The sequence below is a fragment of the Pavona decussata genome, unplaced genomic scaffold, assembly GCF_977016875.1.
Source record: "Pavona decussata unplaced genomic scaffold, jaPavDecu1.1 SCAFFOLD_72, whole genome shotgun sequence".
Classification (NCBI taxonomy): Eukaryota; Metazoa; Cnidaria; class Anthozoa; order Scleractinia; family Agariciidae; genus Pavona; species Pavona decussata.
The window spans coordinates 525,901-594,864 of record NW_028145491.1 but is presented as its reverse complement, the minus strand read 5'-3'; the positions used below and the strand labels follow the sequence as shown (position 1 = coordinate 594,864).

The 68,964-nt window shown below is 40.5% G+C and overlaps 3 protein-coding genes and 7 pseudogenes across 4 annotated transcripts; 9 read left to right on the top strand and 1 right to left on the bottom strand.

Annotated features, from left to right (window-relative positions):
* The first annotated feature begins 4,478 nt into the window (after positions 1-4,478).
* Positions 4,479-6,931, top strand: LOC146476800 (uncharacterized). The gene is made up of 3 exons (XM_085113831.1): positions 4,479-4,639; positions 5,700-5,808; positions 6,300-6,931. Exons 2-3 carry the CDS (start codon positions 5,761-5,763, stop codon positions 6,627-6,629), a joined length of 378 nt encoding a protein of 125 aa, XP_084969957.1. The 5' UTR covers positions 4,479-4,639; positions 5,700-5,760; the 3' UTR covers positions 6,630-6,931.
* A 3,218-nt stretch (positions 6,932-10,149) lies between these two features.
* On the top strand, positions 10,150-11,163 carry LOC146476799 (uncharacterized; annotated as a pseudogene).
* An 8,161-nt stretch (positions 11,164-19,324) lies between these two features.
* On the top strand, positions 19,325-22,098 carry LOC146476798 (uncharacterized; annotated as a pseudogene).
* Positions 22,099-24,049: 1,951 nt separating this feature from the next.
* Positions 24,050-26,623, top strand: LOC146476797 (uncharacterized; annotated as a pseudogene).
* Positions 26,624-27,089: 466 nt separating this feature from the next.
* Positions 27,090-29,151, top strand: LOC146476796 (bifunctional 3'-5' exonuclease/ATP-dependent helicase WRN-like; annotated as a pseudogene).
* A 7,732-nt stretch (positions 29,152-36,883) lies between these two features.
* LOC146476795 (uncharacterized) lies at positions 36,884-39,113 on the bottom strand (annotated as a pseudogene).
* A 6,746-nt stretch (positions 39,114-45,859) lies between these two features.
* Positions 45,860-47,383, top strand: LOC146476794 (uncharacterized; annotated as a pseudogene). The gene is made up of 5 exons (XR_014865455.1): positions 45,860-46,314; positions 46,575-46,648; positions 46,887-46,999; positions 47,105-47,200; positions 47,302-47,383. The product of XR_014865455.1 is annotated as an uncharacterized LOC146476794 (transcript).
* A 3,985-nt stretch (positions 47,384-51,368) lies between these two features.
* LOC146476793 (uncharacterized) lies at positions 51,369-54,011 on the top strand. Its single transcript, XM_085113868.1, has one exon. It carries the CDS (start codon positions 51,369-51,371, stop codon positions 54,009-54,011), a length of 2,643 nt encoding a protein of 880 aa, XP_084969994.1.
* Positions 54,012-61,475: 7,464 nt separating this feature from the next.
* LOC146476792 (uncharacterized) lies at positions 61,476-65,487 on the top strand (annotated as a pseudogene).
* A 1,694-nt stretch (positions 65,488-67,181) lies between these two features.
* LOC146476791 (uncharacterized) lies at positions 67,182-68,393 on the top strand. The gene is made up of 2 exons (XM_085113867.1): positions 67,182-67,185; positions 67,380-68,393. Exons 1-2 carry the CDS (start codon positions 67,182-67,184, stop codon positions 68,390-68,392), a joined length of 1,017 nt encoding a protein of 338 aa, XP_084969993.1. The 3' UTR covers position 68,393.
* Positions 68,394-68,964: the final 571 nt, after the last annotated feature.

Here is a 68,964-nt window from a genome sequence, read left to right as displayed (position 1 = left end):
GAGTACTTATGTTTGATGTGTAAGGGTATGACATCCTTGAATATGTGACCGTGAAGGGCAAAACGGACACTAACGGTTATCTGTTCCAAGACGTTAACGGTTCGTTATCCGTTCGAACGCCAAAAAAAATCCATTCACAGCGTTCAACAAGCCGTTCGAACGGTTTGCGTATCCGTTTGAATGATTTTGACATCCGTTCGAACGGTTCTGAGATATGTTCGAAGTTAATTGCAACATCCGTTCGAACGGTTCTCGCATCCGTTCGAACGGTTCTCGCATCTGTTCGAACAGTTCTCGCATCCGTTGAACGGTTAATTGTATCCATTAATTTTATTTTATCCGTTCGGCAACTAGAACGTCTGTTCGAAGAATTGCAACAACCGTTTGAACGGCTTCAACATCCATTCTCAACGTATCCATTTGATAGGAGAAATAATTGCAGTCGCTATCAAAAAAGAAAACCATTACGGAACCAAAAAATTGGCGTTTAGTAGCAGGAAAACAATCGCAGCTGTTGTTAGTTACATGCAGAGCCATGCGTGCGACTGCAGTACTGTCGTCATTTTGCCATGGCAACAGTTATTATGACAATCAATGATTGTTTTTATTTTGAACGCCAGATCATTCAACACGAAAATTCGAAAATGGCTGAGCTTGAAATCGACAACTCTGATGACATCGTGCAAAAGGTAAAGAAATTCATGCGGGAAACTTGCGGTTGTGCTCTTGGTTGAAATGGTCGCCCATGTTCCGATCAATTTACAGAGGAGACAGTTCTTTGCAATTTGAATAACTGCCTCGAGCTTTCTAGCGCCGAACTCGACCTTGCTATCCTGGCAAATATTCAAGTATTCACAAAGAGAGAAAAGGCTGACGACAAAAGAAGCAGGAGTCCTCGGTGTAGTTTTATTTACCAAATGAGCCCCATATGCAAGGAGATGTCCTTACACTTGTACGGAATTGGCTATTCCAGGTTTCGAAGATTAAAGGAACATTATCAGGAGCACGGAATTTTCTCAAGAATTCACGGAAACACCAAATGTTTGCCAGGAAATGCAACGTCCGAAAAATCTCTCGAACCAATCCATGCGTTAATTGAAAATTATGTGGAAGAAAATGCCATTGTGCTCCCAAGCAGGATTCCTGCATTTAAAAATGAAGAAATCAGACTCTTGTCTTCGTCGGAGACAAAAATGAGCGTGTGGAAAGAGTATGAAGGAACCTGCAAGGCCTAGAATGAGAAAGCCGTAAGTTACAGGACGAGTTTTATCCTGATGTGGTGGTAGCTAAACCTATGACGGATCTTTGTTTAACATGTCAACAACACACCACAAAACTACAGCGGGCTGCCCGCCTCTTGGATGAAGAAAAATCAGAGTGTGTAAAGGCTCACCAGGAACACTTGAACACTGCGCAAACCGAAAGAGAATTATACAGAAATTCGTGCAACGACTGTGAAAAAATTCTTGAAACACTTGACACTGACACTTTCCTTAACTGTGAAACCCGCGGACCCTGTTCTTTAAATGCAACAATACATTACACCTTTGACTTTGAGCAGCAAATACACGTACCAAGCAATCCTCTACAACCGGGACCGATATATTTTAAGACTCCGCGAAAATGTGGAATTTTTGGAGTTATGTGCGAAGGGATTCCTCGCCAAGTTAACTTTTTAATTGACGAAGCAGTCTCCGCAGGAAAAGGAGCCAAGGCAACGATCAGCTACGTGCATTATTATCTTGAACACTACGGACTGGGAAAACAGCATGCTCATCTTCATGCCAACAACTGCGCCGGCCAAACAAGAACAATTTTTTCCTTTGGTACCTAGCTTACAGAATTTTGTTGGAACTTCACCGCTCAATTACATACTCATTTCTAATAGCGGGACACACTAAGTTTGGCCCCGATCGGTGCTTTCGGTTAATCAAGAAAGTTTACAAAGTAACTTATATCTCGTCGCTATGAATTTGCAAGATTGGTCGAGAACTCCAGTGGCCTAAACAAGGCACAACTTGCGCACGATGGCAGAATCATCATACCTGTTTATGACTGGGCTTCCTTCCTTGGCCAGTATTTCAGAAAGTTACCAAACATCAAGAGCTACCATCATTTCAGGTTTTCTGAGCAAAACCCTGGAATGGTTTATTATAAAGAATTTGCAAACAGTCCTGAACGTTCTTTCATGTTGTTGAAAGATCAAGCGGTACTTCCACCTTCAAGCACTACTCCTCCGGTGATTGAACCAAATGGATAGAGTGAAGAACGTAAACTTTATCTTTACCGTGAGATAAGACAATTTTGTAAGCCAGGAACAGAAGACAGTGTAGCTCCTGCACCTCAGACGCCACATCAATGAAATTATTGTTAAACTATATCAGGAACTTGAATATTGAATAAAAATAAACAGTGAAGGAAGCGAAACTAAAAGAATGCGACTTTTTCGGCCGCTGTTTCACAAGCTGAGAATGGAAACACGCGATTGCTACCAGTACGCTGCACATAATTATGCTTGATTGTACTTTAATCTCTCGAATCAAAACTTCGAAAACAGCGTTTCCTTGATTAAAAAACGCACAATAGTTTCGGGTGTAATCGGACGTTTCAACCCATCGAATCTCTGAGATTGCGCAGTACGGTATACGGACTGGCTTCAACAGAGCCATGCAGGTTTCTTAATCTAACTACCCAGCGCGATGGCCAACCAATTTCAATGCTCAACAAAAGTTTTAATATAATTAAATTAATAATATTATTAAATTTTTGGCACTTAAGATACGTCGTTTATTCGAGGGCAGCGTTTATTGCAAACCTTGTAAAATCAACTTTTTACGTTTACAATCGCGCCTCATACATCGCTTCTTATTCTATTTACATACGTTAACAGTCTGGATTATCCCAATCTTTTAGGACAGTCGTGACGTCATGAATCCATTGTTCTGAAGAAAATGGCGGCTGGTTTTCAAAAAGCCCGGGCAATGTTAAAATCCATTGTCTGTAGCAACGTATGAGCGGTCATCCGGGACTTTTAGTTACGAAACATTGCGAGGAGTCTTGAGCGGCCATTTTGGATGCGACCATAGTGTTTATACATGCGTTTATCAGTGAACTTTCGAGTAAGAAACGAAGCGATGTAGGGCCATTTTGTGTCGTGGTTTCAAGGTAAGTGAACAATTTTTGTTTTTTTCCTGTATTCACGTATTTTTCACGAAGCTTGCATTATTTTTTGCCGGTTCTTATGTAGATAAACTTTCGTTATGCGAAGTGTCCACATGGTAGATAAGCTAGATTTCTGGTAGACTTTTGTACAAGTCAAGGTAGTGAAATTGTATCCAAACCGCTGCTTCATTACACTCGTGAGTAACAAGATAGACTTGCGTGATTTTGTCCTGTTTTCATTTTCTCGCTGAGGAGAATAGGCTTTAATTTGTTGTTTTCTTTATATAGGGTTGTTTATCTTGGCATGGAAGTTCACCTCGAAAAACTTGAGGCTCTTTGCAGAATTTGTGGGCAGAAAATTAAAGATAAAAGTCGAAGAGTAGTCGCATCCAATTTGGCCACTAAAGTTAACAGAATTTGGCAAGTGTCTGTTTTGTTGGGATTCCCCTAATGTCCATCCACGTTTTATTTGTGTCAAATGCCATCTAGTTTGCGGCAAAGGTGAATACCTTCAAGGTAAAATGACAACTGTCACAGTATTCAAAACGTGGTATCCTCATAGTGACAGTTGTGCTGTGTGTGACTCATCAGTAAAACCACGACGAGGGAGGCCTTCAAGTTCAAAAGCCAAAAGGGCAAGAAAATGTCAGAATAAGAACATGACCACAACTGAACATGAAGAAATGGATAATGACTCTGCTTCAGAGGATGAAGATGAATTAAGTCCTCCTATAGTGTATAGTTTGACTATGGATTGCCTGAAGGAATGCATCGGAAGGATACCAGCTCAAGACCAGCGAACTATATTGATGGAACTGTGCTTGTCCCTTGGCAAACAATTGGTGGACCTGTTAGCCCATACAGAGGGTCTTTATATCATCAGTGCAGCTGATTTTACTGACTCTCTTTGCAAAATGCCAGAAAATGTACAGGCAAAGGTGGTGCTTGAAGTTGTCCAGCTTCAAAAGGAAAAGATACAGGTGGACTGCCAGTCTTTTGCCCAAACCTACAAGGATCTTGATACCTTGCAGAGTTTTAGGGCAGAGGATTGGTTTTCGAGAAGGAATTCTGTAGTGAAAGCTGTAGTGAATGGCATTGCTTCCCCTGAGAAGAATAATTTTCATCGATGTTTAGCTCTTGAACATCTGTATAGTCTACAAGGTGTGAACTTTGTTGGGCCATGTAGCTTCATGACCAATATCAGTCTCCTTGCCATAAGTAACTTAAAGTTGACAGTTAACATGTTTGGCAAGGCTCTTCCTGGTGGATCATACTCCACTTTGAAAGTTTGGACAAGAGATCTCACCTCAGAAGCTAAGGAGTTTCCATCTGGAGACTGTATGGTCGCCATCGATAACGACCAGATTGTGCAACGAAAATGGAAAGTGAAAGTTGGGCAAAAGGCAAGAGTGAGTGTGGTGACAAGTGTTTGCCAGGCTGAGGTTGACAGTGGTGGTAGAGGAGATCTTGCTCCAAGGTACACGTTATCTTGCTTTTATCAGAAATATTTAATTGGCCAATTATTATTTTGCAAGCTTATCAGTGATCATTGTGAAGAATAATAATAAGGATAATTATTGTTGCCATAATTTATACATGCAGTAAATTCAATTCTTAGGATGGCAGACATGAATACATTGGAACATAGACGCATAGAACAATCTTTGATGATATTTTTTAAATGTTTCAGGGAGAATGGTCCAGGCTATGTAGCCAATTTATTCAAATCCCGAGTTACACCATATAATCTTAGAAGCAATGGTCTAAATGTTGTACAAACTTCATACAATAGTAGATTCCTTCATGGCTCATATGCGTACATGATCTCACACATCTGGAACCAGTTGCCATCTGCTGTAAAAAACGCACCTAATGCATCATCCTTTCGGAGACTTTTAACTAAGTTAAATTTTAACGGCTGTCAATGCAGCAATTGCCTCTGACCCGATTTATTTTTATTTATTTATATTTAGATGTTACTTTTTAATTTAATTAGTAGTTATTATCTTTTTTTTTATACTGTCAAACACTTATATCATCAGCCTGTGGCTCGGGGGACTGGGAGACCACCCCCTGTGTATTTGACACTAAATAAATTACTTACTTACTTTTACTAACAAGACAATGTCTTGAAAACCTTACTTTTGTTTTAGTATGGTCAGTCAGCTCAGTTGTTATTTTTAAATGACATTATAGTTTTATTTTTGACAGGCAGGAAAAGTCATTTACATTCGTTTATTGAAGTTTTCCTAGTGCTTTGTTTTGGTACAAGCTTTTAATGTTGAAGAAGTTCATACAATGTGCACTTAAATGCTAAAGCAACATACACAGAAACAGTTATGCATGGATCATCAGTGCCTTTCGTGTACAACAAATCAACACATTACTGTGTCTGCATATGCTGCTTGCGCTTGTGCTTGCATCACTAGTGAAAACGAGGCTTAAGGAAACAGAGCATTACATGATATGTATTAGACATAAGTGCTGTTACAGGTCATTTCGGATCCATTTTTAACATAAGTTGTTATCTTACATAGATGCTGACTAGATGGTATTGACAAAGCAAAGGATGATGAAGTTTTGTACAAGCAACTCCAAATGGGAATCCAATTCACAGATGAGATGCAGGAGTTGCTGAGAAGAGAGGTATAGCTGTTGTGGTTCAAATTTATCCTTGGTTTAATTTTTTTTCTCATTGTTTTAAACTCATTATCATACATTACCATACCCCAAAACAAAGGGAAATAAAAATTAAACCAAGGATAAAATTGAACCACAACATAGCCACCAGTTTGCAAATCTGATAATGGCAACTTGTATCATAGTGAAAGCTCCCTTACATTGTGTTAGGACTACTTACTAACCAGTTACAGTAGTGTATCACAAGACCCTGATCCTCTATAGAAATTTAAAGATTTGCTTTGATATAATAAATGCAACTGTTTGATTGTATTGCATTACTTTTAATTTTCTTTTGTCTCAGATAAGGGTTACCATGACAAATCAGAGACAAAGGAAAATAAAAATTAAATAATGGTTAGATATTTTCAAACCAAAAAAAACATTAGACCTTTACATCACGAGATAATGACCCTTAAACTAAACTTAAACATTTTTAATTTTGTCTTTATTTTCAGAATAAGCTGTTGATTCATGACTGTCTAAAGGATGTTGTTTCTGAGCAAATGGTTGAGAGTGGGTTGTGGAAAGATGATGTTGATTTGAGAGTAAACGAAATTAACCTGAGTGAAAACAGTCGTGTGTGTCCCAATTGTGAGACAGTAATGCCAAAGACAAAAAGAAAATGCGTTAACAAAGAATGCAGGGTTGATTTGAAAGCAGCCGAGACAAAGTTGACTGGTGAGGACATCCTGGGCACAGCACTTGTGGAGCCTACAAAAAAGTACCACTACAGGTTCAAGGAGAATGAGGTAGTTATGGCTGTTGGGGATTCCAGTTTGCGCTAGGAGGTTAAAACAGTTCATGAAGAATTTGTTGTTGAATGGAGCCATGTTCCCTCGAACCATCAACCCGATGCTGTTAAAATTTCTGTTTCTGATCCAGTGTTTGTAAATCCAAACTCCCAGAAGGCAGTTACTCAAGTGCTTCGTCGTGTCGGTTGCACAGCACGTATAACACGTTATGGTTTTAGTGGTGCTGATCTCTCAAGAGTGGATTACTGTAACCATGGATGGTCTTCCTTTCCTGATTGCTGTCAGCATTATAAAAGAGACAGTCCTCTGTCTTGCCTGTGCTCAGAAAGAAGCTTCTGATGGGGTGAGGAAGGTGTTGTTTGTGCTAAGGAATTTGATTGGGTGGTGCTGCGTATTGGTCCACTTCATGTGGAGATAAACATGGTAAAGACATTCTTTTCAGTGAACTGGGTTGTCTTCATAAGTTGTTTGGCAAAGGAACTTGGCTTCACCTCAGAAAGTGCCTTGAACTATGCGAAAGGGGCCAAAAGCCATCACCATTCAATGACAATGCTTAACATCTTGGAGCGAGGAAACTGGTGTGAGAGGCTGGTGCCATATGTTCGTGACAGAATGGCCAGTAAGTTGCCAATATCTGTCAATGACTATTTGTATCAGTGGCTGCCTAATGTGAAATGCAGAAATTACGTGTATCTATTAGAGCAAACTTGGCGTTACATTGGTTCTGTGAGGATGTATCACATCGGCATCAGGCGGAACAACAGTGCATATGTCAACAGTGGTCAGACTGGATTTGCACCCCTGTTCAGTTTCAGGCCTTTCACATCAAAGTACCAGCTTATTGAGTTGCAAGACAGGTAACTTAGTTGATTCACACAAAGGGGGAAAATTTGTCCATTTTATCAGTGCCACTGTGAGATCTACAACTAAGTCACACTTGTTAATGTTCAGAACCTTTTGTATCACTGACATGTATAGCATACAGTAATGATCCTTGATGATGTGATTTGGTGATTTTAATTTAATAATTTATTGACCCTGGTCTAAAAAAAAACTTACTCTTTCTATTCTATAAAGTCTATACCTTGTTTCCCTTAAGACAGAGAAAATGCGGTGGATTTGTAGTGAAGGTAATATTATTATTGACAAGTGTACTTTCCTTTTTTGCACATGTCTACATGTAGATGTGAGCGGACCATGTACCCAGTGGATCTGAAGAAGTTTATTGAGCAGAATGAAGCTGTCCGCTCAAGTGGTAATAAATCCAAAGGGGAAGGTCTTGACGCCCAACTGGAAGAAGTAAACTAATCATCAAAATGTTGGGAAAATGGTGCAATGACGGCCAGAGAATGGTTGACAATATTCAGGAATCATGATGAACTTACTGAGGTAACTTTTGTATTTAATAATGATTTACAATGCTTTGCTAGGTGGTTTGAATGATTTCTTTTTATATATCATGAAAATTTTCTTCTCCCAAACTGTATTTACAAGAAACAATGCAAACAAAAACTATTATTATAATTAGCACTTGGTTATTTTATTTACATTGTAGCTGAGGGCTGCTACATTCTCCTGGTTTGGAATGCAGGATCCTAAAAATGAAGCTCAATTTTCCAGAAAGAGAGAAGACTTAAGCAAGGAAATTTCGGCTTGGCGTGTAAAACTGAGACGTGCACGGTATGCTAGAAGTTGGGGTAGAGGGGCTGGCTATAGAAAACACTACATGTACCTGTCACATCAACCTGATGGTAAAATTTATTTGTCTGAAAATGTAGGAAGAGGCTTAAATAGTGAGTTTTAATCTGATCTGTACAAAAGTTCAATTTTTGCTTTATTCAGCACATTATTTATTATTTATGGACACAGTGGCCCATGTAATTCAACACTTTAAATTTTCATGGTAACTGCAAATATGTAAGTTATTTAGCCCTCTTACATGATGTACATGTAATGTCATATCACTCTTACGGTCTATACCCAAACTGTTTTCCTCTCCACAGTTATTTGATCAACCCATTTGATGAGAAGACACACTTATCTCTCGATGGTAAACTTTTGGACAAAAGTCTGGTTGATCTAACTGAGGTTGCTAGTGCCAACAGAGAAATGGTCTTCGAAAATGTTTTCATCAGTGGTAAAAAAAGAACAGACCTACCATTGACAACATTGTATGTGACGCAGGAAGCGAGAGAGGCAGCATCCCAGCTTATTAACATTAAGAAAGCAGACCTAGTTAAAATGATTGAAGATCTTGTTTCACGGGTATATTACAAACTCACAATATGACCAGCTCCCAGTTGACTTAATAGCTCAGTTGGTAGAGCACTGCACCGGCATCGCAGAGGTCATGGGTTCGAATCCTGTTCAAGCCTGAATTTTTTTCAGGCTTTCTTCTCGCAACTATTTAAGTTGCGTACTCACTGTGAGGATCTTTCTTCTATTTAATCTTTCATCTGCAGTTCAATATATGATGTTTCATATATTCATATTCATGTATTATAATAAGAGGTCAGGTCTTCAAAAAATTTACCGGTACTGTTTTACTCTTTGGTTAGGTGAAGCAATAATGCTGAAAGAAATTGAAAATAATGCAACATACATCAATAAGACTGTAATTTGTAAGCCCAGTCAATAAATACATGAAGGTGTCATACTCCAATAATTCCATTTGCTGTCAAAATTCAACTACAACTTCGGTTTACCATGAATTTGCATGGTTTAAATTTACAGTCATACCTCTATTAAGCAGTCACCCCCTATTAAATGGAGACTTTTAAAATTCACAAAAATTGGTCCCTCTATTTACTGTAATTTTTTGACCTTCTATTAAGTGGATGCGGTCACCATTTAGAATTCCCAATTAGTTAATTTTATTGTATTTCACTTCTATAAAGCGGTCATGTAGTCAATTACAATGCAATATTTCGACAAACGACAGGCGAACCAAGGGTGAACTTCCTTGACCATGCAATTGCTTGATGTTTTTCTCATATTTTGAGTTGCTGTTCTTGTTAACCGATACAAAAAAAGTGTTGTGGGTTAAAATTAATCCAGGTCAAAATGACTTCAACCTAGTTTCATTTGTATTTTCCTTTGTTTAAGGTTAGGGTAATTTACATCTGGAACAAAGGAAAATACAAGTCAAACTAGGTTGAAATCATTTTAACCTGGGATTCATTTTAACCTACAACATAATTATACATGCTTAGACTAGTTCAGTAGTGTACTACGTTTTAGAAAACCTCTTTTAAGTGGCCCACTGGCTATTTTCCGAGGGTGACTACTTAATAGAAGTTTGACTACAGGTACTACATTGTATAATTTAGTTTTTCAGGATTTATTTTGAAACAGTGTGGGAGTAGAAAAGATTTCCTGGAGGACACCCTCGAATGTATACAGTAACCTTAAGGAGTTAATATGCCCGTCAAAATTTAAAACTCAACTTCTAAAAGACCAGTGTCATTTTGATAGCATTTTCAAAAAAGCACTTGTACGGTAAATCTCTTGCACTTGTATGATTGTCAATACTGATAAAAAACATGGTGAAAAAATGGTAACTGCACTGGTTACCCCTTCACTTGCACTTGATGGTACAGGAAACAAGGTGAATGTCAATACTCTTTGTCCTCGGAGGGAGCCCAAACCTTCCAGAAAGGTGGTTGAGGGAAGTGATGAATCTGAAAATTCTCAAGCAGACCCAAATAAAGATGATAAGATTGAAAAAAATTAAAGTCGCCAATACAAACCGGTACGGAGGAAGAATGCAAGTGCTGCATCTGAAGAAGTTGAAACTGTCAAGGTTACAGCAGAAAACAAGACCAACCATCAGTCAGATTCAAATCTCATGTCAAACGTACAGCCCTCTGATGCAGTTGTGCCAGCTCCTCCACATTCAAAACCCCTGCCTGTAGATGTATCTCAGCAAAGTAAGATCCTCACCTACTTACAAACTCCAATTTCAGCCAAGAGCCAAAATGGAGAAAGAACCCTCTTTTCACCACGGCTGCCATCAAACTTCAGCAGCACAGCACAGTCATCTCAATTTATACCAGCTTCACCTGTCACCCCTTCCCCAAGGTTTCAGTTCTTCACACCAACAATGGGTCTAAGTCAATCGACCTCAAGCAGTTCTTCACTAAGCCACTCATCAATGCCCAGTCCTCCACAGTTCATAAATAATTCAACCAAGTGTTGTCTCCACCTACTATTCCGCAGGATGAGTTCTCCATTTCTCATAGTTTGGGACACTGTTGACTATGGTATGTCTGATTTAGAGGTACCAACAGGCTATTCATCCCATAATATGAGCTTACTTCAGCTGCAAACAGTGCAAGGACAAGCCCCAAGAGATCACAACTGGCAAGGGTTACCATCATTCACAGCTGTCAACAGCCCTTGCCCCAACTGCCAACCCTTACTACAGTCTCTGAGCATCCGACTTAGCAATTTGGAAAAAGAAGTTGAGAAACTTAGGAGGAAGAAAAACAAGGTAAGGAGTTTTACGACAAAAAGTAATCCACCACTGGTTACAGTGTGGGAAGTAGAATTCTTACAGTTTATGTGAATCAAAAGCAGATAGCTTCATAATCAAGTACAACACAGTTTTCTACCTATGTAAGCAACTACCCTAGACATTAATTCTTGGTGGTTGCTGACTGCAGGTGTCTAAAGCTAGAGTTATGGTCCCTAGATATAGTTGTAGAGGTATAATCTATGCCAAAATGCATTACATGCACATAAACCAAAGCCAGGTTAAGAGAGCTGAGAGTATTAAATTGAGTACAGTTATCAAAAAATAATACTTTATTATTACTTGATAATCATATAAAATTGAGTTGTATTCAATTTGATCTTTTTTTGTATATCAGCTACTCACAGCACCACACATGTCAAAGACTCACCAATTTGTGGTGAAATTTGAAGTACTGATTGAATGTAAGTTCACTTGGTAGGCTCTAGTGATACTTAACCCTGGGACATTCTAAGGTCTGGTCCATTCGTCGAACTTTACATAAGCCGAACCTAATAATTTGGTTCGGCGCATGTAAAGATCAACGTATGAATCAGTTAGGATCGACAGATTTGTATTTGGGTCGACCCGCCGTTCTATTTGACTGCGCCAATAGAATGGCAAAAGTTCGACTTCGATTCAGGCGTCGAACTTTTACATATGCCGAACCAAATGCATATGTTACGTATAAATTATTTACATTATATCTATCCCGGAGGTCTGCGTGTTCCATCAACTTGGCAGCGCAAAAGGACTTCATTCCGAACAAGATGGCGGGAAAAGAGGAAAGTGCTTGTTCTTCTTCTTTCGAAACAACTAAATACACTTGTCTGGGATGCCACGAATACTACTGTATGCGGGCCTGCATGACCCACTGCATTATGTTGTGCATATTTTTATGAACGCTGCCTTATATTTTTGCCCTAACGAGCATGTCCTTACCATGTCCTCTCTTATGGGATATAATTGGCGGATGTTTGAACGTGCTTTTCAGCAAAGGCTGATTTTAAGTTCCAGATTTGCATCAATATATTTCAACAGTTACGCACCGATGGGTAGCATGTTGTAACAAAAGGCAAGATTTTTTTACCAGTTTTTTTATTTTGTTGTAGAACCGACTATCTTTCGGCGAAGTTGACTTCTGATAACGTTGTCTGTATCGTCTTGTGGAGGTATCAGCGTGTTATGAGGCGCGATTTAAAATTGGAGATACTTTGTTCGAACGTTGTTTCAGAAGAGTTTGTTTTCAGTAGTCTGAGTGCTTTGCCTTTAATAAAACCTCTTCACACCCAGTGGATGGCTCGAGGTATAATGCGTATACTAAAAGGTTCAGTAAGCTTGTCATGCATACCGATGTCAAGGATCGACCCATTACTGAATCGTTCTCCTTTAAGAATTGTGGCGAGAAAGCTTGTCTCATTCTCTGAAATCTCGGCCGTAAATTTAATTGTAGGATGGAAGTTGTTAGCTTGTTCAATGAACAGGTTAATTTCCTTTTTGTCACTGTCCCACAGTGAGAAAACGTCATCAATAAAACGTTTTCATTCTATTGGTTTTGTTTTGCTTTGACTTATCATTTTTGTTTCAATATCGGCCATAAAGATGTTTGCAAATGCAACGGCCATTTTTGTACCCATTGCAGTTCCATGGGTCTAAAGATAATTGTTTCCAACAAATTGGAATGAATTTTCCTGAAGGATAAGTTAACGCATTTCTTTGAGGTAGTGTGACGGTATAGGAGGTTTATTGCTGTGGAATGCCTTGTATGCTTTGCCTACTGTTGTAATTCCCTCCTCCTGTGGTATGTTTGTATACAAGCTTGTTACATCCATTGATACTAAGATAGTATCTTGAGAGACCTTTGTCTTTTCTATGAAGTTTACGCAATCCGTGGTATCTTTTAGATACAATTTCTGTTTTTGTGCGATGGGCTGAACTAATTTGTCCACAAAAAAAGAGCAAGCCTCAGTTCTGCCGAGATAGGCTCTTCAGTTACAGTTTGTTTAGTGATGAATGACTCAATACGATTCAATATGAAATTGAAAGTCGGCCGGGAGATTCGCAAGGTTTTCTTGAACCTTGCCTGTGAATAGGTATTCCATGCCTTGTCCCACCAGCCAGTATTTCTGTTCAACTGACGACAAGAACGAATTGATCAAGGAACTGCGATGTTGTTTCATTGAGAAACTAGGAGAAGTAGAAACCAAACAACATTCAAAACTTGCCTTCTCCGTGCAACCAGGTTTCCCAATAATAGCTGTATGTTTTGACGCCTTCTCTGATCGCATTCAGAAAAGCAGCTGAAAAACCAGCTTTTCCCTGTCAGAATTCATCTGAGTAAAAACAACAGCCGCTGACCACGAAAATCTATTTTCTCACATTAGCTTTAAGTTCGACTTCAGTTAGGTTCGACGTCTGAATCAACTGCCAAACTTAATTATTTGGGTTGACCTTAATAGGTATTAGGTTCGGCTCATGTAAAGTTCGACGTATGAACCGGGCCTAAGGATCAAGTATCAAGGATTGAGAATCAAGATGAGTACTTATCAAGTGTTGCAAGTTCCAGAAAATTATGAGCTCGTGACTTAACTGATTCCTTGATGTGCAAAGCAAAAAATTCACTCACACTACAGCTGTATATTCAGGTTATAGGTAGAGATGCGATGGAAAATTTGTTGTTAGTAATCATAATGTACGGACTAACTTGAGTCATAGGCTTGAATAGATCTGCTTGCAAGCTTTCAAGTGTCTTATTCTGCAATGAGTTTAATTACTAAACAGAATTGCTGCTATTTCAACAGGAAAAACCGGCCTTTGAAAGTGAAGTTCCAGAGAAAGTAGACCCAAATGAAAAACGGTTCAATGGTCACATAAAGTTATTTGCTTTTGTTTCCACCTTAAAATTGTCTTGTTTTCAGAAGAAAATGTGGAAAGAGCATCGCATGACTCATTTCTGTTATCATTTCTTGCTACTGGCCTGCAATGAATTTAACCTCCTCCTGTTGCAGTTGTGCCAGAGAGTAAGTCTGTTAAAAATAATAATTATTTTAGTGGGTGATAACATTATCCATAGTTTCAATTTTTCACCCTAAGAAATTGTGGTGTAGTCTGCAAAAGCACAGTCAGACCTGTATTAAGCGCTCATCCTTGGGGAATGGCCAAGTGACCACTTATAATAAACAGGTTGACCTCTTAATACAGGTTGCGCAGAATACATGTCAAGCACAAAGTCACTAAGTTAACATTTGATTAACAAACTGCAGTGATAAAATACTAGTATCGCAAAGGAGAACATGGTATAGAAACTGGTGAATAAAGCAATGCCAAGATCTTCCATTTAGTATTGAAGGCCATTAGAAATTCAATTAACTGGTACGCTATTTGTCACCGTATTTAAGTGGTTTCCTTTTACAAAGTGATCATTTAAAACAGGTCAAGACAATAGAAACAGCTAGTTGGGACTTCAAGGGCGACCGCGGCTGCTTATTAGAGGTGACCATTTACCGTATTTACTTGGGTATAAGTCGACCTTTTATGACCAAAAAGGTAGCCAAAAAATCGCCCTTGACTTACACACGAGTCATACACAAAGACCTGACCAAGCAATCCGAGAAATTAGCATAGCAATTGCCTGAAGTCCATTGGGAAAACCGAGTTTACAAAACCAGTTCTAATTGCGCTCAAGTTTCGTCAGTTTTCGGCGCATTCTTCGTCAATAAAAAAGTGTGAAATAATAATTTTTAAGTGGTTTAAACACAAACCTACTGGAGATGATTTCTATTGTCTTTTAATCTGCACAGCTTTGCTGCTGTTTTTACGGTGCTGCACTTTTGTTTTCATCACACGATTATGGTAGCTTAGTGACCTGGCAAATGCTGTTGCTCGGGCAGTCTTCTTGTTAGCAACCAGAAAAGGACCAATTACATTGTAACTACAGGTTAACAAGAAAACAAAACCTAGTTGTAAGTGTTTTAGTTTACATTGTTAACAAGGTCTCGACCACGTTACTTCTCACCTGTTTACCAGTTTACGAAGACGTCTTCAAAACGTATGAAATATTCAGCTAAGTTTGTTACAAGTCGTCAAGTTCGCACAGGAGTCAAAAAACTGTGCAGCAGGCCATGAAATTTTGCGTCAACAAAAAGTTGGTTTGCGACTGGCGAAAGCAAGTCAAGAAACTAAAGTGCATGCCAAAGAACAAATGCGGCAACCGCGGGAAACCGTGCCAGTGGCCCAACTTAGAAGACAAGCTTCTCCACTGGATCGAAGAGCAAAGACAGAGTGGCTACATTGTCACCAGCAACATGATTATCATCAAGGCTAAGGCAATGGCCCCTGAACTGCAAATAACGGGGTTCCTGGCTTCCAGCTGCTGGTGTACGAAGTTCCTTAGACGGAATACTCTTGCTCTTCGACAGAAGAGGAAGATCGCCCAAAAGCTTCCAGAAGATCTTGACCAGAAGATCACAAACTTCCACAGCTTTGTAATCAAGAGCAGAAGGAAGGGCAATTATGAACTTGTTCACATTGGGAACATGGACGAAACGCCTGTCTGGTTTGACATGCCATCAGCCAAAACTGTGTAAGGCCCAGTTCAGCCGCGGAACTTTTGATGAGCCGAACTTAATTCAAATTAAGGTCAGCCCAAATCACGAAAATGCCGCCTTTTGATTCAGACGCCGAATTGAATTAGCCGAACTTAATTTACTTGAAGCAAAACCAATCGAAATGTCAGCGTTGTTTTTTATTTTTTAATTTTTTCAGTATTTGAAATATGTTAAAATAATTTATGCATTAGGTTCGGCTCATGAAAAGTTCGGCGTCTGAATCAGAGCCGTTCCAAAGCCGAAATTCCTGGTTGAGCCAGGCGGGAAGAACGGCTGAGCCGTTCCAAATTGACACAGCCGTTCTCAATTGATTCAGTCGCCGAACTTTTCATGTCCTTAATTCGAGGTATTAGGTTCGACTCATGAAAAGTTCGGCGTCTGAACCGGGCCTAAGTCAACACAACTGGTCATGAGAAATCGCGGTTCACCGTTGTACTTGCGTGCCTGGCAGACAGAACAAAGCTGAAGCCCATGGTGATCTTCAAACGGAAGACTTTGCCAAGAGAGAACTTTCCACTTGGAGTCCTCATACTCTGTCATCCGAAGGGCTAGATGGACAAAGCTGGAATGAAGTTGTGGGTAGAGACAGTATGGCAGTCTCAACCCGGCGGTCTTCTGAGAAAGAAAAGTCTCCTTGTTTGGGACTCCTTCCAAGCTCGTCCTTTCGACTTAGTGAAGCGAGCAGTACGCCAAACAAACACTGACATTGCTGTAATACCAGGCGGTTTAACAAGCATTCTTGAATCCCTAGACGTTTCCCTAAACAAGCCTTTTAAAGATCGTCTCTGTGAGCAATGGAACAACTGGATGATTGAAGGCCAGAAGAGCTTCACTCCTGCTGGAAACATGAGAGGAGCATCGCTTTCCACTGTATGTTCATGGGTCCTAGATGCCTGGCCAAGTCTTCCGGCCGAGATGGTAGCCCAATGCTTCAAGAAGGGCGGCATTTCCAATTGGATGGATGGCACAGAGGACGAAATTCTCTGGGAGGAAACTAAAGATGTACCTACCACCCCAGTTGATGATGAGGATGAATATGAAGGAGCTTATGCAGATCACCTAACATCAGAAGAGTGGCAGAACTTGTTTGGTGACAGCGAAGATGAAGAATTCACTGGCTTTGAGTGAGCAGGGGCTTTGCTTACTCTACAAACGGCTCCTTTAGGAGCCACCAAGTTAACAAAAGTCAATGACCAACAACGAATTCAATGTGTCTATTTACTCTCTTTATTTATTCCCTGCCCTCCCCTGGTCTTTCTTAATTTTTTTCTCTGTTGCCTAGCACGCACAAATTTCAGAAAGCATGTGGAGTTATCTTAGTTACCAGTACTCTTCAAATTCGTAGTTTGGTTACCAAGTCCTCCAAGATGGCGGTGTTTTCATTGAGCGATCCTTCGAAGCTCTTCAGCATTCCTTTGGTCCCCTAAATCTCCTTTCAAATTCAACCTTGAGATAAAGGTTAGTTAAATTCAACGCGATTTAGTTCCAAATACCGTAAATACTTCTCAAGTAAATCAAAGTGCTTGTGTGTGCTTAAATTGCGATGTAAACAGAGCCCTAATAAACTTCACGGCACACAATTACATTTTGCTCTGCTTTTGTTAATTCAGCGTCCTCTCAATACATTCTTAGGAATAAAAGATCAACGTTTTGGGAAATTTCTATCGGTCTGAATTTTACTTCTTTAACCAGAAATGATGAAAAATCCAATTTTTTGACCTTGAAAATGGGGGGGGGTCGCCTTACACACGAGCAAATATGGTAATAAAGGTCAAAATTTCATTAACTAAGGGACACAATTTTTGTGAATTGGACGCTTAATATAGGTTTGAATGTAGATGCCTTTTTTGGCACTTGGGAAAAAGCGGGGAACCATACTTTTTTTACATGGCTAGGCAATAGTCGGGGAATTTGCATTAAGTTAGGGAAACTAAAATTTTAAGGGGAAGTGATTTTTGGGAGAGGAGGGTCCAGTAAGGTTGGCATCTGTAATTCTTTCTTGTTCTGTGTATACATTATACCCATACTACTGCATATCATCCAAATTGTGGCTTTTGGATGATATGTAATAGTATTAATATACTGTACACACAGAACAAAAGTGAATTGGAGATGCCAGAAAGAAGCTAAAATATATTATAAAACTTCCCTAGAGAAGCTGAGGCTGTATGATTTGAAATGTTTGTTGCCATAGGGCTGTAAATAAAAATTAATGTAGTTTTCATATCAATTATTTTGCCACAGGAATTCTTGCAATTGCAAAACCCTGCTCTATAGTTATCAGTGTAAAGGAACTATTCAGAGAAGAGAGAAAACCTCAGGTATATGCACATCTCAATGAACCGCTGGAGAAGCCTGAAATGCATAGCATAGGTACGTTTCAACACAGCACATTAAGCCATCACCCTACTCAAATTACTCAGCAACATTCTTTTAACAAAAAACTTTATCTTATATTGTCTATGCTGAATGAGATAATTTCTTCTTTTTTCCTCAGTCTCTAACAGTGCCTAAACACTGTCACCTAGATGTGAAATAAATAAAATCTTTCCCCATACTAAGTTTCTTTCATTCTTAAACAACCCATCTGCTATGATGACGCATGCCACCTAAAAAAATTGCCCTAAATCCTATGTTCGGATGAACATTTACATTGTAAACTTTTGTATCTCTGCGCGTGCTGTTTTGTGCATACTATATTTAAATTCGCAAAAAGACGGGTAATGATCACGCAAGTTGAATCAGTTAAAAGATTACGCAAGCTAACCTGTTGAGAAAGTAATGTTTTATATTGAGCTAACCTGTGACGAAGCAATGTTAAACCTTTGAAATATTGAGCTAACCTGGATGAATTAACGTTGGACTGACAGTTTACGTGTATGCGTTAAATGTGGAGTTACAGAGGTAAGTTTTCTTTGTTTGTTTAATTTCTTTTATCCTGTTGTTACATTTGAACGTTGTAAGGCCAAGTGCCAACGATATTTTTCTTTTTACTCAGAGCGAATTATAATCCCAATAAATAGGATACCTCCACATTGGCGTGAGGTTCTTGTTCTACGGAACATCCTACAAGAACAACAGGAACAGAAACTGCAACACAAAAATGGACAACTTCCACTTCAAACATCATGGTGATGTATGGTGCAAAGAAAATTGTAATTCCTACAAGAGTAATACAATGCAGGTAAGTAACTACTTTATCTAGCTAAAAGCCTATGTAAATTCTTTACATCAAGAAATGGCAATCAAACCATGCATATGTTTCCAAGAGACTTAAATTTACGGCAACAGTGGATTAAATTTGTTCAAGTCAAGCGATCCGATTTTATACAGCCGACAAAACATTCACTAATTTGCACTGCTCATTTCACATCAGACTGCTTCAAGGGTGTATACATGCGAGAAATGGTTTTAAAAAGTTGACAGACAGTGATGTACCAACGATTTAACCTCAAACTCCACAGCAGAAAGCCTTGTCAGAAGTGCATAAGCAAACAATGGAAAGCGAGGAAACAGAAAAAACGGCTGGGAAAACTAGTAAGAGATCACGAAAGGGCAGAGCTATACAAAACTGGAAGTTAATGGGTAAGTATAATTTTTAATGGTAATAAAATTTATTGAAGAATTCAATGGTTTTAAGAAAAAAAATTTAAATAATTTACTTTGCATACATGTTTTGCTTCTTTTGTATCAGTTATTCAACAAGTATGAGTGAGCGAGTTGCTCTACATCTGTGCCAGCACCAGTCAAGGCAGCCGCTGAAGAACCCCAGCAAAAAGAAGCAAACAAAGATGTGGCATTGTCTGATGCCACAGTGCAACCACAACCCGCTCCTGCAACAGAACTCCGGTTCAAAGACATGGCAATTCAATGTTAACTAAATTGGTTTACTCTGTAGCTTAAAGATGTGAAAAGTGTTTGAACTGTTTGAAATAACTGTTTGGATTATCCGTGGTGATAAGGTAATTTAACCACTGTAAAGAGATTTGGGTGCTGACCTTTCGAGCAGATCTGTGCATTAAACCAAACATTCTTTTCTTCGCCCCACCGACTCAGCATGACACTTCATTACACACTAATCCCTTAATTATCTATTCAAAATATCAAAATAGCGGTTTTTACGACTTCAGTAGTTGATAACAGATAAATTTTCTCAGCAGGCATGCAAGTGCAATCCCCTACCAAAGAAATGACAATCCAGTGAGAGTTACTCACCATACCTCCAAGTTCTACACCTGTGTGCAGCCCACTGAAGAATTTAGGAGGTTGCAGTGAGGACGATGAGAGACAGGGACTATATCCCTTCCTTTAATATGTCTTTTGACGAAAAGGAGGATGACTTTGATGGATTTGAAAATGATCAACTTAAATACAGTATTTTTACAAACCTGGTTCTTATCATTGAGCTGTTATTTTTTCTTTTCCTTCCTGCTAGATTTTATTTTATCTTGAACTTTTATTAAATTACAGAATTGATGATGATGAAAAAGAACCCGTGGCCCCATAAAATGAAAAAAAAAATACATAGTCTTCCACTCTATGATGATGAACCTGTTCGCTGTCTGTCCACTTTGTACCGAGCCTGCCTCTGCCAAAGTATTTAAAGTTATAGGGATGCTGACCCACGTTACACAAAAGTGCACAAACTGAAGCTATTCCAGAGGTGGAGAGGCCAGCCCAACATTGGACCGAAACCTGCTGGGGAATCTTTTGCTATCCACTGCCATTCTGTACTCGGGTAGCATGATATCAGAGTCTCTCAGAATGCTTAAGACCTTGAAGGTGGAGTGCTTTAGCAGGCAAACATTTTACAAGCACCAAAGAAATTACCTCATTCAGACCATGTCCAGTCTCGAGGGAGAGGTGGTGCTCTCAGGAGATGGCTGTTCAGAAAGCTCAGGTCACTAATATGGAGGGTGAACAAGTTGAAGTAAGCGCTGACCTAAATATTACAGACAGTTACCATCGTTTTATCATGTAAATGGCCTTAAATTTTGTTTTCTTTCCTGAGTCAAATGAGGTACGAAACAGTTCCTGGTGTGAACACGAAGGCCTTCTAGTACGGACAGATTCCTTGCCAGCAAGAATCTCCAGTTAGATGTCATCATCACAGATCGGAACTGTCAAAATGCTGCGTACATAAGAAACAAGAAGCCAAAAGGAACAACTCACTACCACAGCATTTGGCATATTGCAAAAGGCACGTGAATTTGGACCTAAACTTGAAAAATAGGCAACTTAATGAGGGTAACATCGCTTAGAACAGGTTGTTTTACCCATATGAACCTTTGTCTCATTTCATTAACAAATGAGAATATTGATGTGTTTCAAGGTATTGGTAAGAGGACTGACGCAATAACAAAACAAAACGATTGCAAGGATCCAGGGTTCTGGAGGAAGTCCATTGTGAATCACCTCTACTGTGTGGCTGCTACTGCACCAGAGGGAAACAAGGACATGCTCTAAGCTATGTGGACATCAGTAGCAAACCACATCCAGGATGTTCATGATGGACACGATGACCTTTACCCTGAATGTGAGCATGGTCCTTTGGACGAAGATGAGATGGATAAAGAACGGTTACAGCCTTGTAAGAAACACATGCAACATTCTGCTATCCTCACCTTTTTTTGGGCGAGAAAAATGCTGCATCTGTTACTGTCTGCCAATTGCCTCTGATCTATAGCATTCAAGGTTTTTAAAAAACTTACTGACATCCTTTTCAGCAAGTCGCTGTTAAAAGACGACAGGATGATATTTCCAAGATATCAGACTTCTTCGCTCAAAGCTCTGCACAGTCTAGACATTGCCTTCGTACCCAAGCATATTGCTTTTGGCCATGTTAGCCGGTGTTGTATGAAATAAGAGTAATTTAAAGTTTTATTTCTCTACTATTATTTCTTTCATTTTCTTACTCCTCACACAATGTTGCAAGTGATTGATTAACATTTTCTTGTTTGCTCTCCAGATTGCTCTTAGCTGCCCTTCATTATAATGAGAACAGTGACTGGGTGCATGCCACAACCAGAGAGGGAAGACACTGCTACTCTATCAGATTTCCAAAATATAAGAAGGGTGAGCACTCAGTGCGAAAGGAGAAAAAACCTTGGCAAACTATGGTAACTCCTGACATTTTGACATATTAAACGCTTTTCACCATAGAAACATCATGAATGAATTCATTTTTGAATCATCTATGCTCACTTATTTATCTTAAGGTTATACGAAGGCTTTACTTAACACGCAGGTTCGTGAATATGAAGACTCCCTACAGGCACTGAAAAATTCTATTCAGGACGTCCGCGAAAGCATTCCGGCACTGCTTGCTGCTTCCTTTGAGAAACCAAGAAAAGAAATAGCTTTGGAGCAGTTTGTCGTGTGATATGCAAACCAGTAGTCATTCAATGGGATTACACTGCAGCATTTCATGTAATTTAAGTGCAGTAAAATATATATATTGAAAAAAATCAATCAAAAGTCTCAATCGCTTCGGAAAATAATGCCAAGACAGTCAAAAACGCTGGTAAATTGTTCCTGTATTTAAGAATAGACACCTTCACTTTTACTATTTTGTTGACAAAGTGTCTCTTTAATGTAACCAAATCAAAAAAGTTTTCCAAGGGAATAAACCAGACAATAAAAGGAACTTTTTAGTGAAAAAAAAAATTACGGGTTAGGTGCACTTTAAAAAGGTGCAATTTGTTTCACTTTATATTTAAACAGTCATAATAATTTCACAAGCATACCAGAACGAAATTAACGAATTGAACACACATAAAATAACGAATAGCCCTTATTCATGATGTCCACCAGCTTTGTGAGCACCAAAGTACTGATGGGAAAACATATAGGTCACGTGGTCACTCGGGGGGGGGGGGGGGGAGGGAAAATATTTCTAAAATGTTGTACGGCGAAAGCACAGTGGCGTCTGAGATGTCAGTACAATTATTCTCCAGGTGGATAGTTGATCAGTTCAATTATTATTATTTTTTTTTACACTACCAAACGGGTGTTTAGATGATTTTGCTGTGACAATCTCTGTGACTAAATAAGTGGAAATGTTAAAGAGTCACTTCGACATTCATCTGGAACTAGTACCCAGGGGTCGTTATATTTATTTGCATCAGGTGCACAGCTCATGTTTGCAGCAAAGTAGCTACCATGCATGGTTAAAAACAAGGTTAGTTAAGCAAATAAAAAAGTAAAACCAGCAAAGCAAATTCATTTATACACGGTTAGATTTTAAGCTAGAAGCTTGTGGCGCCGCGTAATCAAATGTTTTAAACAAACAGAATAGAAACTCTTTAAAAATCACAACTGGCAGGAAGGCTTACCAGTTGGCTATTTACAAAGCATGGCTGAAGATTTAAACAGGGAACTACCCTAAAACATATGCAAGCTAGTGGTCAGAAAAGGGACCAGAACCTGGGGCCACCAGGCCACACCGCCTTCTGGGAAGGCGCATCTCAGAACGGTGAGCGGTTACCATGACATTAACTGCCGTCATCTGTTTTCAGGAATTGATGGGTCCATCATATTTACAATTCATCCATTTCCGTCACCTTTTTATGTCAAGCGACAATCCACAGTCCGATTTCAGGCCGCAACCTTCTCAGCAAGCCCTAGTAGCAGGGAAATGCCAAGTGAAAGCCAGCCGGTTGTAAGAGAGTCCACAAACTCTAATGCAGCAAGCGTAGCGCGCAACTGGATCGCAGACTCTGCTAGCATCATAATTAACTGTTGAATAGTTCAAATTGTGCTCTTCCGTGAGGATAATCCAGATAAGGAAGTCAAGGTGTATGCATTCCTGGATGACGCAAGTGACACCGCCGTCGTCACCACACAAGTGCAACATGCACTTGGCATAGAAGGTGTTGAAACCAGTTTGAATTTGAGAACCATGCTTGGTCGCAAGACGTTATCCGTACGAAGAGTCGAAGGTTTGATAGTGAAGCGTCTCGATAAACGAGCCCAAGTTGAGCTACCAAAGGTGTAGCTAGACAAAGTATTCCGTCCAGACGATATCAAATTCCGACACCAGATATAGTCGACAAGTGGCCACACCTTAACAAGATTAGATATAAGATTCCGCCATATGGGGAAGGTTTAGAAATCGCCTTGCTGATTGGTTGTACTGTCCAAACGGAATCAAACCAAAGCAAGTAAATCAGGCCAAGAGTGAAGAGCCCTAAACAGTCGAAACCTTGCTGGGATGGAGTATCATGAGTATCCTGTTGCGACGTCAGAAACCCTCCTGGAAGATCACGCCCTAAATTCGACTTCCAACATCCTTCCAAGGGCTTTCCCCTTCTCGTGGGGGGCGGGCAGGAAAAGACCCTGGATTCGGCTGGTCAGAAGTTTATCTAATATTTGCCGTGAAACGCTAATTTATGCAACCGCAGATAAATCCTTTATCCTAATTGGTCATAGGATTTCCCCGCAAAAATACAAAAAATAAATTAACTTAGCGGGCTTATGAGTTGTGAGTTTTGTGAATCAAATATATCGCTAGTTTTTTGTTCAAATTATGGAGCAGTCAACTCCCAAAAAAATACACGCTCGGAACTCGGTGTGCCGGCTTTGTGGTGGTGCGTACAATAGCCGTCATATCCTTCAGGGGTTTTTAGCAAAAGCTGCATTGGCAAAAACCTTCCTGCAAAAATTCATGATACCTGCGACATTATGATCAGTGACGAAGATTGCTGTACAAAGTTGGTTTGTAGGAAGTGTGAAGCATTTGTCTCTAAGGTGAGCCACTTTAAACAAAAGAGTCAAAATATTCAAATCGAGCTTGAAGTGGAACAAAGGTGTTCAGTGAAGGGTTGCCCTGAATTATCGCCATCTTATTAAAAGCCATTCCAGCGTGCGGCAACCGAGACGCATGGAAAATTCTCCGCTAGAAAGCTAATGTTTGGCGAAACTCCGACGCAAAACAATGAAGGAGATATTGAGGAACCCATGGAAAAGGATTCTTCGTCCTTTCTTAAGCCAAAAAATGCCAAAGGAACCGAACAGTCACCTGAAGTTTGTGGGCAGGAGCATCTAATCAATGTGAACCAAATCATAGGAGCATTGAATTTAATGCCACCGTCAAATGCCGCAGGAATTATCAAGAAACACTGTCCAAATGTGCTTTCCGCGATAGGATTACTTATCAGCGAGGAGGTGAGTACAGCCTGTAAGAAGCTGTGCAGACGTTCAGATGGCTCTGTTTTATATGGTAACTACCACGAAAGTCTGAAGGAATTCAACTTTGATAGCGTTTGGGATGAAATGGAAAGGAACATTCCTTTCGTTATTACCCTTATGAATAATGTCGCTGGTAAAGACTCAATAACAGCCGATCTTCAGGTTAAGTACAGCTTTTTGTACTCGATCCTTATGAGCGAAAGATGGCATGAACTTGGTCTTTTGAAGCGAGTCATAACAGTTGGTTATAGAGGGTGGATGTACAAAAAAGGTGAGGCTATGTCTCTAAATATTTTTGTATACACAAAAGATCAAAATGTTATGAATTTCAATCCTTGTTCGTGAACAAAAGCGTATGTTTCCTTTTTTCAGGGATTATTAAGCAACACATACAGCAATGCATATGCTGTGTTTTTAATTTTAAACATTTTGTAAACCTGTTTGATTTTTATCTTTCATTGTCTCAATAATTTAATATCATAGAGCAGTGCCAGAGGGACCAGCAGCACCTGGTCAAACGAATGCTCACATGGCAGATACCCCTGATGATCCCATGAGAGAAATGAAGATAGCTTTTGCTGGTGACCAGTTGACCTGTGTTAGATTTACGGGTGCAAAGGATTTGCTCTCAGGCTCCCACACTCCATCGGATCGCTTTGAGCATTGTTCCCCATTTAACCAGTCATGTGGCATACAAAAGCATAATTGCTCCAATACTCTTATTCATTTCTTCACAAGAGAGAATCAGTAAACCACGTTGGAACTCTTAAATACTTCAGAGAGAAATTAATCGCAGCAATGCCACCCCATGCAAAGTCCTGGATTCGTATGAAGGAAGTGAAGAACTGTTGGAAGGGCATACATAGTAACCGCAGCTCTTAGCTTCTTCGGAATGGGAAGTGTTGAGGATGTTCCCTCCCTTAACAAGTTCCAAGCAAACATTTCCCATGAAACTGAGGAGAACAAGAAGAAATATTTTGATGATATTTTTGGTAAATTTATTGCTCTGTATCTCCTCCAAAAAAATGCCAACACGAATGGAGATGATTATGTTAAAAATTAAGCCCTGTGCTTTATTTTCCTCGCCATCCTTATTTTGCGAATGAAAGACACTGCAGCAGAGGCAGATGATGAAAGAACCCTTGTCAATCAAAAGTTACTTCTCTCTGTCTTCAAATCCATGGGTGCATACAGCAAATATGCACTGGAGATGTTTGTTACCATTGCACAGATTGAGTGTATGTTAACTCCACGCCTGTCAGAAGAGTTCAAATGGGGTTTCTTTTACATTTGGAAGGGTGATGCTGGCAACAACATTGAAGATGATGTAGCCCAAGAAATTTGTAATGCCTTGAGCAAATCTGTTGTCCAGAGAATGGGACCCAACAAAACTGTCCAGTCCATCAGTAAAGTCTGCAAGGCAACTAATGGCATCAAAGAAGTAAAGGAACAATATGACGTGTCTGCTGGTATTCACCCAACTTCTGTGCAGCACCCCACTCCTGATTCTCGTAAAGATCAAAGGAGAAGGTTGCAGATCTAGTACACTTGGATCCTTTCAGAAAAGTACCTGGAAGATGACACAAATGCTTTCCTGAGATCAAAAGGTCTCCCCTGAGGTATTTGAATATTGTTGAATTCCATCAGTGGCTTGACAAACACAAACGGGAAATGTCAAATAGATACTTAAGTCAAAATAGCTTGTCAGGCTAGGAACTCTAAGCCATTTGTATCAAGCAAGCAGGGAGAGAGTGGGAGGTGGGGATCAACTTCAATGAAATACTTCTCATATCTTGTAAAGCAACCATAAAGTATTCAACAACAACACAAGGGCAAGTGGGATACTAATTTTAATATAATTTATCAGTTAAGCAAATTTTCCCTGTTTTTGAAAGGGGGAATATTTTTCGAAAAGATTCCTGATGTCAACATCCGGTTGTGAAATCAGACCATGTGTGGGTTTACCTTCGTGTATGTGAAATCTTTGTTTTGGAGGTGTTAGCCTGCGAACAGCAGACATATTTCTGGTGGTGGCTTCTCTCCCGCCCAAAAATAATGTCTGCGAAAACGAGCTGAGAAAAATTTCCGTGGCGTCAAAAGTTAGCGACCAATCACAATTCACCTTGCATATTCCAAGAAGTAACTCGCGAGTTTTTTTGTGGATCTCTCGCTAACGCGTGGGAAAATATGGCGGAAGATGCGTTGAGGAAAGTATGCGATGTTTTCGTGAATCTTCCGACTGGTTTCGGAAAGTCTGTATTATTTCAGGCTTTGCCTGTTGTGTATTCTCATGTGCAACCATCTCGTGAAACGAACATTGTCATCGTTGTATCGCCACTGGTTAACCTGATGAAAGACCAAGTCAGCCGCTTAACATCCCTTGGAACAAGTGCAGTATCACCTAGTGATATTTGTTCCAATGAAGATATAGATCAGTCGAAAAAGGAAGTTATTCAATCGTGTATGGATCACCAGAGTCTTGGCTCGGTGAAAAGAGATGGTGTAAGAAGTTGGCGAGCGATGTTTACAAAAGTTCAGTGAGAGCTGTCGCTGTTGATGAGGGACATGTCATTTGCCACTGGTAAGCTTTATTCCATTTCTTTATTGCGGGTAAGAATCATCATTTATTTCAGCTTATAAGCAAAGTTTTATTAACATCAGCGATGTTGTTAAAATTATTGCACGTTGGCGTCTCATGTTTACATCGTGTAAATTAAAAAAGTAGAACGCTTGTTTCACTCACTTTAGCTGGAAAAACTGAATGTTCTAGCTGGCCAATATTTCGTTTAGGTTACATATTTATACAAGTATATTTTCCATTCTAGGCTCTAGGTTTTTGCATTTGCACGAGTTCTGGTCCCTTCTTCTAAGGACCCCATTCATTGCATTTACTGCCACAGCCACAAAGGATACCAGGGACACAATATTTGAAGTGCTGCTAACGGATGGTTCCCACATTGTTCATGAAAACCCAAAGAAAGAGAACATAGCCTATGTTGTACAATACATGGGGAAAATGCTAGCCTTGCAGAGTATTTCTTCTGGATAGCCGATGAGGTGAAAGACTGTGGCTCAGCAGCAACCAGAACCATCATTTACACACACACTATCAAACAATGTGCCGTTATGTACTCAACAGTGAAGACCCTCTTTGGGGACAAAATCTATAGCTCAGAAGAAAGAGATCCAAAGGCTGTGTTGCTAATACTAGAAATGCTACACTTTTGCACCCCACAGTTAAACAAGGACCACACCCTTGCATCCTTCCAGAGTGATCACGGACCTATTCGCATTTTTATAACATAGTGCGTGTGCATCCTAATCTAATTACTATTGGCGTCATTACGGTACATTTCTCAACATATGCACGGCCGTGCATCCATCAGATGACCCGTGCAAGTCAGATAGGGGAAGCATGCGCGCGCTATGTTATGAAAAATGTTTTACTGAGAGACAACACCATAAAAAATGTATATTTATAAGAGCATGTCAAAGTTTAATGAAACGTTTAGATTAAACCGATATGAGAAATCACTTTTCTTCTTTTTACAAAGAATTTTGTAATTAATCAGGAAACAAAACCTGTTTTCCAAATGCGCATGCATCCATAACTCGATATACGCACGCTAAGCATGAATCAATTCTTAATTAGTTGCAACAATTGCTTTTGGCATGGGCATTTATTGTAAGCAAGTCCACTGAACAATACATTTTGGTCCAGCTAAAAATGTTGAATTTTACATGCAAGAGAGTGACAGAGCTGGAAGAGATGGTGCAGCTTTCCTGTTGTACCAAGGAATGCAGCTGATGCATGTTGAAAAGGATGTCAGAGCTTATATTAAATCGAAGGAATGTAGACGTAAACACTTGCTCAGTTATTTTGACGTGGTATGTCATTCCAAAGATCCTGCACATTTATGTTGTGACAACTGTTCTACCTCTTGTAATTGTGGTTTGGAGGATTGAGAACCACTGTGTTACCCACTGATAGAAGGTGATAAACCAGCCCGAGAAAATAAATGTCAAATTTCACAGGAAATGAGAAAACACAAGTAAAATCATCATTCGTAATTTTTCATTTTGTGAAAAGTGCGACTTTTGAGGTCTTTTCCTTGGGCTCAACAAAGATCCTCTCATTTGGAGTTATTTCGTACAACTTATTGCATTTACAGCCCTTAAAAAGTGTGAAAAGAATGCAATATGCTTGAAGTTATTCTGAAAATATTCTGAAATTAAAAGTTCCGTATGACCCTTGGTTAATGTCTGAAATGTGGTTTCAAACAACATTTAAAAACATTTTTCAATTTGCAGCTGCAATAGAATGTGTAGTTCCAAAAAATATCCATACCTCCCCCATGGGATGGATTTTTCCTTAGACCCCCCCTTCCCCGCCTCTCTGGAAATTCCAGTCAAGCTTCATACATTTACTTACATATTTGGGGCTTTGAGACCGCCCACCCCTCCGGAATTTCCAATCCCTTCTGTGGGGGGAGTATGGACATTTTCTGGAGCTACACAATGGATTACTCTAACAACAACATTTGTAGGCTGATAGTTAAGATTACAGTTACTTAATACTGGTTTTGGCTTAGCATATGTGGCTGAACACAGTTTTTGATACTTCTGACATGTTATTTCCATAGAAACAATCCAATAACTGTGCTATAAACATGCCTTTAATTAAACAGGTTTTGTATGTTTGCTGAGACTCTTGCTACATGTAATATATTACTCCCATCATTTATCTGAAACAAACTTGTAAACAATATTCTTGTGTTAACACTCTTCCAGCGATATTTTTCCCACAACTTTTTAGATATCCTTTGTTAAAGGAAAACTGGATTATTGTTCTTTAAATTTCCACTGTTAAATTTTAGTTGTTTTAAAATAATCCACCTTGTTTCCTGAAGTGTATCCCTGCCAAATGTTAACCAGAACTTTTGTGAGTGGTTCTTGACAAATATGTACATTTCTGAGAAAGTCATCACATTCAATGTCAATTTTTCACCACTTATGCATTGCATTTAAGGGGTTCTCATGTTGATTACTGGTCTCCTTCGCAGCTAGTGGGGAGGAGCGTTGCGTGACGACCCTAATAACGGCTGCGAAGGAGACTAGTTGATTACAAGAGACCATTAAAATACAGTGTAGCTAGATTTGCATCTTGACTGCTTGTGACATACCATTTTGTGAAAGAGTTTCAACTTACAATTATTTATTTTGTCATTTTATACCACACGTAGAGCCTGTTATAACCCTTTAAGCTCTATGAGTGATCAGCACGAATGCTTTGTAAAAAACATGGTGGTTTTGAGAATTATAAACATGATCACACGAGATTAATTGGCTGGATATTTAAACAACTTCTCCCCACCATATCTTGATCATACGGTTTAAAGGGTTAAACGAACATATCATCAACTGCATCATGTTTGTTTATTGTAATCTTTGTGTGCACTTCGGCGTGGAGGTCAACACTTGGTCATTGAAGCCCGATGTTACTCCTCCAGAAGCATTTTGAAGCAAGCCGTTTGGAACGAGAAAACGACGAGATCAACGCAAAGCTACTGGGGCAATAGGACCAACAGCACCAAAAGTGACAACGGGAGGCGGAGAAGAGCTTACAAAAGAAGAAGCACCAAAGCTCGGATCGAACGTGACATTTAAATGCAGGTGATTATTCCAGGGCTGTCAACCTCGTACAACTTGAAATATGGAGAATATGACTTCCCTGGCCAGCAATAACAAAGCACCTTGCAGAGGTGTCGCATCAAGGCCAAATTCACTGGTTCAGTGGTGGGGGGGGGGGGGGGGGGAGTCTAGTCTACAACAAATAGCAAACTTCGTCAATTATCTGGGAGATTACAGACATAAATCTGTAGAAATCAGGCTGAAAATCTAGAGATTCCAGACATAAATCTGGACACCGGGAGATATGGCTCAAAATTTCGAGAGATTGGAGAGATAAATCTGGAGACCGGGAGATACGGCTCTAAATCTGGAGACTCTGTGATTATACGGGAGAGTTGACAACCCTGACATTCGTACCTTAAAAGCAGACTCTTTTTCAAACAGAGGCACGGTCTATACAAAGAAGATAGAAAGTTTCTTCAAATTGCTGAGCAAGGGATCCATTAGTGCAAAGATGGGCACTACGAGCTCCCAGTGCCTTTGAAGAATGAAGATATTGAATAGGGATGCAGCGCTTTGCCACCTCAATCAGCTTAAAAGAGGGTTTGAATCAAGAAACAACCAGAAATACCGCAAAGACCATGTGCAATTTATAAAGATGATAGACAGTGGATATGCCGAAAAGGTGCCAAAGGTAGAGGATGTATCCAGTGTCAAACCAGAAAGGAAGCGCAGTGTTTGCTACATTCCGCACCATGGTGTCTATCACCACAAAAAAACCAAACAAAATCGGTGGTGTGTTTGACTGTGCTGCAGCATTTGAAAATGAATCATTAAACAAGAATCTGCTTCAAGGCCCTGACTTGACAAACAACCTGACTGGCGTACTAGTGAGATTCTGCCGGGAGTATGTTGCGTTCATGTGCGATATAGAGGGTATCTTCCATCAAGTCAAAGCAAACAAAGAACAGAGGGATTTCTTACGGTTTCTCTGGTGGGAGGATGGCGATGCCACTAAAGATCCTCAGCAGTACAGGATAACTGTGCACTTGTTTGGAGCTACCTTGTCGCTGGGCTGCGCTAACTTTGCTTTGTAGTCAACTTCGAACGATTACGAGAATGAGTTTGGTCCTACTGCTGCAAACTTCCTTCGCAACGGTTTCTATGTTGATGAAGGTCTAAAGTCCATTCCCTCCGTTAGTGAAGCAGTAGAGCTGGTTGCGAATGTTAAGCAGATATGCAGCTATGAAGGTTTTTGTCTCCACAAGTTTGTTTTAAATAGGAAATAAGTCATTAGAAGAATACCGGAGTCAGACCGAGCAGATGGTGTTAAAACATTAGACTTAGACCTCGATTCACTTCCCTTAGAGCGTGCACTCGGTGTTCAGTGGTGCGTTGAGACTGGCTGTTTTTGGTTCACCATCGTGTCGCAAGACAAGCCATGCACTAGACGAGGAATACTTTCAACTGTGAGCTCAGTTTTCGATCCTCTTGGATTCCTTGCTCAACTCTTGTTAGAAGGGAAGTCAATTCTTCAGGAGCTGTGCCGCCTTGACGTAGAATGGGATGAACCGATACCAGAGGATGCGAAGGTTAGGTGGACGAAGTGGAGAGCAGAGTTGCTGCAAATATGGAGCATCTCGATCCCCAGATGTTACAAGCCACTAAATTTTGGCCGTATGTTGAGAACAGAACTCCACCATTTCTCAGTAGCAACCAACAAAGGCTATGGCCAATGCAGTTACTCGCGCCTGAATGATGAAAACCAGAGAATTCACTGCTCCTTTGTCATGGGCAAGTCTAGAGTAGCGCCACTCAAACCAGTAACCATACCTGACTGCTGCTGTGTGCTCAGTAAGGATAAGCCAACAGCTGCGTCAGAATTGATCAATAATATCCCTGGACGGACAGCCAAGTGGTGCTTAGTTATTTTAGCAGTGAGAGCAGACGATTCCATGTGCTCATTGCTAACAGAGTACAAGACATCCAGGACAAAACTTCCATTGAGCAATGGAAGTACATTGAGCCTAAACTGAATCCAGCGGACGAGGCTTCGAGAGGAATGAAAGCACAAGAGCTGTTGGATTCCCGATGGATCACTGGCCCAGCTTTCATGAGGGAGAAGGAAAACCAGTGGCCAACTAGTAACCGAGAAGATACTCAGGCCAGTCTTGAGCTGAATGAAGATGATCCCGAAGTTGAAAAATCTGTCGCCATGGCAACCACACAGATTGAACAGACAGATTAAGAGAACACAAACCTTGCCAAATGAGCAGTCAGTCTGTGTCTACACTACGTCAAGAGCTTAAGAGATCACGTGTGCAAGAAACAAAGTGACAATGAAGAAATGCGCAGAGTGCACAATCATTCATGCAGTGCAGAATATTACATTCAAGGAGGAGTTAGCAACCTTAAAGAAGATAGAGCAGGAAAATGCAGAACCCGGCAGTAGAGTCTTCGCCCAGGAGAGGAAGGCAAACATCAAAGCATCTAACTCGCTGAATGCCTTCTGATGAGGAAGGATGGGCAGAGTAAAGGTGCTGAGGTCAGAGTCTAAGGGAGGGCAGAGGTGGACTCTTAAAGAGACCACTAAAATTGTTGTACCCACTGGAAGTAAGCTGTTCTACGAATGAAGGAACTCCTCAGGAGCAAGTACCTAAATCACCGGAACAGCCGACGCAAGCTCAAGCAAGAGGAAATCGAGAGTGGCGTACAGCTGCAGTCAAGGGAGAGTGAAAAGGAAGACAGTGGATTGCTGAACTACAAGACAAACATTAAGTTTGTTATCTGTTCTGAACATTGAACAGAACGGTTTTTTTTGTGTGAGACTATATTCACTGAGTTATTATTTTTAATTCTTTTCGATATTTGATGCTAGGTATAGAAGGTTTAACCATTCTTCATGGTCCACAGGGGGAAGTGTATGCGATGACGTAAAGGTTTAGCAGAGCGCTAAGCCTTCTGGGAGAGATCCCAAAAAAATGCGTTGTGTTCTTGTAGCCACCTTGGTGATCTGTGAACCTTTAGCGAAGTTATGCAATCTTTGCAATCCTTGCGAAATTGGACCGTTTGGAGTGTTGTAACCTTTAGTTAGGAGTCGAGCCTGACAATCCTTGGAATAAAATACAGTTCATATTCTATTCGTCTTCAAAGAGGTCAGACCAAGCAAGTACGAGTACCATTGCTAGCTGGCATCCTGATCCTATTCTCATTTCAGCCAACCTTGTTTCAAGTGGCGAAGCAGATATTGCCCAAATGTACAGAAAATACTCGCCACAAATCCTGACCAGATTTGGCCGCCAAAACTGACTTCAAGATTGGTATAATTTTCGCCTGTCCACAGTAAGTCCCACTGCTCTCTGTGAAGAACTGAGCCACATCTTTGCTGACCAGCCTACTGTGTTCAAAGTGAATTTCTTGTTTGGTTTTATTCTCTGTAATACAGAGACTGCAGCTCTCCAATATCACCATCCATCGGTCAACAACAACCTGGTGATTTAACAACCGTTTTTTTTAACTCCAATCAAGACGATTTAGAGTGCTTGTATGAACAAGTAAACTACATCGATTTCCTGGAGTGGATACGCCAGCAGAGGCCTAACTGTAAATGGGCCGTGGATCTCCTGACGAATGTTACCTTGTTCGTGTGGAAAATTCGCGATCACCCAAATGGTCGTGGCAAATATCTACTAGGTTATATCACCGGAAACCATGGAATCAACGCGCTAGACAAAGATAAGAACAGGTAAACCGTATGAAGACAACCTGTGTTTTTTACGCTGTCTGGCCCTCCATAATGGCTGTCACATGAAGAAATTAGAGAGATACCAAGCACTATAAAGCGAGTACTGAGAAGCTGGGTTGGGAAAAAAAAAATTTCATAGAGTGAAGTTCACTCAACTGGACGACCTAGAAAAGTTGTTTGAAGTCAACATCCAAGTGTACAGTCAATTTCACTGCCACACTTGTTCGCCATTCACATCACCATTACGAAAGCACTCCCTCAACCTCTATGAAAACCATTTCTCCTACATAAAAGATCTTGCCCAATATTCCAAATCCTTTAGATGTTCTCGCTGTGGATAGTACTGGAAGGACAGATTCGGGCTTAATCAACACCAAAAAACCTGTGATGGCAAAGCCCACCCCAACTACCATAGTGGTGCGTACCATGTCCCTAAAACGATCTTTGAAGAACTGGAAGGCAAAGGAATTATTGTACCAGAAGAAGCCCGCTATTTTCCCTACCACGGCACATTTGATTTTTAATGTTACTTTGCCGAGGAGAAAGCGGAAGAACTGAAAACAAAGAAAAGTTGAATTGGCAGTCATCTCATGTGCCTTTGAGCGAGAGCGTCTGTAGTAATGTGCCTGGTTATGAAGAACAGAAGTGTTTCATGTCTAACAGCGACCCAAACTAGTTTATTGAAGAATTTATCCAGTACCTCACAGGTAAGCACCAAAAGTTCATCCCTACTACGCCAACGGTGCGCAGACGTGTTTGAAGCTCTTAAAACGGCAAGAGGTCCGAATAACAGTGAAACTCATGAAGCCCGATTAGCACAAATTCTGGTGGACATTGAAGAGGGCCAGCAAGCTGAAAGCCAACAAGAGGAAGATAGCGAAGAAGAATTGAGAGACAATGTAAGAGATAGCGACTTAATGACAAGTGATGATGAAGACGATGGAGAAGAAATTGAACCAGAGAACGAAGATCACGCATTTCTCGATGATGAGACAAAAACATGAAGATATATCATTTTACAGAAGATTGAACATAGAGTTGGACCAGAACAGAAGGAAAGAACTGAGGCAGAGATGACAAAAAATTGCGGACTGTGAAGATATGCTCCTTAGAGAGGCATCAACTAGTGACAACAAAGTGTTGACCAAACTGGAAGAAAAACTGAACGTTTACCTTAATGAGCTACCCGTGCTAGGTTTTAATTCTGGCAAGTATGATCTGAATGCTGCGAAAAAATTTCTGTTCCCATACGTGATAAAACACCATCCTATCAAGTTCACTGTCAAGAGAAACAACAACCATATGTGTCTCAAGACAGATTTTCTGAAGCTCCTGGATATTGAGCTATGTTGCGCCAGGCTTCAGCTATGACCATTTTCTAAGCGGGTATGAGTGCGACCAGACGAAAGGTTTCTTCCCGTACGAGTGGGTGGATGGGTTAAATAAGCTGAACAAGACAACACTGCCCCCTCATGCTGCCTTCTATTCATCTCTGAAAAACACCAACATAACAGGTGTGGGAAAAAAATAACAAATAATAATATAATAATTGTTTATTGATATCCCTCTCGCGGCCTAAAAGGCTGAATCACAAGGATGGTCAGTGACAATAGTACAAGACAGTCAAATAAATAATTATATGAATATGATTAGAAGCATTAAATAACAGAGAAAACATAACAGAGAAAAGGATTACAACTGGTCTTGATACTTGATGGTGCAGAAATCTGCGAACCCCTTTGTCTTGGGGACAAAAAAGCACTGGAACACGATCGCCTGATCGGAGGCAGTATGGCCTGTTAATTGACATGCAAGGAATTAATGGCTTCAGGACAGGAGAAGACAGGCAATCACGCTTGATAAAATTTGTGCAAGCTTCCTCCCTTCTCTGGGAAAGGGCAGTGATGCCAGATTGAATTAGGGCATCGCCATAGTGACAATTCGGCAGAATGATGCGTAGGGGCCTTTTTTGTGCAGATTCTATATGTCATCTAAGTACTTTGGTTGGGCTGCCCAAACAGGGCAGGCATATTTTAGTAAAGATCGTACAATGCTACAGTACACTTGCACAAGCTGCTTGATAGTGAGGCCACTCTTCTTAAGCGCACGCAGTGCGTACAAACGCTTGTTGGCTTTTTTTACTACATGCTCTATTTGTACGTTCCATGAAAGATCTTCAGAGATATAGACACCTAAGAGCTTATAGGTCACAACGCTTTCAATGACAGAACCCCCAACGGTAAGGGGGCCAGGGGGGAACGGGCTATACAACATGCAGGCTTTTAAAAATTTTCTCGTGTGGTACAACAATCTGGATGTGAATAAAACGGGGATATGGGGTTCCATCTGTTAGTTGGTTTATAAATAGGCCATGTTTTAACTATGACTTAGCAATTTGACTCAGTTTGAATTGTAATATAGTTGTTTCTTTCACTTTCTTGAATGTAAAGTTGATGTTTCTAACTTTTGATGTCTTTTATTGATTGAATAAAGATTATTATCATTATTACTATTATTAGTAGTAGTAGTTGTATTAGTAGCAGTAGTACAGCACATCAATGTTAGCATCACATTGTATGACATACAAAAATCTTATGAAAATGACTATTTCATTGTAAAAAAAAGATGCAAGAAACAAATAACAAATTGTCCTACAGTTTCTCCGTTGAAATATGAAATACAAAATATGGTTGATCACGCAACTAAACATTTCATTGTAATTGTAAATGACTAATTTGTGTTTAGCATTTGTCAAAAACTTATTTTAAACAGAACCTCCTCAAGAAAAATGTGACACAGTGCGCCAGCTTATTTCAGTGTTCAATGAAGGAATGGGTGCGACCTGCCATCCAAAATCCATTATCTTGAAGAAGGGTGGATTGAAGAAAGTTGGATTTCAAAGACTGTCGCCCTTGTACAATTGCATGGGCTACAAAGTCACAAACACAATGTTTGAGAAAAATTGGCAAAGATTTTGATCATGATTTGAAATTGTCGAAAGCAACAGTGGAAATAGATGCAGAAAAGGAGAACAATCTTATCAAGAAAGAAAAAGAAACAAGAGAAGAAACAACTAAAAAAGAACACAAACAAGCGAAAGCTGAGTTGCAGAACCACAGGCAAGCCATGCACCCTCGGTATTCTTTTACAGGAGACAATGTGGACATGCAATTTCTGTGCTCCAAGCTGAATTCAATCGCTTGAGTGTCCACGCATGTCTTTGCCACACCAAATCACCTTCATTGTTAAACTACTGAGTGAATTCTTCACGCATCTTCTTACCCTCGCTGGGGAAATTCATTGAGAACGAAGGTTGGAAATCAAGAAATGAATCTGTTGGGGTGTCTTCTCTCCATGACCCAGTAATAATCTCTCCTGTCTCAAGGTTCTCCCTATCAACAGGGGCAGGGGGCAATAAATATTCCGCCTGCTTCTATGAGCTCATAGCCAGTTGTGGAGGGTAAGCGCAGCAAAGGTTATCCCTTAACTGGAGCTAGTAAAAATGGGACCCAAAAACAACGCCACCTGTTACTCAGAATTGCCCAAATATTTTCAAACATTCTTCTTCCCCCAGAAATAAGATAATTGGCGATTCCTTGTTCTACAGTAAGATTCCTGCCAGGGAAAGGTCTTAACATATACTTTGATAAACCAAATTCCTCATCCCCTGTAAGCACAAAAGGAACTGGGATTATTTGTTCTGGGAGTGGGTGTGGAAGTGGTGTATTTAATGGGTTGTCTAGATTATCTAGTGCCTGTTTAAGAGAGCACCTGCCCCAAGCATGCTCTTCTGGGTTTCTTCCATTGGTGCCCACATAGACGAATAAACATTCGTAATCTGGCCCTGAAACAACAAGGGCAATGATACTTTAATTTCCTTTGTAATCATGAAAGTGTTAACCTGCACGTGCTGGTTTTTGGATCAGAATTTGTTTACCGACGATGGCTCTGAAGTTGTTCGGTATGTTCCACCTTGTGTAGAACAGTTCTGCAATTTCATTACGTTTTTCTGCTAGGTTGGGTGTCTCGAGAAAGTCTTTTCCAAGAACATCACAAATGGCATCACAAACTTCTGTGACAATTCCACTTACAATTGCTTTCCCAATCCTGAACTGAAAGGAGAGGGATTGAAAGGACTCACCATTTGCGAGAAAACAAATAGTTAGGGGCAACCTTTCACTTGGGGGAATAGACATGCTCATAAAAGTATCTTGCTTCTTAACATTTGGCCCAATCAGCTGAGCCAAAGCAACAAATTTTGGATAGGGCATCCTCGTATAGTCACTGAAACCCGGAGTATCTTCGGCTGCTAGTTCCTGGAATAGCGTATGAAACGCTCCTCTTTGTCCCCTTCATAACAGTCATTGTCGAGCCCATGTTTTTCTTTCATAAGTGACTGGCAATTTCACATAAGCAAAAGCATTCTTTTCTTCTTAGATCTAGATGCAGACACCATCTTTGTACAGTGGAACCACGTTAATAAGGCCAATGGCCACATTTTTAAATCGCAATCAGTACAATCCTTTATAATTTCACCCTGTTAAATAGAGTCCTTAAGCAGTGACATTGCGTTACCATGGCGCTAAAAATCTCAGTTCTAAACAAACGCACATTCCATTCAAAATGGCGACGCTATCTATCGCTTTGCTGCTTTCTTTCTTCTTAGAAGAAAAGACATCTATAAAAAAGGGAGAAAACCACTTAAATTCAGATCATATTGAAGCATTTACTTATCAGCAGGGTGTTCACACAAGCATGAAAAAAAAAGGTTTATAAAGTGACAGTGAGTTATTATTCTTTACGTGACCTTTAGAAGGAATACACTGGAACATATTGCCGAGAAACATTTTTGCATTTTCTGAACTGAATCTCATTAATCTTAACTTCTTGCAGATTTTTTTTTATTCATATATGCATTGTCACACATTATATTGCTGACCTTACCGTACTTTTTTTTGCTATGGCTACGGGTAGTCGCTACATACAGAGTGTTACTATTTGCACATTTTGAGTACATAATAGAACAAATACATTCCGATGACGGTACAAACTAATTACATTTCAATGATGGCCGGCTTGTCTATTGCACTACACTGATAACAGAATTTTAAAGGGAAAATAAAAAGGAAAAAAAAAACCTTCGACGGGGGAGAGAGGAGTACTTCTCAATAAAACATATAATTAAGACAAATTTTCAAGGTTGTATTTAATGGGAATCGGACTGATAAACTCGTGAATGGAGATGGCCATGATATTTAACTTGTTAGAATAAATATAATGGCGCATAAATAAGGTAGTGTAGTTAAATTTCCGTAGTGTTGTTGTGTCCTGGGAGTTTGAAGTGATATCGAACAAGATTTCATCTATGGTAGGGGAGATTTGGCACGCATTTCGGTTATTGAACCAGCTCACGACCTTTTGTTTAAACATTTTGGTAAAAGAATGCTCTGTTGAATCTTTGTCTCCACAGTATAGAGATTCATCGTCCGCTTTAATACCAAATCTGAATAGTTCTTTCTTAGTAACTATCGTCCTGTGGATTAATTTAAATTGAAACTCTTTTAGTTTGGTTTGGTTGCAACTGGTTTTCAGTGATTTAGAGATACTAGTCCATGCGTCTTTGTTTAATGAAAGTTTTTCCCTCCAAAGTCTAGGGCCCGTTTGTTCCTCAGTGTGCATTTTGGCGTTAAGCAAATTATAAAAGTCCCTTGACTTAGCCTTATAAAAATTAATTTGGAGCGATTCATTCAGGAAAAATATATTATTACCACTGGTAAAGATTGATTTGTTGATGGTATCGGAGCCTTTGGCTACAGACAATAAACGTCTTTGAATAATGCTAACAACTTGATAATATTGTAAAAAATTGGATTCACAGGAATTTTTCTCAAGGAACTCGAGAAAGTTCAGTAGGTCATTAACAGTGAGGGCACCTTTTTTAAACCATTCACTGAGAAAAATGGATTTCCCATCCACCAATATATCTTTGTTATTAAACAAAATTAACTCCTGCTTTTGGTCGTAGGTATGAAGAATTTTTAATTTGTTGAAGAAATCAAGTATCTTCTTATAAAAGATCGGGAGGTCGTTCAAGTAGTTTGTATCATACTTGCACCTTAGTAGAAAGTTAAATCCTCCCTTCCTTTTGAAATAATGTTTTGGAATGATACACCAATTACTACTGTCTGAAGTCCGTATCAATCTTGGGATCCAAGCGAGTTTCAGAGCTTTCAACATTATCTCAAAATCGTTCATACGTATTCCGCCATTGTCAAAATCTTGGTAGAGGCCTGATCTTTTAATTTCATCTTTTTTGTTTTTCCAGAAGAACTTAAAAGATTTGGTTTTGACAATGTCCGCAATTCCTTGGGGGACATCCAGATTAGAGGCCGAGTAGATCAGTTGCGATATACCCAATGTTTTAATTAACATTGCCCTTCCAAATATCGTCCACTCCTGTGAACTCCACATATCCAGCTTAGTTTGCATCCTTTGGATCTTTTTGTCGAAAAAAAGTTTGTTATTCTCCTTAATATTGTATGAAAAATATATCCCAAGTATCCTAACCGGGCTATGGAGGTGTATTTCTATTGTTTTTCCATCTTCCCAACCAAAGCGCCTTCGTTTTCTTTATATTAAGGAATAAATAAATACGATATTTTAACAGGGAGCCCACGTCACAAAATGTGGTTTTCAGTGAGGCCCTGCATAAATCTTACGTAAGAATACAAAAAAAATTACAAATATAGCTATCTAAAAATAAAAATAAAAAGTAAAAAGGATAAGATCGATAAAAGAGTCTACATGTTTCTAATAAGTCGTCTAAAAACTATTAAATTGGAAATGTTCCTAATGCCGTCTGGGAGAGCGTTCCAGTCATCTACCGCAGGACAAATAAAGCGATGCTGACCCCATGAGCACTTTGATTGTGGTTTACAGATGTTACTACTAAAACGAGTGTTATAATCATGAATGTCTTTAAAATGATAAAATTAAAATTCCAATCAATCAGACCATTCAAGGACTTATAAACTAAAAAAAGGGCGATGAGATCTTCGCCTTTTTTCCAATGTATCCCAACCAAGTAGATCAAGGGCTTCTGTTGCTGATAAATGCTTTGGCATATTTAAAATTAATTTAGCTGCTTTATTCTGGAGTAATTGGATCTTGCTCATCAGTATAGACTAGCAATTTTTCCGAAATCCCCAACAAATATCGTCAAATGCTGTGAACTCCACATATCCAGCTTAGTTTGCATCCTTTGGATCTTTTTGTCTAAGTTAAGTTCATTATTCTCCTTAATATTGTATGAAAAATATATCCCAAGTATCCTAACCGGGCTATGGAGGTTTATTTCTACACAGGCTAACCAAGCGCACTATTAGTAATCACGGACATGACTCTTGCTGATAAGCGGTGTTGTGTTACAAGTATTTCGAAATATTCGATCTATAAGGGTTTGTATGGGAACTCAACGGTTTTGCTTCGAAAATTCATAAAAGTGTATATTTTGCAAATAAAATCAACTTACCCTTTTCCCTTGTGTATTACTTGGCGTTTGCTGGCTCCTCAGGTCGATCTGGTGCGATTTCAGCGAGTTATCGTCATTTTAGTTTTCACTGCCGATACTGTCCACTATAAAAGAAGGGAAGGCTGGAGACCTCTGAGCGAACCCTCGCCACGCGAAAGCCAATAAATTCTAAACAATTCAGCTTCAGCTCCCAGAATTGCCACCAGTGAGGCCGCAGGTTAAAGGTCTACCCGTGAGATTCGTGCTAGCGTCCAAATTCCCTTTCACGGGCTCTAAAAGGGCTCCGTTTTGGAGCGATTCTGCCTATCTTCACTTCGCCATTATGCGCGCTCCCAACGGCTGTCCTACGAAATTCGAACACTCAAGCTTAGCAACCGCGTCACAGAGACAAAATGGCATTCACCCGAGGGGAGGGTCGTTACTTCTGCCCTCGTGCAAATTGACACCGTCGGGGAGCCGGTGCGTGTAATTCGAACGGAGACCACACGCGTGACCTGTCACTTGAAAGTTAACTTGAAACCGCAAAAGGTTTTATTCCTCTGTCACGGATTTACGCAACTCGTTAACGGTTTCAACGGTTCAGACACTGTTCAAATTATCTCTCGCAGATAATCAATTCCTCTAGTCGTTTTGTTTTATCAAGATATTTTATACAACAGTTCTTTTAAGAGCTATAGTTATTTTGGCCTTACAAATTGCGGGATTTTCGAGTTATTTCAAAATCCTATCCGATAACGATGTTGTCAAAGTCGGCTAGCCGCAACGAGGATTACCCTCCAAAGAAAAAACGGAAATCTCTTGGCTATTCAACAGACTGGAAAATATGGTAAGTCTATTTATTCAAGGAAAAATTTAAATTGAGAAATTCAAATCATTTCAGACAATGTTGGTCATGACGGTAACCGTGATACTCCTTTTCCTAGGATTATGACTTATTATGAATATCATGAAGGTTCCTTTACCGTTTGTCAAGACATCACCGACCACGCTGACAGTCACAAGGAAAATGTAAATTGTCCACCATTAGGTCATTCTTCTTTGGGTCTGATTGTTCAAGATGCCTGGGATGGCAATGTCAGAAAAGCGAGGAGAGGGCCACGTAATTATCAACAAACTGTATACTTAAATATGCAGAAAAAGCCATCATCCCGCATTAGTCCTTTAGTTGAAATCACCAACACTCTAATGGATGAACTATGCGACCTAGTTATTCCCCAGGAATGGAAGATGGTGCAAAACAACCAACATTGCATATGTTTTGTGCGTATGGAAAAGTGGGAGTTTAATAAGGTTAGAGCGTCAACAGAGATTGTTGTCACAAGGCCAGAAAATTCTCCCAATGCCATTATCACAATTAGAGCGCATGGATGCGAAAGGGACATAAGTGATGTTGCTGGTATTCAATCTCTGCCAATAAAAGAACGAGTGGGCATTGTTATAAATTATCTCGAGAAGTCGTCCTTTTGCTCTGGAATTTCACTCCTCGTTGGAGAGTCCCTCCAGGTTTTTGTCCCACACGTCAACGGAACCTTCAGAGATTTGGAACAAGGAACCACAGCCGAAGAAGAATCAAAGGCTTACTCTTTAAAGTGTAAAGTGTTCTCCCCTCCAGATTCAAAGTGCCCGGAGTGTCGTCACTTGTTAAAGCTACACCAAAGTAAAGTTAAACGCAGGCAAAAACGAGAAGGCATCCATACCAAATGCAATAAACGGTATCTGAGTAAGGAGGAGGTTGTTCTTCAGCTCCACCATGAGCGAAAACGACGGCTCAATGCTGAAAAGAGGGAGAAGTATTGGAAGGACAAGTTCAATGATGAGTCCATTGAGATTGAAAGTGGGGATAATGATGACCTTACTAGCATGTTCCAAGGACTTTCCAAGGAAAACGTTCCCGAAGAAATGGCTTGCCTCTGGGATCAACAACAACGTATCATAAATACAGCAAGCAAGCAAGTTGAAGCCACACCACGTTCATAAACCTGGCAGGCGACACCACTCGAGCAAATTAAAGCCACTTTCCTGCCACGCTGCTTGCAATCGTCTCTGATGCAGTTAACCACCCATGATTTGCCGGTTCCCGCTTGACCTGTAATCAATATATTATGTCCATTCCTGGCAAACTGAAAAATTTCCTCCTGTTCTTCGGTCAAATTCGCGTTCATCGGAAAGCGACAACCTTTGAAACATTCACTGATAAATCCGATAAAAGATAAACGTAGATTGATTTACTCCTTTCCTGTCGTAAAGAATTTCTTTGATACGCAAATCGATTTCTTGCTTCCGACGGTGCGAAGACCGCGTGCCAGGTAAACTTTTCCTCCACGTGCACTAAGTGACAACACAATTAGCATTTCGGCTTACAAGGGACCCTGCTGGGAATTTCCCCCACAAGCCGGTAAACAAGCTGAATAAAAAATTTTCCTTCAAGCATTTTTATTAAAAAAAAAAGACTTTTCTTCTGATCTAAATGTAAAATTTCACAGCGATTTGTATCTTTCAATAAATTAAAAATTAAAAACCGAGAAGTCCATTTTTAAAATGTTTCAAGTGACAGATCACGAGTTGCGTAAATCCGTGACAGAGGAATAAAACCTTTTGCGGTTTCAAGTTAACTTTCAAGTGACAGGTCACGCGTGTGGTCTCCGTTCGAATTACACGCACCGGCTCCCCGACGGTGTCAATTTGCACGAGGGCAGAAGTAACGACCCTCCCCTCGGGTGAATGCCATTTTGTCTCTGTGACGCGGTTGCTAAGCTTGAGTGTTCGAATTTCGTAGGACAGCCGTTGGGAGCGCGCATAATGGCGAAGTGAAGATAGTCAGAATCGCTCCAAAATGGAGCCCTTTTAGAGCCCGTGAAAGGGAATTTGGACGCTAGCACGAATCTCACGGGTAGACCTTTAACCTGCGGCCTCACTGGTGGCAATTCTGGGAGCTGAAGCTGAATTGTTTAGAATTTATTGGCTTTCGCGTGGCGAGGGTTCGCTCAGAGGTCTCCAGCCTTCCCTTCTTTTATAGTGGACAGTATCGGCAGTGAAAACTAAAATGACGATAACTCGCTGAAATCGCACCAGATCGACCTGAGGAGCCAGCAAACGCCAAGTAATACACAAGGGAAAAGGGTAAGTTGATTTTATTTGCAAAATATACACTTTTATGAATTTTCGAAGCAAAACCGTTGAGTTCCCATACAAACCCTTATAGATCGAATATTTCGAAATACTTGTAACACAACACCGCTTATCAGCAAGAGTCACGTCCGTGATTACTAATAGTGCGCTTGGTTAGCCTGTGATTTCTATTGTTTTTCCATCGTCCCAACCAAAACGCCTTTGTTTTCTTTACATTAAGAGATAGACCAGCATTTTTCCGAAATCCTTAACAGAGTATTATCGTCAGCGAATTAAGACAACCTGAAAAATAGGGGCATTCCACAACTATGCTGGAAAGTGAATTTGCAATTGCAAAGGAAGGGTGAAGCATCCTTGAGTAATAATAATTAATATTTGTATGGCACAAATTAGCATGTGTATATGATCAAATGCGCCTAACAAATTGTATATGTAAAAAATAAAAAATAAAAAGTAATTAATTAAAAATAGTTATTTACGATTCTTAAGGGTCACCACTAGCCAGCCAAAGTAACCTATCGACGTCGGCTAACTCGTCTGTTAGTCCAAGGCAATCGCTGGGAATGCCTGTTGCAACTTCCACGCCGAGGTCGCGTATGTCTCTACCTTTTTTTCGTATGGATTCCCCAATGCAGTCTTCAAATTCTGCGGATGTTGAGACTTCTAGTCCTCAACAATTTCAAGTTTCTACCCCAGCTGTTGAGGATGATCCCATCTATCTCTGTAGTGAAGGGGCTCTACGTTCTCTGTTTTCTTTCTTCTCTATTTCATTGTCGGCGGAATGCTGCTATTGTGGAAAACCACTCGAGCCTGATTCCATATCATTCAATAGGCAGAGTCATGCAGTGTCTGTAAGGATTTCATGTGTCTGTGGTGACTCCTTCAAGTGGCTTTCATCCATTCAAGTCTCTGTCAAGCAGCAAATATTGGTTCAGAGGGTGAAAAACCCTTTGACACAGGTTAGCCACATTTAGTTGGTTGTAGTTATAGAATAGTAGTTATATAGTTGTCCTTCTCTTGAGTAAACAGCATTTTTTCATGTGTAATTGTATTTCCCTGGTTTCCAAAATAAAGATTTTTACAGTCAATTGAACACATATTTGAACTAATCAATCCTTAGTCTAATAATTTTCATTAGCAAATTCACTTTCCAGCATAGTTGTGGAATGCCCCTATTTTTTATTTATAGAAATGACATTATATAACTTATGTGCTGTTTTCACACAAGTTCTCGTTTAATTATAATTTTTATATATATAACAGTATTGAAAAAGCTCCATTACATGGCTGTAGTAAAGGGAGTCTGTACTGAATCGATGGTTGCTGCCCAAGATGAAGTAAAGAATAACCCTGGTTACATTGTCAATGGAGAGGTAGCAATATTTTGTCGTACTTTTTATTAAAAAAGATAATTTATTGAGTGATTGTTGTGTTACATTTATTACTTCCGAGTTTTCAGTTTGATGCTTATGTTGTTTCTTTGATCTTACACATGATTTGCCACTAGAAATTTTTAAGGTTAGCATTAAAAAAAATTGAATTGAATTATCCAGGCATATTGAGAGAAATTTACACACAGGTTTATTTGGAGTATTGGTCCTGATTAGATATCTGCAATTTTTTTCCCTTTCAGTGTGTCATAACAGATGCACGACATGATTCAAGCAGATCAGCAGCCCACACAACTGTGTCAGCTATCTCCTTTTGGTAAGTGACATACTCTGACAACGGGCCTCTCCCTATTAGTGAGTTACTGTTTCTACAGAGAATTGTTGAAGTTGTAGTCAAGATTCTGGATACCTTATGCTAAGAAAATCATTTGCTTTAGTACAACTTCTAAGATTCCATGCAACCATGTCTCAGAGAGTTTATGGCCCATTGTACATATCTCTACTTGTGTCGACATTGTGGTTTCTTATTCTTGTATTGATCAATTTTCCTATAGGACCAAGAAGGTGGTAGGATTTTTGAACTGGAGTAGGGCCAGTGAAGATTCTGCAGTTAGCCGTGAGGTTCCCATGACAAAAGAACTGTTAACATTCCTTTCAGAGATGCAAGGTATTATGATTTTTATTGTTTATCTGCCACAAAATGTAAGATAATGATTGGTTAAATGCATGGTGCAATGTCAGGCTTTGAAAAGTTCATATCTTTTTCTTATAGGTTTCCGAATTACCAAAGTAGCTCATGACTTTGTCTTGCAGCTAAAGGCATGGATCCTGTCTAAAGGAATGATCAACTCATTTGATTCATGGCATGGTAATGATTTCTTTGTTTCAAATCTTATCATTTGCACTCACCTGTTTTCCAAGAAAACCGTTGTCTGTGGTGCTCCTCATCCAAATGTGTTGCATTGACAGGTGCAAAATCGGTAACTAAGGCGATTAAGAAAGTTGCTTCTGGACCACAGAGAGATGAAGGCAATAAGTGTTTTTTTTTTAATTGTCTGACAAAGGTGAGGTAAATAATAAAGTTTCTAATTCATTCTAAATTAAAGGCTTAAATTTTAGCAGCATTTTAAATTGTTGGGGAACAACTTGATGTTGAATTTAATTCCTAACGGAAATTATGTTATCATGTTATCAGTAAAATCTACAAGGACTCATGTGTACTATTGCATGAAGAACAGCCCACTCACTGAGGACGACTTCTGTGACGACTTGCTAAATGTTGACCATTATCGGGTACAACTCATGGATAAATTTATATACAGTGGTTTTGCTAATGGTCATCATTAAGTTTTTGATATTTTGTGACTTCTAACATAGCAATTCCAAAAAAAAAAAAAAGGAAGAGCACGAGGGTCTCCTTGTTTCATCACAAAACAAATGACATCATCCTTGAACCACAACACATTTCAGGCTATCCCTCTCAGACATAAAAAAAGGTACAGGAAAAAAACAAATCATTTTTAGTAATTATCTACACCTTTCTTTCTTTATCCTCAGGGAAACCATGGCAAATGCCATGCTGAGTCAAGGTGCAGGCAAGATGGGTATGTCATGAGCAAGAAAAAGGTGACTAAACCTGAAGCTGAAGCTGAAGCCCCACTGGGGGCTCAAAGGACTAAGGAGGAAACCTGAAGCTGTGGCTGGCTACAAAAAAGCAATAACTGGAACAAGTATTTACCGACATGGTTCTGACTACATGTGGGTTACCACTCCTTGGTTGATTTCTCTCTTTTTTTCTACTGATTAATAATTAATATTTATATAATTATATAATAATTTATATAATAATTATTATCAATGTCATGGTTCACTTTCGGTAACAAAACTGTTGCAAGTGGGCATTTTATTTAAAATTAATGTTGTTTTATTTCTCCCTTCTCAGTGCAGGGAAACATATTGGATTGAGTCCTTTCACACAGCAATGCTGATCTATGTCTCTAAGAGGATTCATTATGGGGATGACACCTACAATATGCGAATCGAATTGGCTGGCTTGATTGGGTAACAAACTTTATATTTTTGTTGTTAAATTTTCTGTCAATAAATTCATCCTTACTCAGTACTGCAAGCATGTCATTTATTCAAAGTACCACACATGTATCCTTCATTCACTTCTTTACTTACTTAGGGTTTTTCTTTCAGAATGAAAATGTGAACCGAGCGTTGTCCTTGCAAATGTATCAGCATGCACGACATCCCAATCGGTTGGCAGAGACAAGAGTCCTGGTGGAGAAGACATTTAAGTTCAGAGCAACCATTTTGTCTCGTTTCTTCGGGCTAAATACTTATATTATACTTTCTAAATATGTATACTCAGCTATTAATTAACTATATAGGTAATAAGAAGATATTTTCAAAAAATTGCATTAAATTATTATAGTTGAGAGGAAGAATTATGTAAATATATGGTGTTTGTACAGTGTGGTGCTGGCTAACACTTTTGATCATCAACATGTAAAAAGTGCTATATAAATTTTAAATATTGGTTTTTTTTTATGGTTATGATAGTGTACCACATTTGGATGCCCAGTATAAGTTGGGTGCAAACAAAGCAAACTTTGAAGTACTAGAAGTTCTATATACAAACCAGTTAGGTGATTCATTCAAAAATATAACAATTGAATTTGTTGTTGTTATTTTTTAATATATAAGTACCCAGGCTTTTTTCAATGTCAATTTATAATCATTGTCTTGAAAACCACTATTTCAGGAAATCAGTAATAGTAATTTCCACAAACAACATGTAATAAGAAACGGAGAAATACCATACAATGGACAAATGTAATCAACATAAACAGAGTCGCAAGGGAGACCACTCACAGATCATATATGTACCTGTTTGATCTTACATGATTGTTCAACTGACACTGTGTTTGTGGGCTTGTACTGAGCTATGCAAAATGGCGTGGTTGCACTTCCCTGCGTGGGAAAGGGGGAGGGGGTGCTACAATATAAAAGTGACAGGTGATTGTAAAAAGTTTTGAAATGAACCCCTAAAAAGTAGAGAATTCTTTTTTGTGGGTGGGGGTCTGAACAATTTTGTAACCCTAAACGGTTCCAAATCAGTTGACTGACTTGTAGTTTTTTTCAGCTCAACACTTATCAGCACTGAGACACACGTACCATCCCACTGGTATGGCCAATACCCTACGCATGCACACAACCATATCACCCGGGTAGTGGCAGCCATGGACAGCAGGTTTACTCCCGCTTCTTGACCCGACGGCTATGCCATGCTGATGAGCCCCAACAAGGGCGAAACAGCTGTCCATGGCTGCCACTGCCCGGGTGATATGGTTGTGCGCATGCGTACGGTATTGGCCGTACCATGGGGATGGTGCGTGTGTCTCAGTGCTTATAAGTGTTGTTTTTCAGCTCAATGCTATAAAAGGTACCACCACACCTCTGATGGAAGTTGTTTTAGATTTTATTACCCTAAGGGGTACTGCACCACGAATTTTAACCCCTAGAAGGTGCAATGATAGGCCCCCTGCCACTTTCATATGGGAGACCCCCCCCCCCTTCCAGGTGCACTTGTGGGTTTTCAAGCATGCCTGCTGGAGTGTTATGTTTGGTAGGGTGTTGCAACAATACTTATTTCAGCGGTATATATCGTAGGCGCCTAGTGCCAGTCCCCTCGTGGACCATTTAAATATTTTCATTCGCGCCAAACTTTATTGTTAGCCGTTGGTTTCCATGTTAATTCAGTTTCGCTTGTCCTGTTGTTAGTTTATATATCCGCACTGTCAGGTACGTTCATGTTGTCCTTTGCCGTTTATCCTTTGTATTGCTGTTTTATTGCCTTTTGTTAGTATTATCTTGTAATTATCGTTTGCCTCAGTGTATTTATTTGTTTCTGTTCCAGAAACCACTGGTCATGATTTCGTATTAATTACAGTTAGAGGAACTGTCAAGGACGTTGAAATAAATTTACCGGTGCGTTCGTTACAGTTTCTGACAAGGATTACGCTACTGGATCGTTTATTCGTCTGTATTTTGGTCGAATTATGTCAATGGATCCTCCGTTGGACCAGCAAGCGAGCGATGAATTCGATCATGTTGAAAGGATTCGACAACTAAGTTCACGCCTCGACGTCGAAGGTGTCACTCGCGAAAAAATGCTTTCCCTCAAGAAGAGTCAAGCGGGTCACTTGGGATATCTGAACAGGTTGTACAAAGACGTCGAATTACTGATGCAAAATTCCGAAAATTATCGCGAAGTTCGTGTGATAAGGAAAGACGTTGAAGCCGCGTTCGGTAGATGTTTACAGGCATACGAAGAATATTATCAACTCGCGATCGAGCCCGAAACGAAATCAGTGGCGCTGGATGATGATTACAGCATAATGATTAACAGAAAGGAGTTTGATGAACGTGTGGAAGAATGGCTTCGGAAAGTTGAAACGCCACCGTCCACTCATGAACAGAATTTTAACACCTCTGCTTGTCACGTCTCACCTTCACAGGTTGAATCAGGGACCTCGAAGTCAAAGAGTTCAAAGTCGAGTTCGCGTGCAAGTGACAAATCGAAAAAGGCTAAAGCTGACTTACTTCGCCGAGAAGTGGAACTAAAGAGCCTCATGAAGCGCCAGGAAATGGAGCGAGGAAATGGAGCGGCAAATTCCTGAAATGAAAACTCAGGAAGATGAACTCAAACGTCGCCTCGCGTTATTAAAAGCAGAAGAAGAAATAGAGAAAGCCAAGGGGACTGATGGAGTTTACGCAGGCACCGAATACCCTAAGTCTGAGAGGAAACCAGTCTACAAAGAAGAAGTGGGTGGAAAACCCTTAGCCAGAGCACCTCTTCCCCGTGAGGACCCAAATCAAGTAAGGAGAAATTATTCGAGATCGGAGCTCAACCCAAGCGCGGAGCCGTGGCACCCGGGACCTCCCCGGACTATACCAGTGGTGCAGATGTCCTTGGATCGCAACAGCTGCAACAGGTTTTGGGGCAACAACACGAAGCCTTACAGATGATGGCTGATTCCCACCAACAAGCACTTGAAATGCCAAAAAGAGAGCTCCTAACCTTTGATGGCAATCCACTGAGCTACTGGCTGTTCGTTAATAACTTTGAAGTCAACAACGCAAAAAGGGCTCGAGATGCCGAATCAAGACTCACCTACCTCATCCAGCTCTGCACTGGAAAGGCCAAGGAAGCCATCAAGAATTGCGCTATATCTCCACCAGAACAAGGTTACGAGAAGGCTAAAGAGATTCTCTACCATAGGTTTGGCCGGAAACATGTCATTGCGCATGCGCACATCGCAAAGATAGTGGACGGTCCTCAGTTAAGAGCTACGGATGTCGTTAGTTTGTCTGATCTATCTGTTGAGATGCAGAACTGCGCACTTACCCTCGTCCAAATGGGCTACGAAGCGGATATAAACCGCTCCGACAAACTCGTGAAGATAATGAGACGCCTCCCTGTTCACTTGCAGTCTAAGTGGGCTGACACCGCTGGCCAGCTGACCTTGCAAGGTGTTGAGCCGACTTTCTCGCATTTGGCAAAGTTCGTGGAGGAAAGGGCTATGTTGGCCAACACAATGTATGGAGAATTTGTGGGTTCATCTCCAGAGAAAGAGCGGCGTATTAAGCAGCAATCAAAGGAGAAACCCGCTGACCACCGAAGCAAAGGGAAGAGCTTTGCAACGCAAATTGGAACCAGAGATGGATCTCATCCAAACGTTACTTCTCCCGTTCCCAGTTCTCCTCTGTGTTCTGGTCAACACTGGCTTGCGAACTGTAAACGTATGAAAGCGATGACCCCAGGTGAGAGGAAAAGTTTCGTCAGACAGGCTGGGCTATGTGATAATTGTTTTGGAAGTGGTCATTTAGCCATAAATTCTGGAGGCAAGATGAAATGCCAAGTGAATGGCTGTGGCTGGAAACACCACACCATGCTGCATCTTCAGAGGAAGAACAATGATGGTAACACCCCTTCTAACAAAGCAGCAGCCTCCCCTGATGCAAATAGTGCCAGTATCAATATCGTCAGCGGGGCCGGAGAGTCTGGTTGTTGCAGTGCCACAGAGTCTGGGAAGAATGTTTGCTTAAGGATTGTTCCAGTCGTTGTGAAGGGACAGGGCCAGAACGGCGAAATTGTGACAAACGCTTTCCTCGACCCAGGATCACACGTGTCGTTATGTGATGTTGGCCTGTTGGAGAAACTTGGCGTATCTGGACTTCCAAAGGAATTCACGCTAACAACCGTTAACGAGGCATCTGATTGTCAAAATGGTCTCGAGGTGTCTCTGGTGGCAAGGGGAATTAACCTGCATGAAGAAATCACGCTAAGTAGGGTCTGGGCTGTAGACCCTTTACGTCTGCCTCGAGGGGGTGCTCCCACGAAGGAAGATACTGATAAGTGGTCTCATCTCAAGGGAATAAATTTTCCCAGAATTCAGTCTGACGAAGTGTCGTTACTCATCGGCTGTGACATTCCTGAAGCTCACTGGGTGTGCGACCAGAGGCGCGGTAGGCGTGGTCAACCTTATGCTGTATCCACCCCTCTCGGATGGACTCTTATGGGACCTTTGAATTCATGCGCAAACAATTGTTTCAGTGTGAACTTTGTTCGCCATGATGATGCAATGCTTCACCAGCAAATGGAGAGAATTTTTAGAAATGACTTTAACGAGCCTATTGTAGCCTCAAAGACTGCGATGTCCGTAGAAGACCGTAGAGCCTTGGCGCTAACGGAAGCTTCCGTGAAGATCGTGAATGGTCACTATCAACTGGGGTTACCGTGGAGAAAGAAGTCTGTACGCCTTCCAAACAGTCGAGAATTTGCTATGAAGAGACTAAACAACCTAAAGAAACGCTTTCAGCGCGATCCACACCTGTTTGAGAAGTACAAGGAAACAAGTGACTGTTACGTCTCAAGTGGTTATGCAAGACAAGTACCCCATGAAGAACTAGAAGTTAATGAAGATACACCAGTCTGGTACCTGCCCCATCATCCGGTTTTCCATCCACAAAAGCCAGGAAAGGTTAGAGTTGTATTTGATTGCGCGGCCAAATTCAAGGGCTCATCGCTGAACAATCAGCTGTTTCAGGGACCAGACATGACGAATGGACTTGTGGGTGTCCTCATACGCTTCCGTCAAGAACCGGTTGCAGTGGTAGCCGATATAGAAGGCATGTTCCACCAAGTTCGTGTGGCCCCTGAAGACTGTCATGCGTTGAGATTCCTTTGCTGGCCCAATGGTCATTTGACAGAAGAGCCGGTCGATCACCAAATGCTTGTACACTTGTTCAGTGCCACATCATCACCTAGTTGTGCAAGTTTTAGTCTGAAGAGGACGCCTTTGGATGATCAAGGCGAGTTCGATTCCGAAACTATCGACACCGTCAGTCGGAACTTTTATGTGGATGACTGCTTAAAGTTCGTGGCTACCACAGAGGAAGCAGTACGACTGTCCAGCCAGTTGTGTGAATTGCTGTCTAGAGGAGGGTTCCGCCTGACCAAGTGGATTAGTAACGACAGGAACCTAATCGCTTCGGTACCAATAATGGAGAGAGCACCCTCAGTTGTCAACCTTGACTTGGATGATCTTCCTACAGAACGGACATTGGGTGTCCAGTGGGACATCGAGACAGACAGCTTCAGCTTCTGAATTTTGAACCAGGAAAGGGCCCCAACCCGCAGAAGAATATTGTCGGTCGTTAGCTTGATGTATGACCCCCTGGGGTTCGTGCCACCAGTTATCCTTCATGCAAAGAGCCTACTGCAGAGCTTCTGTAACCAGAAATACGGATGGGACGAAGAAATATCGGAAGAGGATTATGTGACTTGGCGAGGATGGCTACGAGAACTAAACAGTTTAAGAACATTCTCAGTACCTACAATCCTGGCCAAAAATAATGGGATGATTTGTAAAATTAATCACGAACTGTCTCCCCGCCCCCCCGCCCCCAAGCAATGTTGTTACGATGCTGAGTTTATCTACAGTCCAAATGATTCCAGTTGCGCTCAACATTGTTTGGGGGGGAGGGGGGCTTTCCAAAAATTGCAAAGACAGCTTAATAAAAATGTTAAAGACCGGCTTAAGGTATGGAAAATGAAAATGTTCACTGACAATGGTATTTTGTGTTCCTCTCCCGGGAATTTTTGGCCAGGATTGTCTGAAAAAGTGGTTTTGCAAAAAACTCATTATATCTTTAGAAAAGATAAATATTACATGCGTTTTATTGCTTGTACATGAAGTTAATGTTGTTTCAAGTCTCAAGGGTTACATATGGTCGCATTTTTTACTCGTCATGGAAAAGAGGACTTAGACCGTGCGTTCTTGTTGTAAGGAGTTACCGTGCGTATTTGCTAAGTGGAAACATTGGAATGTAAGTTACTGGCGGTCAACCACGTCATATGGTGCGTATTTTTGCTTTGGCCAGTAATCAAGTCAAGGAAGTTACTCTTTTTACCCGTTGGGTAAGCTTGGCGCAAATAGCTTTGGCGTGATCTCACCAAAATGCCACACTGTGTCCTTATGGCCTTAGCAGGGGATCTCCACAATCTCATCGTATGTACATTATGTAGACTGCATGGTAAGCAGACTTATCCTCATAAACCGATATTTTGAGGAAGAAATTACAGCAAGAACATTACTAGTGTTGCAAATTGTTGGTATAAAAATTTACGCGGGCGTTTTTAAGTACTTTGGATGATAGTACTACTGCAGTGATAGACAACATCGCACACCAGAATAGCAGAATAGTAGGGGGAATTGCTCTAGTTCCATTTTCGTGCTTTCCCTTCAGGACAATAGAACCAACTAGTAGCGTAAGAAACTCAAGCAACACCGTCACATTATTTCTTTAACGTGGTTGTAGCTTTTCACTCAAACGTAAGGGAAAATAACTGCACTTCATACAAAGACTGCTCCGTTCAAAGCCAGTTAAGCTGTAAGTCACGCACTGCGTGACATTCAACTTGCTATGTTTCAATACGTAACAGTTCTCGCGGTCATTTCTCGCTCATTCAAATCGTGTTGCAGGGAAGAAAATGGCTTGTTTCCAGGTAAACTTTTCTCCCAATGAAAGAAAGATTGTTTCCTCTTCTATTCTACCCCTTTTGATCACAGCACAAGTTCGTCTTAGTACTTTGGCAACATTTCTCACCCGTGTCGCAATAAAAAATCTAAGCTGATTTTGAATTATTTTTACGTAATGGGGTGAGAAATGTTCGAAAATAGATTTACTTTGTGAAATGCATTTAGGAAAGCATTTCAGCATGGCAATCAAATGATAAAGAAAGCCTTTACACGCTGAAAAAGGTAATAGAGTGCCAACAAACATCACAAAATGACTTTATAGTGGTGAGAAATGTAGCGGAGAAATGTTCGGGCAAATGTTTTGATGACGTATTGTATCTGTTTTGACTGGTCACGCAATACGCGCGATTTGGCAAAACAGCCACCGCTAGGAATTAAACGTTTCTGCTCTTTAAGTGATATTTGTCTCCAAAAGTGGGAAAAGCGCCATCTCGTATTCTTTTAAAATTTGTGTTGGTGTTGTCAATGGCACCTGCCTAACGCAAAACTAAGAGGGCGTCGGAGGTCGCAAAAAGGTTTTCGTCTTTATATCCAACATCTCGGCTCCTAACCTCTCTGGGAACAGGCAAGTGGACTGCATCTAACTAAGGACCATCGCTGATAAGATATACCCTCTCCATTTGGCTACAGTTTTCGAAAGATTTTTATCTCTGTCTGTGCCTCTTTTTATGTGCATACTTTGCAAAATAACTACGCGCACGCATATCAACGTCTGAAAACAAATATCCGTTCCCCATCTCTTATTCCAATATTCACGACTGTAACTTTCACTTTTTACGGCGAGTTGATGATGGGGATGGCCATAAAACTCTTCACTTTAACAAAAGGAACCTCCAAAATGTCTTCAAAATGATATAATTTGCCAATTTAAAAGCAACGCAAAAATCAGACAATCCTGGCCAAAAATAATGGGACGATTTGCAAAATTAATCACGAACTGTCTCCCCGCCCCCAAGCAATGTTGTTACGATGCTGAGTTTATCTACAGTGCGAATGATTCCAGTTGCGCTCAACATTGTTTGGGGGGAAGGGGGGCTTTCCAAAAATTGCAAAGACAGCTTAATAAAAATGTTAAAGACCGGCTTAAGGTATGGAAAATGAAAATGTTCACTGACAATGGTATTTTGTGTTCCTGTCCCGGGAATTTTTGGCCAGGATTGTAGATGTTTCAAGCCTTCAGGGTTTAGCGCAGTTGCCAGAGTTGAGCTACACCATTTCTCCGACCCATCAGAATATCGTTACGGTGCTGTGTCGTATCTACGAATTGTTGATGAGGAAGGCGTCGCTTACTGTTCCTTTGTCCTTGGTAAATCCCGCGTAGCGCCCCTTAAAGTGATATCTATACCACGTCTTGAGTTAACAGCTGCTGTGGTTGCGGTGAAGCTAAACTGCCTTATTCAAAACAAGCTTGAGTACCCCATAGATGACACCATCTTGGGGGCCATCTGAGCAAACATGCTAAAAAGACAAGCAGGATACACTACTACATCCAGTGTTGTTAAGCAATTGAGTTTAGCGCATTTACAAACGTCCGATATATCGGAGGCTAAACCACTGATGGACAACCATCTTGTCACAGTCTTTCCGTCAGTTTTTGCGAATGATGGCACGGCACTTAAAGTGCCTAGGAACCGAAAATTGTTTCTATTTAGTTTTAAAGGTTACCTTAAATAATGTAGGTTTCAAACGTTTGAGAACACTAGGCTTAAAAATGACGATTTTACAAGCCTTCAAAGTCGTGCTATTTTACCCTAAAAAATGGTCAGGGGAATGGGCTGAGATTTTTCCAAATTCACCAAACCGTTACGTCACTTTGTTGCCACGGGTTTGTTTGCGTTGTTTAAGTGCCTTGTTGGGAAGTGAGCGAATTTTCAGATATGTCCGGTAACCCCGAGGACGAAGATGTCGAAGAGGGAAACGATGAAGATTACGATGTAATTTATAGCGAAATTACGCCATATCAAGACGAACCTCTGGCCCAAGTTGACACTGGCGACGAGAACACGGGAAAGGAAATCAAAGTCAACGAAAAATTAGGTGAAGATGGCCTTACACCAACAGTGCTGGAAGCGCGATATGAGAAAAGAGTTCCTGTAAACAGTTGGTCAGTATAGGTATTTTTCTATTCTTAACCTGTGCGCAGCAATGTCCGAACGGATTTACTTTGAGCTAGCGACTCGTTGATCTTACATCCTGAATCTGGCTGTCTGATCTTTCGATCGTCAAAAGACCTATCAAAATATGAGATCTTTTTTTTCATTTTGAATGGCCTGACGTTTTTGCTGTAAGCTCATTTCTGTTTTAACGTTGACTTCATATTTTCGGGTGCCAATGTACAGAATGCAAAGTGGAGAACTTAGTAGGTTCGCTAGAGTACCGTTGCTGCAGGGAAATTGCCAATGTGTTTACTTCGCTCGCTATGTTCTTCTTGACCTGGTGGAGTAGTAGTATCCCTTGTTGGGAATACTTTACTTTCATCCCCGTGGCCTCCATGCTGCTTAGAACCGATAAACTGCGTTCATAACACGAATCCTCAAAATGAGCCGAACAGAGTGAAGTGTATTTTGACGTCCGGTTCTTGAAATCATGCCTATCTCTGCGGACAAACTGGATCCATTTGGCCCTCACAGCCGGATCAGCGGGAAATTGGTACATTCATATCCCCGGAGTAAACGATCTGTTTTGGCAGCTTTGCTGGTTTGGCATACCAGCAACGTAATACCGCCCTCGCTGCCTCTTTTCCTCCATAATGCGGGAACGAATGTGGCAACAAAGTGACGTCAGAGGTTGATATCACGTGGTATTTTGGCCGCGTGATTCAAATACCATTTTTGAGAGTAAAATAGCACAACTTTATAGGCTTGCAAAATCGTCATTATTAAGTCTACAGTTTTCAAACTTTGGAAACCTGTATTTTTAAAGGTAAACTTTAAAACCAAATGAAAACAATTTTCAGTTCATAGGCACTTTAAGCCTGCAATTGAGTTTCATCCTCGGGAAAAGAAGAACGTCGGTCTCACTGTCAAAGTAGACATTCCTTTTGTCAAAAGCAACCCTCGACCCTCACCAGAGTTTTCTCAGAACGAACCCAGTTACAGAGGTCTTAGTTTCTTCTGTGACAACTTTAGACAACAGCACTAGTCTTCCTTGTGCGCTTGATTATGTGAGCAAAAGCGGCAAATCTGGTGAAGAAATGAGGAGTATTCGACAAAGACTGCAGTTAGGAAACTTATTCCAAAAAACGACTTCGTTCTAAACAAGGATCGACAAGATCCCATGGCTGTTCTGAAACTGACAGAAGATAAGATGATATCATATCTGAATTCCCTTGACCTTGTTGCACTTTCCATCATCCCCGAGTTTGACAAGCACACTGAACATAATCAAGTCAGCATGTATCCTAACCCTATAAGCATCACAACCCATCCATTCGGAAGCTTGCTTTTCCTAAGTTTTGACAGTACCACTGGGTCTTCAAATGTTCTTTTAGCCCAGCTTCACAGCCCGATCACAAAAATTCAAACTGTTATAAAAGATGTTGAGGCCACGATGTAGTGATTTTTTAGTGTGGCAAAGGCTCGCCAATTAGCTTTCGTCAGTTAACCAAAGGCGCAGTTGTGTTGGAACTGGAACGACTAAAGACTCGCCAGATGATCCTTGATAAACTCCATGAGCTTGGCATAAATGCAGATGGTAATGTTCCAACTTTAAGAAAGCATATTGCTCAACATTTAGAAGGCTAGCGGGATGTTTACAAGAACAAAGAATTTGAAAGCAACCAAATTAGCTTTTAGAAAGAGAGAAATCCCAAGAAATTTGAATCAATTCACGTCATTGATTTACAGCTGATTTATGTTGCATACACCACCGATCAACATATAGTATCAGTCGTCACCAAGAGAGATGGAATTGGCCTCTACGGGGATTACCAACCCCTTATCAAATACGGCAGTGATTGGAATGAAGTGGGTTCGATGTGTACCTCACTGAGACGGAGTTTTTGTGTCAGATCCTGAGAGTCACCGTTTCCTGAAATGGTCCAGGTGTAAGCAAGATTCAAGTTCAAGTTTGCACTCCAGGCAACAAGCCGTGCCTTTTTGAAGTACCATCCACCCCACTACCTCCAGCAATTAAAGCCAACAAAGATGAGATTTCAATGATGTGAGAATGGGCGAGAGCACACGGGTCTTCTGTGCGACAGAGAAGTGTGCACCAAGAAACCACCATGGCAAGGGCTGGAAAGCTTCCAGATTATCTATATCAGAAAGAAATCCAGGTTGGTGAAAAAGTTATTCTTCCGTCAACTGCCAATGTCAGCGGAACCGAAGACACACAACACCAAGATGAGCAGGACAGTACTGTGGAAGACGAAGTGACGGAATTTGACTCAAGCAGCGACAAAGAAAGTTGTGCGGGTGAAGAAAGCAATTCGGAGAATCTTCAGATTACTCGAGATGTAGACTTTGTCATTGGCGCAACATCTCGATTTGGACGGTCTGTTCGGTTTAACAGTCGATTTGTTTTTTAAAGTCAAGCCAAAACCAGGAGACCAACTTTTCTTGTCATGTCGCCGACTACCCATTTATACTTCTGAGTTGAGAGAGACAAAGTGGGGTAACGTTTCTTGTCTAAGGAAACAGCACGATGGCAGTGACTGGACCTTGAACCATCTACCTTCAGATCTGAATTCCAACGCACCAACCACCACATCAACGCGCCCCAATGACAATTGATTTCCACAGGAAAACATTTTTAAAAGACAAACATGGGCAACTTAAGAGACTAACAACAAAGCTAGGATTCTCCAGAACCTCCTCAACCTGCCGGTCAAGTGAATTGACGTAAGTGTGTATCTTTTCAACGTTAAAATTAAATATTAGTAACCCAGCCAAAATATGTCCAGAAAAAGAGTGACCACTTAGTTCAATCCTCAGTAAGCGGGAATTTTCACTTTTGCTTCTCAGTATAAACACACCGAGGAACAACCCGTTTTGTGATCGAAATAAGCAGAAAGTCTTTGCCCCTCTCCATAATGAGAGAACATTATCAATACTGTAAAAGCTATAAATTGTCTATCAGTTGAAATTTAGCGGTGAGCTAAAGCAACGTGGGTTTGGGAAGGCGGGATTGGGATGAAAATTTTCATGGTGGCAGGATGGAATGAATAATTGCGGCGGGATGCGGGATTGAAAACCCTATATTGGACCTTCTGTTTGCAGCTACGGAGAAAGAGCTAATTGGTGCTAAGAGGCGAATGAACAAGCAAGAAGAGGAAATATCAGAGCTTTACGACCTAGAGGACCGTTTAGAACAATATACCAGAAAGAACTCTCTTGAATTCCACAGCATTCCAGAAAGTGCATACAACTTGCCAGAAGACACTATCCTTAAAATAGCGGAGGCGCTCGAGGTCCCTGTCAGCCCCGATGACATAGGAATATCACATAAATTGAATAATCAGGGCAACAAGGCAATAATTGCCAAATTCATCAGTGTTAAAGTTAAGACGAAGCTCTACCGAGCAAGATTAAACCTTAAAAACATCAGACTGGCCGACCACTTCCCCAACTCTTCCTACGCAACAAGAGTAGAATCAACACAGATCTTCATCAACGAAAACCTAACTTCCTTCCGCCGCCTCATCATGTCTAGAGATGGTGAGGTATTGAGCGTGTGGTGTATGGACAGAACAATTTACGTGAAGACCTCAACGGATAGGAGACCCATCAAGATCAACGAATTAGGACTTGATGGTCTCCTAATTCGTTGAAGAGACCTCAAATCCCTGTAGCCTGCCAAGTATTTTGGGAGAAGGGGACGGACTCTATCTGTTTGGAACAGTGATTTATCTCCTTATCTTACTTTCAAAAAGGTTTAGTTGCCCTCTCTTGTGCTGTTTTGTTTTCGTGTTGTTACCGTTTATTATTGTTTCTTTGTCTGTGTGCCTTTGTTTAGATTGTTTATAGCTTATTTTCTTTTTTTTTTTTTATAACTTAAATTTTTTTTTTCTTTTATTTGTTATCATCTAATATGAGTGCAGGTAATTCGTCCAAATTTGATGTCTTATCATTGAACGTTCGGGGAATCAGGGATCAAATCAAGAGGAGGAGTATATTTTCATACCTAAAAGACCAAAAAGCAAACATTTATTTTTTACAAGAAACATATTCAGAACAAGCCGATGAAAATATCTGGAGAAAAGAATGGGGTGGCAAGCTACTTTTCTCATATGGCACCAAGCATAGTAAAGGTGTGTGTGCAACCAAGAGTTGACTATTGTTATGCAAATGACTCAGGCAGAATAGTGCTTATTACAATGACTCTGAATGGCCAAAAATTATCACTGCGCAATGTCTACACACCTAATGACCAGGTCAATCAACACCAATTCATGCAAGAGCTCAACAATTGCATTATCAATAAATCTGAACTCACCTTGCTAATTGTCGGGGGAGACTGGAACTGTACTTTATCGAAAAAGGATAAAATTGGAGGTGCAAAGTGGAAACCGTTTAGTTACTGCAATCTCATTCTAACCACCATGGAAATGTTTGATTTAGTGGATATTCAAAGAATGCGTCATCCAAAGTTACGCAAATTCATTTGGTGAGAAAGGGTCCCCTTACAGGTAGTAACTTCGGCTCTGTCCTCAATGCAAAAAGAATCACTCCTTCACTTCTAAAACGTCTTCTTGGAGAGTATGACTGATCAAGGGTAAAGGCAGTTCAATGGGGAGTGAACAATGAGGAGGAAGCCATTAACCCATTATGCACCAATAGGCGAGCGTGCGCATGACCCCCCGGTACTCCGGCCTTTGTTAATTATTAACCACGTTACGCGAGAGTTAAATATTAACCATATGCGCAGTAAACACACACACAAGATCGGGTTTCAAAGTAAAGTTTATTCAAAGCAGCATAGACTGAAAGGCCAAAATATGCCAAAATGTGGACAAAGAAAGGCCAAAATGGTGTTAAAAAGCCAATCTGAAAACCAAAAATCAAAAAATTTTAGTCACCGCGCGACAAGGCGAAAAATACAAGGTAAACAAAAGCCAAATTATGAATAATTACAGGCCAAACAGAAGCCAAATATTACAGCCAATACTATGTACATTAACATTACTTTACCGTTGAGCTCTTTTGCAGATCACGTCATGGATTTCGCAGCAGTTGAGGACTAAGGAAACGAAGAAGTTTAAACTGGGTTAACCGCGTGATAAACATTAAAACAATTGACTTGACATAAAGCTACCCCGCACTGTACGCATTGAAAACTAGTTTCCACAGCCCGCCCCGAGGGAGTCTTAATTCCCACCCTCTTGCACCGAACACACTGCCTTTTCCTACCCTGGATTTTTTCGCAGAAATGCTTACCTGCGTTGCCCTCCTCAAGAGAAAGATCGTCAATTTTCCGACGCTTAGATGATTGCGCGGCCGAAACGGTGCAAGAAAACCCCGCAATTAGCTGCTTAGAAAGCCTAGTGCGAAAATCGGCTTGCTTTAGTTTAGACCTACCTGCCCCGGTAAGAAAATGATTCTGTAAAATAAAAGCATTACAGACAGAAACATCAATGGCATACCAAAACAAATACTTATACCATTTCTTGCTTGAACGACCAACAGAATAGTAATTCCGAAATTGGTCGGCGAGATCAACACCCCCCATATTTGCATTGTAGAGGCCGATCACAGCTGGCTTGCGGACCTGTTGATTGCGTCTTTGAATGACAACATCTGGGGTATTAGGGTTTATATTTGTAGAAATGACACTGACATCCCGTTTGTCGTGCCACTTCGTAAAAACAATCTTACCTTTCTGGCGAACAACCTTGTCTCCGGGACGCAATCTTTGCCGAGCACATGGCGGCAAGTCTTTGCGATTTACCCGAATGGTCGCACAAGCGTAAGTTTTTTGGACCCGTAAATGTTCTACTAACCTAACTGAACTAAAAAAATTATCAAAATAAACATGATGATTCTTGTTCATGAAAGGGGTGATCAGCTTGGTAACAACATCGTAGCCCAACCCATGGATTCGCTGATTGCGCACATCTTTACCTAAATAAACATCGAAATTCAAAACGTACCTGTTGCTCGAGTCGGAGGCCATCCACACCTTGATCCCATATTTCGTCGGTTTTGCCGGCATGTATTGACGAAAAGAAAGCCTACCTCTAAATGCGATCATTCCTTCATCGACGGCAATATTTTTAGTCGGCTTGAAATTGGTCTCGAATTTGGATCGAACATAATTTAGAACGGGTCTTACCTTGAAGAGTCGATCGTGACCGGGATTGCCACGGGCCACTTCGCGCGATGAATCATTGAAATGCAAAAAATTATTTATTTCTTGAAACCTATTTCTGGGCATTACCTTCTTAATACCTACATTTCCGAAAAAGTCATCGCTTGACCAGTAGGAATTCAAACTGGGTTGCCTCACCATGCCCATAATTATATTTATCCCAATGAAAGCCTTGATTTCCCCGAGCGTGACAGGTTGAAATTTAGCGAGGCGAGCAGGGGAATCTGCAAACTTTTGGCGAGCGTAAAGGTTTGTTTCATTCACGATCTGCTCCAATAAATCATCGCCCACAAAAGCTGAAAAGAAATTGAATAGTGTGGGGTTATCAGGAAGCTCAAAATTAATGCCGGTAGCCGAAACAAAATCAGGAATGTGAAGATCCGTAAGCTGATCGGTCCATCGAAGTTCATCAGGGTCTGCTTCTTCATCGCTTACCTCTGATTGTGCGTCTCCGTCTTCTTCGTTTTCTTCTCCATCACTCGATAATTCGCTGAAATCAAGATCGGAATCGCTGTTAGAATTATTCCCCCCTAGAGGAAACCCATAGAAACTTTCTTTGTCGCCTGAGTCCTCAGGAACTGATGCGTCGTCTGAAATGTGATCCATGTTTTCAGCCATCGTAATTCGATCGTGCGTGAGAAAAAAATTCTCCGAAACTCAAGACCTCGTGGCTCCTCTCATCACCTGTCAAAAACTGCGCAAAACACAGCATCTGATTGGTTAATATGTCCTCTTGGTATCTATGACAACAAAAATAGACAAAAAAGACCCTGGAGGGTGGGGAGGGCTTTTTCGCGTTCAGGCCTTCGCGCGGCCGGTTTTGGCCGGCACGGGACTTAGAGGGGGCCTTTTCGCGCGGCCGGCTACGGCCGGCACGATGCGTAATGGGTTAAAGCATTCACCCTCAAAACAGGGTCAGAAAGAAACTGTGAAAGAAACTGGAATCTGGTTTCTTTCTTCTGGAATTCTTGGTGCGTCCCCTGATGACATTATTGATGAAGAAACTGTCCTTGAGGTGAAGTGTCCATACACGGAACGGAATATGACAATAGAAGAGGCAGTGGAGTCAACAACATTTTGCCTTGAAAAATGTGAAATGAACAGGGCTACGCCTTAAAAAAAGACCATGTTTATTGGCATCAGGTCCAGGGAGAAATGTACTTCTCACATAGGAAGTTGTTATTTTGTTGTGTGGACAACAAAGGATATAGCTATTGTAAAAATAGAAAGGGATGAAACATGGGCAGCAAACATTCCTGTCTTGGCACAATTTTATTTTGATAATATCTTCCCAAGAATAGTGGAAGGAGAATTGTAGTTTGCCACTTATGGTTAATGTAGAGTCCTGTCAAACCTTTACCCCTTGACCCCTAGTATGAACATCCAAAATCTCCTTAATGGTTTTGAACACATTTTTTAAAATGATTTTTCACTGAGTTTAGACTGTTTGTGTTCTCCTAATAAAATACGTTATGACAAGGCTGTATGATTTTCTCAACTAGTCAAATTCCATTTCAAAGGGCTTTTATAATAAATCAGTTGTTAATAAATAATGATACGAATGGGTTTTCAGTCATCAAATTGAAGTTAACTTCAAACATATAAGCTGACGGACGGGCTGAAAAGGTTCAAAATAATTTTTTTAGAGTACCTGCTAGTTGGGTGTAAGGGAGTTGTAGTAACAGATACACATTTGTGTTTTATTTAATAAAGTACAACATGGTATTATTTATATAAAATTATAATGACATATTATTTAATGTTGTTTTCCTTGGGGGGGGGGGGGGTCCCATATAAAAGTGATGGGATGTTTGTCGGAAATGTTTACAGACCCCTAAAACCAGAATCTTAATGTGTGGGCATAGCTCGAATTTATTTTTACCCCTAAGAGGTACCCCAATTCTTAAACATCCGACAAAAAGTTCTCCTGTCTTTTTTGCCCGGCTTAGTACCCTAAAAGGTACAAGAAGAACTCTCACGGTGGTCTATTTTGACACCCAAAGCAGTACCAAACCACAAATGTTAACCCCTAAGAGGTACAGTGACCATCCCTGTTACTTTATATTGGAGTTCCCCCCCCCCCCCCCCCCCGGTTATTCTCTTTGTGAAATGTTAAGGCAAGTTCGTCACCTGGAAATGCATGATCAAGTGGCATTATACAAAAATAGAGACAAATCCAGATGGGAACCTTATTTCTAGTCCCCATGACCAAGTTAGCCAAGTTTTTTTATGAATGATGTTTATTTACATTCGAATTTCTCAACAGCTCCGAGTGGTCCCAAATGCCGAATCATAATCTGTTTTAAAGAGTAGACTTAAAATTTATTTGGATATTTATTGAATCAGTAGCCATCAAATTTTATCTAGTTCTAGAAATTTTAAAATATTTTGCAAGTTTTTAGTTAGGGAAATTGCTTTGTACAGGGTTAACCTCACGATTTCCCTTTTCAGGATGTTTTTTTTGTATTGTGTTGTAGCCTCCTGAATAAAATGTTATGTTATGTTATGTCATGTCATGTCATGTCATGTCATGTCATGTCATGTCATGTCATGTCATGTCATGTTATGTATGTTATGTTATGTATGTTATGTTATGTCATGTATGTTATGTTATGTTATGTTATGTTATGTTATGTATGTTATGTATGTTATGTTATGTTATGTTATGTTATGTTATGTTATGTTATGTTATGTTATGTTGTCAAACTTTCATTGGGTCATTTCATCTTGCATGATAAGAGAATGGGCTCAATTTGAATTTCTTGCCAATATTCTAATGTACAGTAAAAACCCGCGTGTAAGAACCTACTTTTTTAGAGTTTGGCAAAACAGGTTCTTATATTTTGGGGTACTTACTGGCATTTTAGGCTAAGTAGGTTCTTTATTAGGTTCTTAATTTTTATGGAGTAGAAAATACTGTAGTATAATATATGGTTTGTTCTGCGTTATAAACTGTTACAGTATTTTATAGAATAAATGCTTATAATCAAGAACAAACCAGTTTCAAAAAAATAAAACCCGTTTGAAAAAAATAAAGCAGTTTCAAAAAATCAAACTGATTTGAACATTGAACCACAACATATGTTCCCAAGATTACATACAAATGATACATTCTTTTAATTGTAGCCGAATTGTTTATAACAACAGTTCACATTTAACATACATTGTGCATTTTTAGTTTCACTGTGCAATTTTTTTTATCTCTAAAGACAACCTTTCTGGTAAAATATTATAGATAAAATAGTTTAACCCTGCATATAAGAACCTGTTGGAATTTTTTTGGCTAAACAGGTTCTTATATTTCACTTCACAAACCTCAATAAGATATAATAGCGTATTCTCCCTGTTTTCCCGCCAATTCAAGCCATTTCAAAGTCAAATCGAGGCTATAGAGCCTCGCTTCCGTGTTCTCCCCTTTCATTCTCCAAAATGGGTTCGCGCTAGTTCGCTTCCCGCTGCTCGTCGGCTTCAAAAATTCGCTCGAATCCTTCGCAAATTCAGCCATCCTGCTTGGAAAAGCTAATATACAGATGGCAGATAACGAAGAGATTTCTACTGCGGTTTCAGATGAGGCAAACACCCCAGATAAGAGGGTTAGTTCTACGCCTTCAACGGAACGGTCCTAAGGCTCTCAGTTACCTGCTTCACGGAGGCAAAGTCAGGAGTCCTCAAGCAGTTCTAGTAGTTTCAGTGAGTCTGGCTCTTCATCGAGTGAAGACAGTGACTCCAGCAAGTCGGATAGTAGACACACGGCTCACAAGAAACGTCAAAAACTAGCTGAGCGAGATACCAGTAACAACACCCCGCCGAAGCACGAGGGTGATGAATACGTGCGTTTTGACACGGAAACCAAAGCCTGTCACAAGCTTGACTTGACAAAGGGCATGGTGAAATACGTGAATGACAAATTCACTACTTATGTGAAAGACAAATCCATTCATGAGACAGTCCTGGATTCCAACCCAGTACCCAGTATCGATTGTCTCAAAACCCCAGCAGTCGATGATTATTTGGACGAGATATTTGAGTCTCTCGGAAAGTCATATGGTCGTGAAAGTGACAACAATCTATCCAAGGTTCAGTCCCGACTCACTAATGTCATGGGACCACTTGGGAAATTATGGCTTACTTTAGAAAAACTTCGCACTGGGGAATTCAGTGAAGATCTCGATTTATTTGACTGCCTTAGGCTGGTGGAACAGTCTGTCTCTCTTCTGGGACAGGCAAAAGTAAGCCTTTCTTATACACGTAGGCTGGCAGTCCTCTTTCGCCTCACAGGGGACATGAAGAAAGCCAAAAAACTTCTTACTAAACACAGGACCTCATTAACCAAGTCTCATAGGACTTTGTTTGGGAAAAAGTTCTACAAGGCTCTCCGTACACCAACAAAGATTAGGAAATCTACAAAGGAGATTTCACACCATATTACTGGTTCCACTTCCCGGCTGTCCCCTCAGGTCTCCCGAGGCAGAAGGGATTCTAGGCAAGATTCCAGAAGCTCTCAGCCCTTTCGTCGTGGGCCCTCATTTCAGAGCAGAGGTGGGGGCAAGTCTGTCTCCTTCCGAGGAAAGAGCTCTAACTACAAAGGATATCCAAAAGGCAAGTCAGTTAAATTCAGGGTCAAAAAGAGAGCACCTTAATCAAAAAGACAAGCCCCAGATTGCAAAAGAAATTCTGGAGACGTCATTACAGATAGTACCACCAGACATCCAACCAGCTCTAAGAAAACTAGGGTTGGACACATCAGTTTTAAGCAGGTCTCTGCCATTGGCAGGGAGACTCCAGTTTTTTCAAACCAATTGGAGATTACTGACACAAGATCAGTACATTTTACAAATAGTCACTGGTGTGGTGATTCCCTTTCAACAAACTCCACTCCAGAAAAATATGCCCCCTCATATATCTCACAATCAGTCAGAGAAAGAAAACATAGAGCAGGAAATTGCAGCGATGTTGCAAAAAGGGGCGATTCAGGTGGTCTCTCCAATGAAAAGGGAGTTTATCAGTCCAATATTTCTGGTTCCGAAGAAAGACGGGGGGAGCAGACCAGTGATCAACCTCAAGAGGTTAAATTCCCACATAGTGTATCAACACTTCAAAATGGAGGGATTGCACCTCCTCAAACATATAATTCAGGAAAAGGATTTCATGATCAAGATAGATCTCAAAGATGGTTACTTTTGTGTACCCATGAGCCAGCAGCATCAGCCTT

Excerpts from the sequence above, each read along its gene's own strand:
- LOC146476800 (XM_085113831.1), top strand. The coding sequence starts at position 5,761 with ATGGGAATCCAATTCACAGATGAGATGCAGGAGTTGCTGAGAAGAGAG. Across the intron at positions 5,809-6,299 it reads AGGAGTTGCTGAGAAGAGAG|AATAAGCTGTTGATTCATGA; the intron begins GTATAGCTGTTG and ends CTTTATTTTCAG.
- LOC146476793 (XM_085113868.1), top strand. The coding sequence starts at position 51,369 with ATGGCTGATTCCCACCAACAAGCACTTGAAATGCCAAAAAGAGAGCTC.